This window comes from Ixodes scapularis, unplaced genomic scaffold (genome assembly GCF_016920785.2).
Source record: "Ixodes scapularis isolate PalLabHiFi unplaced genomic scaffold, ASM1692078v2 PGA_scaffold1__304_contigs__length_218370807, whole genome shotgun sequence".
NCBI classification, from domain to species: domain Eukaryota; kingdom Metazoa; phylum Arthropoda; class Arachnida; order Ixodida; family Ixodidae; genus Ixodes; species Ixodes scapularis.
This window is the reverse complement of record NW_024609846.1, coordinates 208408008-208466832: the sequence shown is the minus strand read 5'-3', so window position 1 is coordinate 208466832 and position 58825 is coordinate 208408008. Positions and strand designations below refer to the sequence as shown.

At 46.9% G+C, this 58825-nt stretch overlaps 2 protein-coding genes and 1 pseudogene across 2 annotated transcripts; 2 read left to right on the top strand and 1 right to left on the bottom strand.

Annotated features, from left to right (window-relative positions):
• Positions 1-10299: 10299 nt before the first annotated feature.
• Positions 10300-26945, top strand: LOC120837093 (the record flags this gene model as incomplete). The annotated part of the gene is made up of 2 exons (XM_040206272.1): positions 10300-10530; positions 26268-26945. Coding segments are annotated over exons 1-2 (909 nt in total), but the record flags the coding sequence as incomplete, so codon positions are not given.
• Positions 26946-39296: 12351 nt separating this feature from the next.
• On the top strand, positions 39297-42455 carry LOC120837092 (annotated as a pseudogene).
• Positions 42456-45080: 2625 nt separating this feature from the next.
• LOC115325048 lies at positions 45081-46082 on the bottom strand. Its single transcript, XM_029985752.2, has 2 exons — positions 45555-46082; positions 45081-45401 (listed from the first exon to the last, which is right to left on the bottom strand). Exons 1-2 carry the CDS (start codon positions 46080-46082, stop codon positions 45081-45083), a joined length of 849 nt encoding a protein of 282 aa, XP_029841612.2.
• Between the last annotated feature and the right edge of the window lie 12743 nt (positions 46083-58825).

Below are 58825 nucleotides of genomic sequence, written 5' to 3'. Positions count from 1 at the left end.
TATTAAGAAACATACACAAAACACAGATTACCTCGCTCATTTGCAGAAGCTCACACCATCTTTATACCGAAATCAGATGACATGGTCAGAAGACGCACATGTAACAGGCTACCGGCCTATCTCTCTGTGTAACACAGATTATAATATTTTTACCAAAGTACCCACGCGCCGTCTACAGGTTGTTATCCGCAACCTTGTCGGCGACCACCAAACTTGTGGTATGCAAGGGAGGTCCATACAAACCAACATACACGTCGCAAGGAGCATTCTGGAAACAGTAGGGAGAGGCCGCGTAGCTATGATTCAGTTGGATTTTGAAAAAGCCTTTGATAAAGTGCGCCATGACGTTCTTACGCGGATTTTATCTCACGTAAATGTCGGGGAAATAATTTTTTTTTTTTTTTTTGGGGGGGGGGGGTCGTGACAATGGCTTATAACAACTGTGGGACGAGGCTGATAATAAATAATTGTTTATCAAAACGCATGGGAGTACAAACATCAGTGCGGCAGGGCTGTCCTTTGTCGCCGTTACTGTTTTCGCTCTGCCTAGAACCTTTCTGCTTGAAAGTTGCAGCTTGCAAAAGCACCCGAGGCTTCACCCTAAACGCGGTCGAAGTCAAGGTCTCAGCGTATGCTAATGATGTTGCGATTTTGTGCTCCGACAAAGAAAGCATAACGGAAACCGCGCGGATAACAAGAGAGTTCTGTGATGTCACTGGGGCCACAGTTAATTGGGGAAAGTGTTGCGGGCTCTGGCGCGGGAATTGGGTCTCAGAACCTCAGTCTTTTGCAGGTTGGACGGACACCCCGACCACCTATCTCGGGGTGCCGTTACAACACTACAAAAATAGCATGCAATATTGGGCCAAAGTTCTAGGGGATTTGAAATCAAAGGCAACCTCCTCGGAAAACCGTGATATATTGATATTTACCCGTGCCACAGTGTGCAACATTTTTCTCGTCGCAAAACTTTGGTACGTGTTGCAGATGCTGGCATGCAAGCGTACGAACATACAAAAGTTCACTGACTATTCACCACTTTTGTCTGGAATGCCAGCTGGGAGAGGACGCGGCGGGATAACCTTTTCCGCCGCGTCAAAGTTGGTGGACTGGGACTCACACGCTTGTTTGTGAGACAGTTGGTCTCACGATTCGCTTTTCTTCGAGACCAGACCCATCCTTTCTCGCGAACTGTTATCCAGATAAAACGGGCGAACGCAGTGCCCTCCATGTTAGTAACAAGCGACTTTGGTGAACCTTCGAGGTCTTCTGAAAGAAGTGAAAGATGCTGCCTCGTTTTTATAAACACGATTTTTTATGGAGTACCTAGAAAGCGTACAGAAAAAGAGATTGTCGTGAGATTTGATTGAAATGCTTTTTCCCGCGCCCCTGTATTGCACTGTTTAGAGTCATTGTCCAGGGCAAAACGTATTGTGTCGCGTGAAAAAAAAAAAAAAGTTTGTCCCTCCCGCAGTCCAGTCCTTTTTCTTCAAACTACATAGTGGCACTTCACCTGTCAAGCCGTGGTTGAGGGAAAGAGGGTTTTTTGTTCCCTGGTCGGTTGACTGCCTTTTGTGCAGGGCACCAGAAGCAACTGAACAAATTTTTATTTATTGTTGGGATGCGGTGTTTGTGTGGGACATTCTACAGAAGACGTTGAAAAAGGACCTGACTATAACCTGTGAAACTATTCGTTTTCTGCCAGTCGAAGAAGGCGACGCGGTTCCTTATGATTTATTTATGGTACTTGGTTGTTTTAGTTTGTGGAAAACCCGGATGGAACTGCATCATGCAAACCTGCACATTACACCTGCGCGGCTTCATTTTATTGATTTGGTAACGCAGCTACAGTCTGTGTACTGCAGGTCTCCCGACACTACGCCCGACTGGGCGCACTTGTTTGTGTCGCTGAAAAATATGAGGGAATTTTAGTTAGCCCACGAGTTGTTGGCCGGTTTGTGTGTGTATTGACTTAGCATTCGTATGCTGCATTCTGTGTTCAATAAAGAAAAGAAAAAAACGACAAAGGCTGCACAGCGGTGCTGCTCTATCTTAGGGTATAGAAAGTCATACTGTCACTAGCTTAGTTTTATGTGTTAGTTTGCGGTGCCTCCTTTTTTTTATTGTCTCGTTGAATCCGGTATTTCGGTGCGACGGCGGCAGCTCTCTCCCTCGGCGCAGATGCGAAAGCTCGGCATCGAGAAAGAGACTTGCCTCCCTTTGACCGACCTGCAGGCATACCTCGGCAAACCTCACTCATGAGGGCCCTCACTCACCCTCACTCACCCTCATCTTCACAGGTGAGGTGAGGGTGAGTGAGTTTCTGAGCCAGGAAAATTTCATGAGTGTGAGGGTGAATGAGGGCCGTGAGGGCTGTGAGGGCGGTGAGGGCCGTGAGGGCCGTGAGGGCGGTGAGGGCCGTGAAGGCCGTGAGGGCCATGAGGGCCATGACGGCGGTGAGGGGTATGAGGGCCATGAGTGCGTGAGGGGCGTGAGGGCAGTGAGTGGCGTCATGAGTGCGTGAGTGGTGTGAGGGCGGTGAGTGCGTGAGGGGTGTGAGGGCCATGAGTGCGTGAGGGCATTGAGTGGCATGAGAGGCGTGAGGGCCGTGAGGGCCGTGAGGGCCGTGAGGGCGGTGAGTGCATGAGGTGTGTGAGGGCCATGAGTGCGTGAGGGCGGTGTGTGCGTGAGGCCCCCTTCAGATCGAGCATCTTTCTCAGCAATTTTGGTGTTAATAGCGGGTTGTTCTCTAGCTTTCCCTAGATCGACACGAATTGCAGAGATCGGGTCCGGCTCGAAATAAGCAAGCAACTCGGAGCAATTCGAATACGTTTAAAGCGGCTGCATCCAATCAGGGACGCAAAATTTTCACGTGATACCTCGTGCCGGCGATGATGACACCGAAAGACTTGGTTCTGGTTTGAAATCGATCGTTTTTTGGAAATAAACTGTTTCAGAAAGGTGCATTAGTATTCTTAACGAGATTTAAATGCATAAAAACACGTTTATAACGCGTAATTGTGTCTAAATAGTGCAAGAAAAATAAAATTTTATGATGACGATGGCAAATTGCAGCAATTGGTTGCTGCGTGTGATCGCGGGCGGCCCGTGTTGCTGGTGTTGCGACGTAAAGTTTCTGGGCGAAATTTCCCCATCTGAAGCTGGCCCCGAGTGGCGTGAGGGTCATCAGGGCGTGATGGGTGTGAGGACCGCAAAGGCGGTGAGTAGCGTGAGGGCGATGAGTGGCGTGAGGGCGGTGAGTGGCGTGAGGGTGGTCAGTTGCGTGAGGGCGGTGAGTGGCGTGAGTGGCGTGAGGGCCGTGAGGGCCGTGAGGGCCGTGAGGACGGTGAGGACGGTGAGGGTCGTGAGGGCCGTGAGGGCCGTGAGTGGCGTGAGGGCTATGAGCGCCCGAGGGCCGTGAGGGCGGTGAGGGCCATGAGGGCGGTGAGGGCCGTGAGGGCGGTGAGTGGCGTGAGGGCGGTGAGTGGCGTGAGGGCCATGAGTGAGCGAGGGGCGTGAGGGCCGTGAGGGCGGTGAGGGGCGTGACGGCCGTGAGGGGCGTGAGGGCCGTGAGGCTCAGTGAGGGTGAATGAAGGGCTGAAGGTGAGTGTGACTGTGAGGGTGAGGGTGAGTGAGGGGCCGAAGGTGAGTGTAGCTGTGAGGGTGAAGGTGAGTGAGGGGCTTAGGTGAGTGTGGCTGTGAGGGTGAGAGTGAGTGAGGGCGGCCTAAAATGCCGACCTCTGCCTGCAGGAAAGCAATGAAATCGGAAACGCGTCTAAGCCCTGGAAGGAGGCATTTTCCCTACAAAGCGGTGCAAAGCGGACCAGCGGCCCACTGAGTAACCCGCAAGTGCGCTTTTTCTCAGTATCTTGTGCTTTTCGGAAAAACGGAAAAAAATCTTATGGGCGCTTCATCCTACGTTAGGATACATTGCGCAAAAGCGAGAAACCGCAAGTGCGCTTCTCCCCACGATCGTATGCTTTGCGGAAAAGCGAACAGAAATCTTAAAGGAGCGGTGCAACGATATCAAATTGGAATGTTTTTCACTTAACACGAGCTTACTGGCACTAGTGGGACTCTAGGATACTCGCAGGCGACGCCACTGGCCAAGAAACTCCTTTGTTGCGCTGTAATTTCAAGGACAAAAGCGATCATTTTCATTCAATCTCGCCTGTGCAAAATCTGATGACGCATCGTGGGGATCGCAGTACACCCCAATAACGATATTTGAACGCGGTTCATAGATTGGACCCGAGCATTGCGTGGGCACTCGATTTGGGCTCGTGATAATTACTATAGTCGGATGCAACCTGAGAACAATCTTTTAGCTCCACCCACAAGTGCATTGCGCCCATCTGAAGTGCCTCCGCCGTCGAGAAAGTAGTTCGCTAGCAACGTTGCTTTTTCTTCCTCCAGAAAACGTGTCATAAACTACTACAATATTTATTTAATTCATTCAGGACATTTAAATAAGTTAAAATACATTTTTGTCAACGAAATAGCTGTTTAGTAAAGAAAGAAAGTCATGTCCAATGCACCGTCTTCCCAATTCATTTTCTGTCCAAGATACTGTCTAACATACCGTCTAACATACCTCTCAGCAGTGCTAAGCCTCGCGCCCGCTTCGAAATTTTCGTTGGCGATAGCGTCGCTGGATTCTCACGTTGTCACGCAAAAACTGCTGCAAACGCAAGCCGATAACATTAAGATTTCGTCGCGTAACCTCGGGCACGTAAAACACGGTGCAAAAAAGCTGAATAATTGTCACGAGAAACTAGCGTCGCGTTGCTAAGGCCAACAGCTATGTTGAGCTTTTTTTTTTTTTTCAAAAGGATCGTGATTGGTCCACGGACTCGTGACGTTATGAAAACGATTGGCTGGCATTTCTCGGCGTAGGATTACATTTTCCTCTGAGAGGCATTTCCGGATGCAACCTGAGAACAATCTTTTAGCTCCACCCACAAGTGCATTGCGCCCATCTGAAGTGCCTCCGCCGTCGAGAAAGTAGTTCGCTAGCAACGTTGCTTTTTCTTCCTCCAGGAAACCTGTCTTTAACTACTACAATATTTATTTAATTCATTCAGGACATTTAAATAAGTTAAAATACGTTTTTGTCAACGAAATAGCTGTTTAGTAAAGAAAGAAAGTCATGTCCAATGCACCGTCTTCCCAATTCATTTTCTGTCCACGATACTGTCTAACATACCTCTCAGCAGTGCTAAGCCTCGCGCCCGCTTCGAAATTCTCGTTGGCGATAGCGTCGCTGGATTCTCACGTTGTCGCGCAAAAACTGCTGCAAACGCAAGCCGATACCATTAAGATTTCGTGGCGTAACCTCGGGCACGTAAAACACGGTGCAAAAAAGCAGAATAATTTTCACGAGAAACTAGCGTCGCGTTGCTAAAACCAGCAACCATGTTGAGCTTTTTTTTTTTTTTTTTTTTTCAAAAGGATCGCGATTGGTCCACGGAATCATGACGTCATGAAAACGATTCGCTGGCGTTTCTCGGCGTAGGATTACATTTTCCTCTGAGAGGCATTTCCGGTTTTTTTTTTAGCTTGCAACCGACTATAGCTCGAGAAGCATTCGGGTAGTGGCCCGTGTCCAATTGCTGCAACAACGACAATAGCCGAGCCATAACAATGTCTGGAACTCAGCGGTGTCCTCTGCTTTGCCAACACCAGCGCGTGGCTATGATCAACATTGGCGGCATATAATCGGCTCCAGATCACGTGGCCGCTTGTTGTGGCTGCGAGTTGAAGGGGTGAACGCTGCTCGTTTTTCTTTAATTTTTTTTTCTGGGACTTCTCTTGCGTGGGGTGAAAAACTGACGCGCGTTTCATAGGTCATTAATGGCAGGGATCCGTTCTAAGTGGTATTTGCGCAAAGTACAAAAATTATTGCATCGCCCCTTTAAAGGAGCGATGCAACGATTTTTGTATGCTGCGCAAATACCACTTAGAACGGATCCCTGACGTTAATGACCTGTGAAAGACCCGTTCGTTTTTCACCACACGCAATCGAAGTCGCAGAAAAAAATAACGAAAAACGAGCAGAGTTCACCCCCTCAACTCGCAGCCAGAACAAGCGGCCACGTGATATGGAGCCGATTATATGCCGCCAATATATATCATAGCCATGCGCTGGGGTTAGCAAGGCACAGGACACGCGCTGAGGTCCAGACATTGTTATGGTTCGACTGTTGTCGCCATTGCAGCTATTGGACACAGGACACTACCCGAATGCGTCTCGAGCTATTGATTATCACGAGCCAAAATCGAGTGTCCACGCCATGCTCGGGTCCAATCTATGAGCCGCATTCAAATATCGTCACTGGGCGGTACTGCTACCGCCCAGCTACGTCATCAGGTTTTTCGAAGGAGAGATTGAATGAAAACACTCGGTTTTGTCCTCGAAATTACAGCGCAACAAAAGAGTTTTCTGGTCAATGGCGTTGCGTGCGAGTATCCTTGAGTAGTAGGTGTGCCAGTAAGCTCGTGTAAAATGAAAAACATTCCAATTGAATATCGTTGCACCGCCCCTTTAAGGGCATTTCACCCTACGTCAGGATACATTGCGCAAAAGCGAGAAAACCTCAAGTGCGCTTCCTCTCAGGACAGTCTGGTTTGCGGAAAAGCGAAAACTAATCTTAAAGGGCAACTCCGCTTCACTCTTGGTTTTGAAAAAAAAAAGAAACAATGCAGTCCTCTTCAGTATCGCCTAGGAAGAACACACATCAAATATTACGACGCAGTTGTATGTAAATGTTTCTTAAGCGGTCCGGCAAACTTTGCAACTCTCCAAGTTTCCGAAATCGGCTGACTCGAGCGGGCGAATTCAGGCGCAACCAACAGCGCAGTCAAGGCTACGGCATGGGCGTAGACAACATTGAGCTGAACGTCATCACCATTTCCCTCTTTTGCTTGGTTTTACTTCTCCGGGCAAGCGTAGCGGATGCCGTCAGCAACGTTACCTCTCGGCGCTCAGCGGTGTCCACGCGATCGGCGTCAGGCGCCTGCGCAGCGCGCTTCGTGGGAGCCGTCCGGCCGCCCCGCTGTGGTCCTGCCGTTACCGCCGTTTCCCGCGTCACAACCGCCATCGTCATCTCACGGGTTGTGATTTTTGTCTCTCGCATTTCGTCCATACTACGTACACCACGTGCGAAGACTTATGCCGCAGTTGTGCAGACGTCATCGAATGTCGTAGACACTAAAACGTGGTAAAGAGTGCGGTGCAGACGCCCGCCCCAATCCCGCCCGCGTGTCGTTGCGTTGATGATCACGTGACTTTTCGTACCACGTGATGGCCATGTTCTTAGCGGCCCGAGGGCAATGTTGCCGGACGGAGCCGAAGTTTCGGTTTGGATTTTCGCTCGTGTTTAAAATTATATTTAATAATATATATCCAATTTTTCGAGGAGCAAACGACGTAGTGCCTTTTACTAGGGCTTTTTAATGCGAAATCACTCATTATCCAGAAATCTTCGGAATTGAGAGGAGTAGCCCTTTAAGGGCGCTTCACCCTACGTTAGGATGCATTGCGCATGAGCGAGAAAACCGTAAGTGCGCTTTACCCTACAATATTGTGCCCTGGCCCCTTCGGGAAACCGACTTCTGGGGAATTCGCCTGGTTGATATGCAGCAATTCAAAAGGGGGGGTGTTACGATGGTTATAAGATAAAAGCTAGCGCCATCTGTGACCATGGGGCATGTGGGAATAAAAGACGCGCTGCGTACGGGCGCGGGGCCGCGCCGCAGTGGATCTTGCGCCAGGAACGACATTCGACGTGTTTTTGATCCATTCTTCTTATTACGACATAAGAACTGGCAACGTGGGTAAATCACAAATTTAACCAGCTTACAAGATGTCTGAATGCGAAACCCTGGATGCTTTCGGCCCCGAGAATAAACAATGGCGAAAATACTTGGAACGAATAGGAGAGTTCTTCGCTGCGAATGACGTCCCAGCCGACAAGCAACGCGATGTCTTTCTCAGCGGCTGTGGACTACGGACTTATTTCATCCTGCCAAGTCTGGTTGCATGAAAGAAGCCGACGGAGACGACATTGGCTGCCTGCTTATAAACGCTAACCACCCACTTCTCGCCGAAACTGTCACTCATAGACATATCTTGTCCCCCTTCACTCCAACGGGAGTGAAGGGGGACAAGATAGAAAGAGAAAAGAAGTCCAAGAGTAAATAAAAGAATTTTAATTTTTTTTATATAAGCTATGCATTCTTTTATTAAATAATTAAAATAAAGTTGTCAAATTGGTTTTCGGATTATTATGATTCATAAATAAGATGCCCCGGAAATTCCTCACCAGAAAGGCATTTGCATTTCACTTTTTTTATTTACAAGTCACGTCAACAGAAGGCACCAGAATTAGCAGAAAACAACAATCATAAAAACAAATATTTTATAAAGCGCAACCCCAATTCACGAAGCCTCCAGTCATCGGGGTTGATAAAACAGCGATGTATAAGTAGAAACGCGGAACACCTTGATAGACAGACTATAAACACTGGAAAGCTGCTCCACCATAAATTACTCGCCATCTTAACCTCATCTAACCAATAAAAATATCACGTGATTTGTTCGTTGGTGTAGATTTCTATGGTTTCCGAAGTCCGTTCACAAAAGAAAGTCAAGGCGACGGGTTGAGGACAGTGCGAAACGACGAGTCACCTCATTGACATCAACCGTCACTTCTTGGTGGGAATACAGAAGGGCAAGTCCTACAAGCCTCGCTTGAGATGTTGTGGCGCGCAGGTAGGTCTTCAGGCGTCTCAGGGTGGAGAATAAGCGCTCAGCATTCGCCGTCGTCACGGGGAGCGTGACCAAGATCTGAAGAATCTTTCGAATGTTCGGGTAGAACAGTGGGTCCCACGCGTCCATAGCTTGAAGGGCACTCGCTGGAGCATTTCCGTCCTTTTGCCACTTGTTCCGCCAGAGCCTCAGCTCGCCGATTGCCTGGCTCCTGTCAACGTCTTCCGCGTAGATGTCGAGAAGCGTGTCTTCAGCAACTGGGTTTTGGAGGTTAGAAGCTACTTGCGAAGGAAGAACGCAGCTGAAAGAAGATAGAACGGACTCATGTTTTTCAAATCTTGCTTTCAGTCTGCTGTTCAAGTAGTCCAAGAAGGGTATGCAGACCTGAACCCGATAAAACGGCTCAGGGTCGTTCAATGTGCTCATGTTAACCCGGCGTCTTGGTAGCTCTATCACTGTGTCAAAGAACTCCGCTGCTTTCGTGGCTACGTCAAATATGCTTTTGAACTCATGTTCCGCGTTCTGACGCATTTGTCCTAATTTTGCATTTACTTCCTTTACGCAAGAAAGGGCTGATCGCAAGTCGACTGATACAGCCTGCAGTCTTCGACAGGGGTAGTGCCAACGGAAGAGTCTTAGCCGCTGTGTGCAGGCTGATTAGGAATGCACTGGATGATGCTGAAAGCAAAAGCATATGTGCCCGAGATGCGTTGTCTGAAGCTCCGCTCTCGACCAAATGCTGAAGAGTGGCAGAAATGGGTTCCAGCAGCTCGATGATTGCCAATATGCTACCATGTCTCTCCACCCATCTCGTCTCACAAAGCGACACAAGGCGCCTCTTCCGGGACTCCGGGCAAAGGAGTCCAACCTTGTCTACCAGTACTTTACTTCTGATTGGAGAGCTGCGGAAGAATGAACAAATCTCTCTGACCGTGCTCATGCAGTTCCTTATATCGGGAACTGTGGCTGCATCACATAGCACAAGGTTGAGGCAGTGACTTGCGCAGTGCAGAAACAATGCCGATGGGTGCTCCTCCAGTACCGCAGCTTTGACCCCGTTCAGCCGGCCTGACATCGCTGCGGCCCCATCGTAGCCCTGGCCTCTCAGGTATCGCAGATCAATTCCCACGCAGCTCAGAAACTTTGATTTCTTTTGCCAGTGCCCTGCCGCTGAGATCATGCACTTGAGCGTACCCAAGGAACTCTTCACGAACCTTATCATCTTGCACGTATCGGAAACACACGGACATTTGCTCGAGACCACCGATATCCATCGTTTCGTCAGCCAGTACGCTAAAGGCCTTGGCCTCGTTGACCCTCTTGACGGTGCGGTCTTGTATAATATTTCCGCAAATGTCAATTAGCTCGTTCTGAGTACGAGGACCGATGTACGCTGCGTTCGCTGAGGCCGTGGTTAAGTGGGTTTGAAGGAAGGCATCTTCAGATTTCCCTCTCATCTGTAGCAAAGCTCGGAAGTTTCCATCGTTTTCTTCTGGGTCTTTGTCGAGCATCAAAGGTCCCGAGTCATCATGGCCTCTCAGTGCAATGCCTTGCTATTCGCAGAAGACGATGGTGTCTATCACAGGCACAAGTCTCTTGCGGTTACTCTCAAGCGCTTGTTTTCTTTGGTTGTCGATCTGGCTCAAGATGTTCTGCCTGCTTCCAGATGTAGTTTGAAGAAAGTTGTCTACGGACACCTGATCGTCCAAGCGGTGCTTACTTGTTTGGTGGACACTGAACACTTCGATGGCCTTCTTCCGGTTTGTGAAAGGCTTTTACCCCAGTCTCAGGTTTTCTACATCATGATCAATGTCCACCAGCTCGCCTGCGCACTCACTGTTTTATCACGGCCTTCTTCCAGTTTGTGAAAGGCGCCGTTATAAGTGCGCCAGGCTTGACATGATCTCCTTTGCCTAGGGTCCCCTGACTTAAAAGCACGCAACTTCGACAGAAAACTCCAGAGCGGATATGCGTGTAAGTCAACCAAGGCCATCTTTGCAGCCAGCTCATCTAAAACTTCCTTTTCCAGCCCTTTCCAGATTGGACAGCAGGAAACTTGTAATTGCTGTCTGGGGCCCATAGCTTAGTAAGCAGGTCGCGTTTCACTGAGTCGTCTAGGCCCTTGCATCTGGTCTCGCAGTAACAGCCGATGTCGAGTTTATCTCCTGAAGCGAGGCTGGGAGTGTCCAACGATCCTGCAGAATATTTTTTGTAGGTAAAATAATCCAATATTGCTATTTTAACTTAATGGTAATTTAATCAACGCACATGATCCACCTGCCGCCACCTTAAAGAGAAAATTGACGAATATTAATATGGTCGAAGTACGAACTGCTGTTCATTTCTGGGAGCAGTATTTAACAGAGAGACAAAAATACATTGTTACGGTTGGGTGACAAGGTGGGTCGAAAAAGAAGCAGTAAGTCTTGAAATAAAAGCGTCATTGGCTAGGGCTGGTTGCATACGTCTTTGGAGGTCAACACTAGAGCCACTAAATGAGCTGAGCTTAGAGTATCGGCTCTCCGTTCCCCGACATTGTTGTGGGCGCTGCCATTTTGGCTCGTATGCAGAGGACACGCAACTGCCTATCGTCATGATTCAAAAGTGCGACTTCCTCAGCATTAGATTCGGTGTTAGGAAGGTCATGTTATAATGTTTTGCTTTGTCGCGAACTGTTTAAACATTTGTGGAGGGCGGAAAAGCGTTTGCTGTGATTTCAGATAAAGCTTCAGATAACTGGCAACCATGATTTTAAGACACAAAATGGCCAAGTGTCAATACTCTGAAGCGTACCTTATTTAGTAGCACTAGTCAAAACGTCATAAAGTAATATAAATACGAGGCTACGCTTATAGTCCACTGGGCTTTCATTACGAGACTGACGTTTTCTGGATATATTCACAACCACTGACTTGTTGACCAAAAATAAACGAAGTGATAACGGAGTAGTGGTACCAATGTATATCTTCTCCGTTTGGCAGCGAGCACGGAAGTGTACGGAATACGCTAACGCATTTCTGGCGCTCCGTGCCATACTGGATGCTGGGCTCAGAGTCCAGTAGCCGTCAACACGGATGACAGGCGGCATGCAGTGCATCTGGCGCTCATTGCGTCTCCACCTGGCCAGTCGGGCCGCGCTAGCAGGCGACGCCGGGTTAGCACCGCCTCTGGAGCTGAGTGGGCCTGCGCCGAACACCCTCAGGCCACGTGCGTCCGCGTGTTCCCTCTAAGGGTGGACCTCGCTATATATAAAATGTGTGCGAGTGTGTGTGTGTGTGGGGGGGGGGGGGGGACGGAGACATCGCGCACAGCGGCATGACTGCACCACTGCGACCGCACACCAGAAGAAAGAAACGTGCGCTGTGTGCGCCACAAACGTCCAGCCAACACAGCAGCGGCCAACGTTGCCGGCACCGATCCCAAAACCGAAATTATGTCAGTACCTGGTAATGGCGCTGACGTCTGTGAGAACTATGTATAAGAATTGTGCCTACCGGATTCATCGGGTTTCTCGGTGCTTCTTGGTTTGAGACGGTCCACTGACGCGATCCCGATGTTTTCCAACACTTCCAGTGGCTTTTCCTTCTCAACAGCCGCTTTCTTGGGCTCCCGTAGCCAAACATCCAGCAATGTTCTTTTCGTTGCCATGTGGCCACGGATGTCACCATCTCTCAGTACGCACTCTCCTTGAAGTTTCACCAAGAAACGCAAAAGCTATTCGCCTCGAGATCGAACCGTGTCGCTCACCATCCGAGGAGCCAATCAGATATCGCTCTTTTTAGACCAGTGGGAGGAGCCACGCGGTACAAAACAAGCATATACAATACAAAATCCAATTAAGAAAGGACACGTGCACATACCCCCGAAAACTCCCAAAAACCTTCGGACACCGCTTCCAAGAAAACCTCTCATCGGGGTGCAAGAACAGTACCGACGCTTCTTCTCAAAATAAAAAAAGGCTACAAAACATCGAGGGGCCCCGCTGTGCTCGAGCGTGGCACGGCGCATGGTACGCACCCGGAGCGGGGGTCCTCGAGGAACAATTAAGACGGGGAACACGGGGCCGCTCCGTGGCGACGACATGCCAGCCCTGGCGACTTCACGAGAGGAACTCGCGAAGCTATAAAAGTAGAATTGAAAAGGTTTACTCCGACTTAACATAACAAATTAATAACAAAAGGTACAGACGTTTCGCCACCTATGCAGGTGGCATCTTCAGTATACACTGACACAAATGAGGTGAGGTCGACCAGTCTCATTTTCAAAAGTATACCGCCGAAGGCCCTCCTTCCCGGAGCGTGACGTCACAAAAGGAGCCGTGAGAATTTCCGCTCTCGCGCATCTTGAGCGCCTACCAAAGCTATGCACGCGCACTCTTGCTATTTTCACAAAGGGCAGAAAAAGACGTCACGACTAAAGTCCCTTGATGCTTCTTTTGTCTACACTGGCCGAGGTTGAGCAGTTTCGCGTGGCTCCCAAAGAGCCGCGCTGCGCATGCGCGAGAAGCAGTGACGTATTGTCTTTCCTGAGTAACGCTACGCAGCGCAGCCTACCTCACATTTTATTTAACAAATGGGATATGCGGCCGATTATATATATATATATATATATATATATCTGTGTGTGTGCGTGTGCGTGTGCGTGTGTGTGTGTGTGTGTGTGAATTCCCTCAGTGCCGGCTATTTTGCGACGACCGTTATGTAAAACTGTATTGGAACCGAAGAAAACGCAAAAGCAACAACACACACATACGCTAAAAACAGATTGCGGAGGCCGCAGCTTACACGCCCAATCGCGCAGCCTTGATTAGGTTTACCGCGATCTGTGGGGTCCCCTCGAGCTGGACCCTTTTTATTAAACGTTTTTGTTGTTGTTCCTTCTTACTAAAGGCTGCGTTGTATCGTTTCACACGCGTGGAAATTCAGCAAAGCGTTGAATATTAAGTCAGATGCTTCCATAATCTTAGTGCTGTGGTTTGTAGAACCCTTAGTCCTACATATTTTGGTTATCTCGCACAATCCAGGGCTTTCATAAAGCGTTGAATCTTGATTGGAGATGGGAGGTTCATTAACAAATTAATCCGACTGAGTGCCACCCTTTAATAGACTAATCAATCAATAAATTAGTTAATTGATTATTTTTCAGTCATATTAATGAAAGATATTAAAACTACACATTTTTTATTATTTTTACTATGCCCTACATGCCATAGTGCATTCCCTTCCTTTTTTATTTTATTTTTTTTTTTTACAACTTTTCCACGAAGTTGGCTCCGCTGTTTAGAAAAAAAATATACAGCACCGTTTTGATATTGATGAAACCGAGAGGTCAGTGACCTCACCCACTCCCCCCCCCCTCCCCCCGCGCTCAGAAATTTCGGGGGGAGGGGGGGGGGGGCGCGGCCCCTTCGGCCCCCCCCCCCCCTGTGCACGCCACTGCTTCACAGTACTCCTTTGTAACCTCTATCCAGGGATGGGCAAAATACATGCCAATATGTATCGAAATACAAATACAAAATACTTCGTCAAAAATGTATTTCATTACAAATCTAATTACATTTCCAAAAAAACATTTACATACAAGATACAAATACAACCAAATGTATTTGGTCTCCTCCAAATACTTTTCCAAATACATTCCTCAAAATTTGCGTCAGCGACTCCAGGGCCCCTGCAACGGGTTTCTGGGTATCTCATTTTAATTTTGCATCGCACACTCGGGAGTTAGTGTGCGAGGCTCTAGTAACGCAATAGAAATATAATCACAAAAAAATGTAATCAGCTTGGACGTAATAGGCGAAAGAAGTACAGAGCTTCAAGCAGCAGCTTTTTTTGTCGATTACATTTTGGTATAGACCAACAAAGAACCGAGACGACCAAGGCGCGCAGCACTAGCTAGATATTTTTTTATTGTTGCAACTCGCACCAGTTACAAAAATCTGGACGACCCGCGCATTTAGAATGTTCCAGGCAAAAATATGGATGGAAATCAGGCTGGAAAGCATCACAAGTTGTCACAGGCACTTATTTAGCCAGTCTGCCCGTGAACGTCGATTTCATCACTATTCTTGCCCTGGACTAGCGCCGTAATCAGAAAGTCACTAAACGCTTGTGCTTGATTGAGAGACACTGCATTCGGTGCAGAACGTAGTTTCCTTCCTGCTCTGGACAGTGACAATAAATTTGAGGGATGTATTTTCGCCCACAAAATTGTATTTATTACAATTGTATTTGAAATACCCACGTTTTAGTATTTAAATATACACGTCAAATACAGTACCCAATTTGTAACTAAATACAAATGCAAAATACACAAAGTATTTGAAATAAGTATTTCAAATACTTGTATTTGAAATACTGCCCATCCCTGCCTTTATCATTTCGGTTACACTCTTTTTTTCAGTGCAAAAAACGGCAACATCATCTGCGTACGCCAAAACTTTTATCTCTACCATGTTTACAGTATATCCTCAAATATTTTTACTCACTTCAGTCTTAAACAGAAAGGTTCCAAGTACAAGGAAAACAAAAGGGGCGACAAGGGACAGCCCCGTCTCACTGATGACAATACCGGTATACTTTTTGATAAATTGTTGTTTAGCACAAGCCTGCTAGTGGATCCTCTGTACGCCAGAATTACGCCTTTCGTGATAACATTCCCCACAATGACATGTGTCAGAATCCTTTCTAGCACGTCATGTCGTACACGATCAAATGCTTTTTTCAAGTCGAGTTGAATTATGGCCACTTGGCCGTCCTCCTCTGAAGATTCTAATAGGCTTTTGGCAACGTGCATGTTAGTTTGTATTGATCGTCCTTTTATACCGCAGGTTTGATGGACACCGATAAGACTGCACATAACGCTTTGAAGTCTGCGCGTGAGGACTTTCTTAAATATTTTATAATCTATGTTACACAACGTAATCGGCCTGTAACCCTTAACGCTACGTCTCTTGACTATGTCATCCGACTGTGGAATTAAGACTGTGTGGGCTTTAGCAAATAAGCGCGGCAGTTTCTGTTTATCGTATGCCTCTCTAACGATAAGAAATAATAAAGGGCCAATTTCTGTTTTAAAGGGAGCTCCGCCGTCAATTTGAGCGTTTTTATCGAAACATATTTTTGGAAAGGGTACTAAAAATGTAGGCTATAGCAGCGGTTAAATCATGAAAAAACTGTTTACATAATTTATAATCGTTAAAATACGCTGAAACCGAAACCGAAACTAACTTGCCACTCGACTGGTCCGCCATTTCGATGTGATGTCACATATGGTATAAACACTCGCACGTGTGCAGTTTGAGCCTGGCCAGCCTGGCAGCAGGTCACTGTTTTGTGTTCGTGCCGCGGATGAAAATGCACTCATCAAGCTCGTCTGAATCGAGCAACGATGAGGATATGCGGCTAGATTTTGAGGACGATGTCGATAACCCGTTTTCATACGATCCGTCGGCATCGCCTCCGAGGGAAGCGCCAGCGGCGGCTGCATTCGTGATCCGCCGCCATGTGGACCCAGATGCCGCTTCCGAAGCGGAATGGTAAGGCAGTTTTTGTTGCTAGCACGCCAAGAAAAAACTGATCGACGTTATGCCTTTTAATTGGAGGCATTTTTTGTTATATCTTGGGGTCTGACAATAGACGGTTTTAGTAGACCGTGTTTTCAAGCGACGCTTCCGTAGCGCGAGATCGCGCCGCCACTTCCAAGCATGCTCTAGCGCGCGCCCGGAGGGGGAACGGGCCCCTGATAACTATCTACTAAAACTCCCCATGGAAAGAAGGCACGAGCGCGGGGACGGAAGATCGTTAGGGCCTTGTAACCTCAATTTCCATTCTCGCGCTGTAAAAGCGTCGTTTGAGACATCATTTGCGCATGTATAGCTTCGGCTTCGTGAACGTGCATTTCATCCGCGCGCTCGCGTGTGCTGTATAAAACGATAAAATAAGCAAAAACCAGACAGTCCTAGCACCAACAAGCTCCAAAGCAAGCACCCTGACCAACATGTGACGTCACGGCAACGTCAGTGCCATCATGGCAGCCTCCGTGTGCCGCTCTTCCTCAGTGTTGCCAGTAGGGCGGCAGCAAGTGATTTGGGTGTGGACGTGTAAATTTCAAAATTCATTTTCTTCTAAGAAAATTAATATTTTTCCGAGATATTTCGTACACATGCTCAGGAAGGGCATGCAAATACATGGTGAAAATTTTATAGAAATCGGTGGCTATAAAAATTACGGCGGAGATGCCCTTTAAACAATTGGTAGAACTCCGCGCAAAGACCGTCAGGACCCGGTGTCTTTTGCCGTGCTAACGAGTCGATTGCTTGTTCAGCTTCACCAATGGTTATACCTCCTACCAGCCATGTTTTCATCTCATTAGTTACTTGACGGTGACAGCGCAGTCACCGTCAAGTGTGGTTCACCAACTCTTCCAAGCATCCATCCTATGAAGTCTCATCAGTTAGTTGAGGTATGAGCAAAAGAAATTAGTCTAGTTTTGAAAACTTTTTTGGAGGCGGCTTTTTGCCAAATAGTTGCCCATAATATTCGACAAAGGCGCTCTCAATAACATCCTTATCACCACTGATCTCCCCATTATATTATATTCTGTAAATTTCAGGGCATACCTTTTTTCGTCAGCCAAGGCTCGCTTGGCCGGTTACTCCCCAAGAAGACTTTTCTGACCGTGAACGCACAATTGCCTTTTTTTATATTTCTCTTGGTAATAACTTTCCTAATTCTGACTTCACAAATCGTATATCCTCAATGCCTGCGCCAGGATTTGCACTCTCTGCTTGGTAAAGGGACTGTAAGTTTCTTTGCAGTTGACGCTCGCGAGCTGTAAGCTGATACTTAATATTGCTAGACCTTTCAATTGCGGCCAATTTAACATTTTCTTTAAAAATTTCCCAAGATTCATTTAGTCCGTTGTCTGTTTCCCTCGCCTCTTTTAGGAGCTCGGATACAATAGCCATAAATTGTTCATCTTTTAGAAGTGCGGCGTTGATTTTCTAAAGCCTCCAGTTGAATTTAGAGTTCGCGTTTTGTTTGTTCCCTATATGAACGGTTACAACACAGTGATTGGTAAAAAATATCGGTTTAACGCGATATCCGTGTACTTGCCGTATAATGTCAACGGACACATAAATGCGGTCCAGCTGGGTGCATTAGGAGGCTTGAAAATGAGTGTATCGATATTCATTCCTTGCTCCGTTCAAGGTGCTACGTCATCGAGCCCACGTAAGAAGACCATATCTTTTAGGAGGGCCCCGCTACAATCGCTTCTCGTCGACGGCGAGGCTCTATCGCGTTCATCTCAGACACAGTTAAAGTCGCCCATTAAAACCACAAACTAATCGCATTCCACACAATCGCACAAGAATCTAAAAATCTGTTCTCGTTCCCGGACGTTATTAGGTGCAAAAACACATATTATCCGCCACTGTCGCCTGACACTGTAAAATCACAACAGATAAAACGACCGTACTCGTCTGTAATTACATGAAGGTTTTATAGTTTCACAGACTTTTTTAGGAAAAAAAAGCATCCCCCCGAAAAGCCCACGGCGTGACCCACGCACACTTCGTATCGAAAAAGAAAGGCTTCAGCGCATCAGCAATGTCGTTATCTGCTTCCGTTTTCGTCTCTTGCAATGCAAGGAAATCTGGTTGCTCATCAGATAAAACACGTTGCAACTGGTACTGTTTTCTTCTCGAATTTAACCCCCGAACATTTAAGGTGGCGAAACTGAGAGCCATGCTAATTTTGTTGGAATCGACCCAGTTCCGAAAAGGTAGCAAGTATTAAACAAATTGATTGCACCTGGCACAAACTGAACCGCAATTTCTGTCCGTCTTACTTGCATTGTGAAACAGGTTCCAGGAGCCACGGCTGCCATACAATTCACCGGTGGTCCCTAGATGTTTGACTAACCGATGGAGCTTGAGGTCCGTCGTGGTAACGGACCCTCTTGGCCATCGCCGTCCGCCATCTCTCTTGCACCATCACCTGAAGACTCGTCGGTTATACTTTGTCTCATCCTACGATGTACAAAAGGCCAAAGCCACGGGCCGCCAGGTCCAATCAGGTTCCACGCTAATCTGTAACATGCCTAACATTGATTACGGGGTGGACGAATAATGCTCCCAATCAAAGAGTGCTTGCATCATTTCTATAGCTTCGACACCGTAAGAGCCCGTATATGGTGGCTTTCTTCGCAATGTAAAACTTATGAGTCACTCAGTGCTATTTGATTCAAACCACTGTCCGCCCATATCCATCAGCGACATGAGACGCGGGCACCGATACGTGCATCGAAACGAAATACCGCGCGATTAAGTGACTTATGAGTAGATCTGGCGGTCCGTAGCTTTTGCCTTTAGTCCATCGAAGGGTGAGACGAAGTATAGCCGCCCTTCTGCGTTGCTGGTGGTTCCATAGTTCGCTTTGCAGAGCCGTTTAAAGCTTCCATGCCGTCAGCGATGTCCTCTTCGTTTTCCTTGTCCACGAAGGCCTCCGATACTGCTTGTGAGCCGTCGCCTTTTGGACTAGGTTCAAGGGGCAACAGGCGGCGTGCTGGCTCGCTGCCTGCTGGTTGAGCGACAACCGTGCCGTTGGCGATTCCGCGGCGAGCGATGTTGTCGGAGGATGGACAGAAGTGCCTGCGATTGCGCTGCCCCAGCGGAGAGGCTCCAGGCTTTTAGTTGCTTCACCTGCCGCCTCTTCAGCTTCTGCCGGGTCCATGACGTGCTCTGCCATGTCGTCCTCCATTACGGAGCGCGCCACGTCTGCATACGTCCTCACGCACTCCTCCCTGGTGTGCCCAAAGCGTCGGAAGCTCTCGCAGCGATCGAGGAACACGGCATTCCTTACGGATATGGCCTGTCCTTCGGCGACGAAGGCAGGCCATGCGGTAGGGACGCGCACCAATATCACAGCGCAGAAAAACGGAGTTTAAGGCGTGAACGTCCATTGGCTATGGTGGCAAAATGATCCGATAACCCTCGTTGCTTCGCTCAGCCGAGATACCAAGGCTATCAGTAGCCGTTAGAACCAGAGTAATATACACAAGGTAAAGAGCGGACACTGCAATGGTCCCCAGCGGCCCAGATACACCAGTGACAGCTAGCGCTCCTAGCAGGCGGCATTAAGCATAAGCTGCTTCCGGTTCCGGTAAAGTTAGTTTCGGTTTCGGTTTGGGCATTTCTGCTTCGGTTCTCCGGTACCCTTCTTCTTCTCTTTTCTTTCCCTCTCTTTCCTCCTCGCCTCCCTCCTCGCTAGGCTCTCCGGAGCTACTCGGCTCCCGGAGCCGCTTCTTTTTTTTTATGTTGACGCAGTTTTTACTTCATTTTTACGATAGAATGCGTGCATAATGTGTAAAAACAAAATTTTCCTTAACAAAACAGAGGTGTATATCTTGTTTGTTTGCTTTTTTCTACAGTTAAATATTGAAGTTACACAATCTCCACATTGGGTCCTGACTGGTGGAGCATTTTGGGGTCAACAACAGAAAGTGATTCGAAAACGTTTTATTGGACCACATTCGTATAAACATGATCTACTTCAGACGCTCTGTATGTTTTATACGGAAAAGATATTCACAAAAAAAAATGAATATGAAGGAGTTCGGCATATCGTACACTTCGTAATAGATTTTTGGCTCCACCAACTTAACAACAACTTTCCACTGGGAACATGCTGAGTAATCTCTTCACTTTCACGACGAGTCGGGCACAGGAAGTAAGTGCAGAAATAAATAATACATCCCTATCATCACCAGTTATAAGAGTATAACAAGACCGCAAAACATACAGCGGAGAGTACAAATTCCCAATTCCCGGCTAATATAAAACACACGAATTGACATAGCCTGAAACACACTGTGGGAGAGCCATTACCAAACAATGAGAACTCTATTCAGAATCTGACAAGATTCAATGTCCCTAAACATTCCCAGAAATACATTTGGACAGAAAGGGAGTATGGCGTAAAAAAAAAAAAAAAGAAGCTGCTAAAGAGACTATAGACAGAGGATACAAAAGTGGATGCATTTTTTTCCGAATCTATAGCCTCTATACATTATTCTTTTATAGAAATTCTGTAGAAAGTGGATAAATACTTTTGCAAAGGGCCGTGATACACATTTGTTGGAAATAAGGGAAATAAATGTTTGGAGTACGAGGTGCACCGCTCAGTTAGTAAGCACCTTCTGTTTTTGATTTGACAACAGCCTCCGTTAATACAGTATTAAGACTTAAACTTGTCTAGTTCCTTACCAGCAACTGAGGAGTGCAATCAGTCTTTGTCCCAGTTCCAGTTAAGAAATCGAACATGCCAACACAAGCGTATTCTGCGAAACATGTTTAAAAACTCTGAGCAAAGTTAAACTACCCAGTCCTGAAAATGTGTGATACAAGGCAGACAACACACTACTCGAACATGCGCCACACTCTCTATTACGGCAGGAAAGAGATTTTTTAGTTGCTGAATGAAATTAAGGGCAACCTGTGATAGTAGTACTAGGTTCCCGGAGAGTTTTCCAGGCACATGGTGTGCTTTCAACACAAGAAAGTACTGGTGAGGCCTGGTCAAATTGTCAGACTCTTCCCTCAGCAGCTGAGAACAGCCACAACTGTGAGTTGTCTGTTCAATGAAATGCTTGATCAAATAGACCTCAACGTAATAAGTACACGATTCATCAATTCTGTTAGACTTGATGTCGGATGTCAGCTCAGAAATATCCTCTAGTGGCGGGAAGTTATCAATTGAAAGACATGCCACATTGTCTGCAATTGAACTTTCATGATGCAAAACTATTGGCAACTCCTTCAAGAGGTCAGCCTTGTCAGACTCTACGTTTCCATTGTTGGACAGTTTGAACAGTTTCTTTACCCGTATGTGTTTTAGTCCTGAGGTGAACTGATACACATTTAGGTTTGTATTGCAGCCCAGCATTTTTCATATGGCTCCAAAGACGTTCTTAAGTGGGTCTTGCTGCAGGCATCGTGTAAGTAAGAACTTAAAGTCATGGCTGTCTGAAATCTCCTTCCAGAGCATAAGAACACTCTTTATAGTAACTTACCACCCTATGATGGTTTGTGGTTACCTCCTACTTGAGAACTCCCACGCTGAAATCCATCCGAGTTGCTCGTGAAGGAAATCGAGCACCCCAGATTCTCCTTTCAGAATGGCTTGACGCAACTTCTGCCCTGTCTTCTTCAATTGTGAGCTATTAAGGCAATCAAAAGTCTGTCCACCCTCTCGCAGAAATAAGCTGTAGCCATGGCTGCCTCAGGAAGCTCCTTGGCATAAACATGGTGCCTGGAGAGCGTCTCCGACTGGTGTGTTTACCGCGGCCAAAAAAGTGGTCCCTCGATTTCCGCCTGATGACGTCATAAAAGTGTCATGCTGTCGCCGGTCCCGACCCTGGCGGCGTCCCAACAGTTGTGGTACGTCTGGCAGACGCCTGTTCTGCTGCAGGTCGCTCTCCACCGTGACAGTTCACGTAAGCTGGAGCAGCCGAAAGTTGGGACGCCTGGGACGCCGTGACGACAGCGACACTCGCGTTCGCTCGTGCTTTTCGCCAGCATTTCTACGGCCAACCGCCAGGATCGCGACAGGCAACAGCATGACACTCCGGCTTCTGTGACGTCATTTGTTGCCATATTGGGACCACTTTTGATGTATGGGCGGGATAGGACGCTAAACACACCAGTCGAAGACGCGATCCAGGCACCGTAGCATAAACAAAGGATAGGACTGCGAGACAGACTGAAACACTCAATACCTTTGCGGTACGCTTTACTTTCATGTTACTCAAAGGGTTTTGAGAAATGTGTCTCTCAGTAAGTTTTAGAGCCAATCGCAACCTCATCTCGTATGTAGAACGATGAATTTCAACAATATGAGTCTGCTCAATGACCCCATTTTCAATGCGAAATTTGCGCGCTTGGAGATTGTTCCTGGTTTTTTTATGAGATGCGGAACATCAAAGGTAAAGTAAACATGTTCGTTGTCAACTTCAAAAATGGTTTATGAACAGACAAACGAAGTTGGTTGGCCAAGCTTACGTTTGAAGCCCCCAGATCACAAACCACAGCCTTTACTGTGAAGCCAACAGTATTAAGCTCCCGCAACAAGAGGAATGAAGAGACTGCGGATAACAAAAGACGGTGTTGAAGTGTGTACAACAGTGTATGCAAGGAACTGGACCCACCTCCTGGAAATTCCAGAGAGCACAACAACCAAGGCTCTATCTGCAACACCGTCCGACACCGTTATTTGTAAATTCATAGACAATGTCGTGCGCAGGGTCATAAGTCAAGTTCTTTTACAAAACGATCTCATCGAAAATCGAGGTGTACATACACGATTGCTACCCGACAGCCCGACGGAAACAACAGAGCGACAAGCTTAAGCCGCTCGGCTCCACAAATTCACACCGAGCATGCGAGCAAGCGGGCGGTAATGCGTCACCTTGTTTGATACAAAGCCGACCGAACACGCTGCAGCAGAAAGCACAGACGGACGGCACCCACGGCACGGACGACCGACGCACAGACGAACGACGCGCGGACGAGCAGAGGCCATGCAGAATGATGCTGATGCGACGGCGTGCAGGCAAGCAGACGGGCAGGCCCACGGCACCCCATGGGAAGCGCCATTCATCACGTGTTTTTTTTTTTTTTTGTGACGTATTAGATTAAAACCATTTAGTCGTTTTAAGCACTTTACATAATTCTAAAGCGTAACAATTTAAAAAATAAACACTTCTCACAGAAAGAGTTCTAACTAATTTTAACCAAATAACAGAAAAGCGCCACGTAGCGGAGGGCATTAAACGCACTATCTGGGCCACGAATCGGCTCACGGAACCGTTCCACGGAGCTTATGACGATGCGTCTTTCCACTTCGGAAACCGGAAGACGAATCGTCAGGCCACGAGCGCGATGCCTATTCGGTTACCTGCGCGCGGCAATATTTATCACTTGAACAAAAAGCCAAGGGTAACTTGCGTGTGTCATTATGTCAAAACAACATTAGTTATGACGATTCATTAATTGCATGTGCAAAAACGAAGATCACACAGAGCCTTATGCTGTCAAAGTGAACCTAGGGGTAATGCTAAGCAAAATAGACTATTTATCTTTATATTGATAATATCTGAGTAAATTTTCATTGCCGCTCCACCTTATAGTGTTAATACTTCACAATTATTGGTTTATACCTTTTGCTCAAGTGGATAGATAAGTAACTGCAAAAAAGGGAGGTATGCGGTTTAAATAAGCTCGTTTTAGCGAACGCCGTTTTATCATTCCCAGTTAATCGAATCGCCTAGTAGAAAGGTCAGTCTAGAAAAAATGTCGATGAGCCTCCTTTTTGCGAGTTCGGCCGCGGTTAACATTTTGTAATGACCCGCTGCAGACTGTCGCAGCGAAGCAGCGTAAATGGGGGGAAGGTGGGGGTGGGGGGGGGGGGGGGGGGGGGCCTAGGGGAGTTAACACGATCCCTACTGATACACGCGCGAAGATAGGGGAGCCTTTTAGAGCGCAGCTCTTGGGCGCCACTATCCGGCATGAGCGGCGTCGCCGTCGCCGTCGGCATAACCGCGCGTTGCATTATGGGACGTTTTCCATAATGACGTCACATGTGACGTCAGGTGTGAGTCACGAGGGTTACGAGGAAGGAGGAGGAGGAGGGAATTTCTTCCGCTAAATTTAGCGGAAAAATTCCCCGCTAGATTTAGCGGAAAACGTTCCCCGCTAAATTTAGCGGATAATTTTTCTCGTTATGCTTAGCGGAAAATTTTCAGGCTAAATTTAGCGGAAAAATTTCCCTGTTATATTTAGCAGAATAATTTTCCCGCTAAATTTAGGGGAAACTTTTCTCACTAAATTTTGTGGAAAAATCCCCCGCTAAATTTTGCGGGGAATTTTTTTCCGCTGAATTTAGCAGGAAATGTAGGGAAAATTTCTAGCTAAATAAGAGGAGAGAGGGGGAGGGGAGGGGCATACCCTACCCTCCGTATCCTTCTCTCCTCCTCCTTAAGTGCTGCCCTCTAATTCGGCATTAAGGGGAGTGGTAACTGTCTCATCTTTTTTTATAAGCAGTGACCTCTTCTCGTTCAACGGCATTTCTAAATTGAAGCACCGCTTGCTCTAAACCGGGTTTCGATAAAACGTGCACGTTCTCTAGAACGTGTTTCGATGAAATGGCGTGAATCAATAGTAAACCCTGCAAAAAGTAATTTTACATAACTGCAATTTACTGCAAAACCTTTATAGGTACACATCGCGACACTGTTAGCGCGAACACGACATCGGCGCATTTTCGCATTTTACTTCTACATAGTATTAGCGAGCACGAAATTGTATCGCTTAGATTATAGAACTAAATCAGCTCTTTCCGTAGCAATAATAACTTGGATGACATCTCTTGGTTTCAAAGAGAAAAACTGGAAAAACCAGCGATCGCTTGCTCGCGCTACCAGTGTCGCGCTCTGTACATATATCAAGAAATGCAAGTACGACAAGAGTAACGAGGTTTGTACCTTAGGTACAACAAGAGTACTTAGTTTCCAATTTACATTTACTTCTAATTAAGTACTTTACAACGCTCGTTGGGACAAATGGAGGGTAAGTCCTTACCCACTGGTTAAATGAGAAAGAAAAAAACATGATAGGTTTTGTGGCAAAAGAAATGATTATGCAGCTGCAGATCTTAAGCTGTATTGTAGGAAGCTCACGGACAAGTCAAGACAGCTGAAATAAGACTTCACAATCATCACCTGTAGGGTCATTGTCAGACCTTAATTGCATTTCTCCTCCGTTCTAAAGCTAGACTTCCAGAAGTGTGCCACCAGCCAGGGCTGGAGGGGTTGTTGTGCTTCCCCTAAAAGTAAACAGTACAAGTTTCTTTTCAAACATAACTTGTGGCACATGCCTCAACAAGAAAGCTAACCCCTGGTTAGCTCGATTCCACTTCCGGCTTTCAGCCAGAGCGGACGGCGCTATCACTCCCCGAAAGAGGCGGCGGCCGTTTCTTTTCCGCCAAATGATTACCGTCTACTGTTGCCTGCTCTGCCCGCCGGAGACGCTGCTAAGCTCAGCGTGATTCTTCACGCTGATGTTCAAGGAAGACCCTACCGGATTGAAGACTTCCGTGAACCGTTGGACAAGGTGGGAGCTTTGCCAGGCGTGGCTAGTCTGGGGGCCTTCCACATGAGCCACGTCTGGCTGTTGAAACTTCATTCACTGGAAGCAAAGACCAAGCTTTTGGAAGCAGGCAGCTTACAAGTAAAGGGCCGCTTTTGCCATCTCGTAGACCCGAGTCGGAGGGAGCTGCGCATCAAGCTCCACTGGGTAACGTTCGACGTCCCAGTGAACACGGTGCGTCGTGCCTTCAAGCCCTTCGGCTCGGTCAAGGAAATCATCCGGGAAAAGTGGAAAGTGCCAGGCTTTGTCGACGTCGAGTCCACCACGCTGGTGATGCGGATTACGCTGAAGGACGGCGTTTCCCTGGAGAACCTCCTACACCAGCTGCGGATCCGCGGGGGGAACGTCCTGGTCGTCGTCCCTGGTCGTGCGCCGATCTGCCTCCGGTGCCACCGAGCGGGGCACATACGCCGAGACTGCAGGGTGCCCCGGTGTAACCTGTGCCAGACCTTCGGACACGAGGCCTCGTCGTGCGTGAAGACGTACGCCCGCGTCACTGGCAACAACACCGCCGTGGTGTCGGACGACGCCGAGTGCATGGACGTGTTCGAGGCCCAGAGAGCAGCAACAGCGACGACGCCGACAGACCAGCAAACCCAGGGTGGGCCCGCAGAGAACGATGGAGTCTGTGATGAGGCGAAACCAAGACCCTCGCCCGGGGCATCAAACGAAAAGGCGGCCCCCGAGGTAGTCGAAAAAGTCGCGGCTGAAAAGGTGACGGACACTCCAGACCTCCCAGCGGCAACCGCCGTGCCGGGGGACGATGACGGCAAGGACCATGTCGACGAAGACGTCGGGACTACCGTTCATGACGAAGTCAAGGTCCAGGGTGACGACGACGGCAAGCCCAAGGAGGGCGAAGGTGGCGTCGACGGCAGACTCAAGGACGCGGAGACCGGAGCGGCGAGGCGACGGCACGAAGGCGTAAGCTCCAAGATCGCCGACAGGGAACTGCGACGCCTCGAGCGCGAGTGGGTTGGCAACGGGGGACTTAACCGTGAACGGTCGAGGTCTCGCCAGCGCAGGGAGTAGCAACCGAACTGAGTTGTCACGTCTACTGTTGTAAAAGGCTTCTTCACACAGTTGTTTTTTTCTAAACGCAGCTCTTTCCGGTTGGTCCAACCTAGAATTTAAGCACGCTAGAAAAGTCTTTGCGCGTGGGCACTTTAAACGTACGGGGACTGTGTTCAAGGCTCTGGCAGTGCCAACTAAGCCGCCTGTTTATTGAGCACGACCTCAATATTGTGGCGGTTCAAGAGACAAAGATGGAAGGCGAAAGACAGACGGAGAACATGGTGTGGATGTTTGAGTCGCGGTACGACGTTTGTGTTAGTCACGCTGTCGGAACGTCTGGCGGGTGTCTTGTTTTTGCGCAAGGGTTTGTTTACTGTAGAGCAGGTTATTAGTGATGAGTCAGGGCGTTTTGTCCTCTGTGATTTTTCTTTTTCTAGTAACATTTTCCGTGATTTGTGCATTTACGCACCGGATAGAATCGATGAAAGATTGGTTTTTTTTTAGAGTTTTGAGAAGTATGTTCGGACCGATCGGCGTGTTATTTTGCTAGGGGACTTTAATTGTGTGTGCGTGCCTCGTGATCGGTCTAACAGCAGAAGGTTTCATGATGAAAGTGCTTTACTTTTGGGGGGTATGGTCGAACGCTACGGCCTAGAAGACGTTGCCAACTGCGTGTCTGGTGGAGGGGTTCTGCTCTTTACACACTTTCAAGGAGCAAGTCACGCTCGCCTTGACAGAGTGTATGTTTCTTTTGAATTGCTGAGATTGTGTAAAAAGTATGCTGTTGATCATGTGTCATATAGTGACCACTGCCTCGTTTCTCTTATGCTATGGGCATCTAAGGAGCAGCCGAAAGAGTTTGATTGGAATCTCTGGAAATGTAAGACTAAGCTCCTTGGCGATGAATATTTCGTTAATTCAGTTCGTCAAAGTCTAGACGAGTTGGCAAGGGCCAAGGAGAACGATTTTGGTGTAAAGTGGGATCTTTTTAAACAGAATGTAAAAATGATAGCGCTTGAACGCTCAAGTATTTTGAAACACCAGAAGGAAAAGGTAGGGCAGGAACTAGATGGCCTGCTGTAAGAGTTATTGCACGAAGAATGTTTATCGCCTGGGCTCTTCGCTGATGACATCGTCAGTCTAAAGAAACGTCTAGAAGCGGTGATGGCCTGTAGCTGAGCCGGTTGGTTATCCATGCTTACTGATTACCAGCCAGCAGTGTGTTTCTTTCTCTAATCGTCGGTTTTCCTAACGTTCAGCTGGTAATCAGTAAGTCTAGAAGCGCTAGATACTGATCAGTATCAGGGGGCAGTTGTACGGGCGCGTTTGAAACGCATATCTGATGGGGAGATTCCCACCAAAAGGGCAGTTGGCATTGAAAGAAGATATGCCGCCAAATCCGAGATAAGTGAAATTCTGTATTGGGGTACGTTGTCTAGTGACAAGGAAAGCATCGAAAAAGCGTTTGTTGAGCATTACGAAGGACTTTTTAGTTATTGCGCACCCAAGAGGGACGATTTTCGGAGTTTTTTTTTACCGTTCATGCCGAAGCTGGCAGACGGGCTAGAACAGCCTATCACGTTAGGTGAAGTCGAAAAGGCAATAGACGATTTGAAGGGGGGGAAATCGCTTGGGCCTGATGGTTTCGGAGCGGAGTTTTATAAAGTGTTTAAAGATCGTGTAGGCTCCTTCTTTTGCACTGTGTTTTTTCCGAGGCGTTCCGACTTAATGTTTTACCCCCGTCTTTTTTGTCTACTCATACTGTTTTAATCCCCAAGAGCGAGGATCGAGTTAAGCTACGCTCGGTTGGAGCGTGCGCCCGATTACTCTGTCGAATGTGGACTACAAGATTTTGATGAAGGTGCTGGCGGAACGACTACAAGGCGTGATCAACCTTATAGTCGGTCCTCACCAGAACTGTGGTATTAAGGGGAGGACAATTGTTACAAACGTGCATGTAGCGCGAAGCATTTTGGAGTGTTGCGACGATTTCCAACAAAAGGTTGCGCTGCTACAGATAGACCTCGAGAAAGTCTTTGACCGCGTCGAAATTCTTTTTTCCATCTTAGAATATGTTAATTTAGGTTCGGTGCTGTGCGATGGGGTACGCATGGCTTACCTTAACTGCGCCACCCGTCTGGTTGTGAATAAGAGTGTGAGTGAACGTATCCCAGTTTATTCTTCTGTGCTGCAGGGATGCCCGCTTTCGCCGCTGCTGTTTTGTATTTTTCTAGAACCGTATTGTTTGAGTGTGTTACGTAGTGGGCATATACGCGGCTTTAATTTACAAGCAACCGAGGTTCGTTTTTTGGCATATGCCGATGATGTGGCTATTTTTTGTACTGACCAAGAGAGTGTAAAGAAAGCCGTAGAACTAACAGAGAAGTTCTGCGAGAGCACGTACGGTGCTGTAAATTGGCAAAACTGTGTCAGGGGTTTTGGCATGGAGATTGGCCCGCCAAGCCCACTGTTTTTGAACGTGTCACGTGGTCTGACACGCCAGTGCGGTATCTTGGAGTTCCACTGGAACAATACCGCGCCAGCGAGGAGTATTGGAATGAAGAAGCTCAAGCGCTGGCGCGCAAGGGCAGATAAGGGGGGGGAGAGGCTTTTCAATGTTTGCGCGTGCCTCAGTGTGCAACGCCTTTTTAGCTGCGAAGGTCTGGTACGTGCTGCAGGTACTGCACTGCTCGCGGGTCAACATCCAGCGCATACACCGTGTTTTTGCTGTGTTTATTTGGAGCTCGACTTGGGAGAGAACAAGCCGAACTAATCTCTTTCGGCGTGTCAAGGATGGTGGGCTGGGTCTGTCGCATCTTTTTGTCAGACAACTCGTTAATAAGTTTTGTTTTCTAAGGGACCTGAAGAACCCTCTACTGCGTTCAGTCATTCAGGTGCGGCTATGCAGAGCATTGCCCGAATTTATTGTCTCGACTGATATGGCATTCCAGTTATGGCATACGCGGTTTTCTGAAGGAAGTTGTGTCTGCTTATCGGTTCTTGGCAACGCGGTTTTCGCTCGAGTATTTGTCCAGTGCGTCGCGAAAGCGTTTGACCAAAGACTTGATCGTTTCCCTTTTACCCACTCCACTGTACCGTTCCCTGTACAGTGCAGAAAGCGGTCAAGATGTTTTGAAGCGTGTCAAGCAAATGAGGGTACCCGCCTTCACGAAATCTTTTTTTCTTTATATTACACAGTGAAACCGTGCCGGTCAAAGTTTTCTTAGAGGAAAAAGGTATTCCCGTCGCATGGCCTGTAACCTGTTTACTTTGCAAAATGCCAGAGACAATAGAACATGTTTTTCTTAACTGCTGGGACGCAGTGTTCCTTTGGGACGTCCTTCAAATGACCCTTAAAAAGGACCTACCGTTAACACCTCACGGAATTCGTTATTTGCCTGTTGATGTACGAGGCAACATTGTACCATTTGACATGATCATGCTGGTCGGTCTCAACAGCTTGTGGCGCTGCCGCACGGCTGTAAGACACGCGGACGTCGACGTGCGTCCCGCACACAAGTATTTTGTTGAAATGATGTGTTTTTTGAAAGAAATGTTTAAGGTTCAGCAGCCACCCCCAGATTTTTTGTGACTTCTTGAGGAGCTGGCGACCATCACTGGTCTGTGAAGGTGTTTGATGAGTTTGATATATGTATGTGCACAATAGCCTTTGAGGTTTTTGTTTTAACCTTTTTATTGTATGTGATATGTGTTTGTCACCTAAGCCAAAAAAAGGCAATAAACAAAAAAAAAAAAAAACCTTGGTTAGCTCAGTTCGTAGAGCGCTCCACTTGTAATGGAGAGGTCCCGGGTTCGATACCCGTACAAGGCGGATTTTTTCAGTCGCTCGCCGGTCACCTAGCTGTGTTTGGGGATTTATGTTTGTCTTTGACCCTCTTGTTCCCATTCTCCAGGGATTATTTTCGTCATTCTTGTCCAGCTCTTGCACCTTTGCGTTTAATTGCATTATAATCATTTTTTTTAGTTCGCTATATTTGTTCACATAGTGCTCAACTAAGCAATTTCCTAGAACCTTGCTCTGTCTCTGCCGATTGCCGACGTCACACCGATGACATCGTTCTTTTAAGTCACTTAAAGCCTTCCCATGTTCCCTTATATTTCTGCGGTTGTAAAAAACTTGCATATACTTTTTTAATGCTTCTACTCTACAAAATAACTGCGCCATCTGTAAGCAAATGTTCAGGAATTACTAATTAAAGCCAGAAGTTGCGGATTGCACACTTACCAAGGAAAATTCTTGGTTTACATTAATTTTATTCATTAATGGTTTCATCAGCTTAAGGCATACTATGCACTGCTTGGCAATTAAACAACCGGTTGGCACTGCTTGGCAATGCCAACCAACAATAAATACAGTGACGGTGGAACCACATGTTGGTTTTCCCTCTCTGCTGCTAAGAACGCTGTACGGTGCGAACATCTGTCTTATCTTTTTATGTTAAATAAAAGCTTGCCTAAAGATTGCTAAAAAGATACCCAAGCATAGGCTACAGTGGCGTAGCTAGGATTTTATTTCGTGCGGGGGGGGGGGGGGGGGAGGGGGGGGGGTTCAACGGCACTTCCCTTCCCCAAATGACGCAGGGTGAGCTTGGTAGTACGGACGCTCAGGCAACGATTAGGGAGGCGCTGTTCATATAAGACGGGTACGCCTGCATTGTCATTTTTCAAAACGGAGTAGGCTTCATTTAGAGGAATACGGGCGTGGTAGTGGCTCGCTGTTCTACTGTCATCGTTGTTGTGGCGCAACAAATTTAGAAGCTTCCTCACAGCACACAACTCCCTACGATTTTTGAGGTATAGCGCTGCATTACCAACGCGTAAAGGCCAAACAAAACACAAGAACAGCTATACTATAACAAAAAATATAAAGCAGAAAAAAAAATCTCGACGTTGAAAAATTAGATCAACCGACTGAAAACACTAGGGGCCCATATTTAAGGAAAAAGTAATTCTGAACAAGCATAAAACCAAAATCTATTATCAAATAAGGGTTTAACAAATTCGTGTTACGGAACCAGATGCCGAAGGAAAGCGAGGCTAATATTGCTAGGCCGCTTTATCTTGCAGCGTTGTCCAAAGGCAGCACCAGCATATCCTCGGGGTGATGAGAGTCATCAGTCTGAACTTGTCGTTCCGTCACTCGAAGAAATTACATGACACAATCCGCACAAACACGCAAACCACACGCCGAACGTGCAAAGGAACTTGACTACCCTTGCAACTATGCGTTAGTAACAATATGAAGGCTTGTCTCTTTGGAGTTTCTGATGTTCCGTACAACGATGAGATTAATCTAATAAGTAATTGGATCGGACGCCACCTCGACAGGCAAAGCAGAAAACAAGACTGACTTCATCGCAGCCGTGAGCGACCATCGAGACGGGAGTCTCGATGGAGGGAAATTTTGCGAAGTGAGGGAAACTTCACCCAAAATAGGGATATTTTAGGCGTCCAATGCCAAAGGGGGAAACCTGAAACGCCCGTGACGTCTGCGCTACAGGCGGTCGCCCTGTGTCCGGAGGCCCTGTTTCTCTGCCCTCTCTTCTCTGCCCTCTCTTCAGACCCGAGAGTAATGCCCTAATAAAATAACTATGACCAAGCTGTTATACATATACTGTCGTGTTCCCCGGAACCCCCCCCCCCCTTCCCCCCCGGCCCCATATTATTTTTAATGTGCGCAGTGACTAACTACATTTAACTACTTATCCCCCTGCAGGTACACTGGGTCCATCCTTAGGCATGGCTAGAAATTTTGTGCATTTTTCTGCAGTCGGAAAGGGCCGGTAAATAACTGCTTCCAGGCTGCGCTTTTGAGAAAAGAAGAAATAAATTAATTTATTAGTTTTTAGAGCGCAGCTTTTAGGCGCCCATTTCCGGCTTGAGCGCCGTCGGCGTCGGCGTCGGCGTCGGCGTAACCGTGGGGTCACGTAACCCCCCCCCCCCCCGCGAGGTCACGTGACCCCTCCCCCTGACGTCACATAACCCCCCTGAGGTCACTTGAACCCACCCCCAGGTCACGTGACCTCAGGGGGTGAGGAGGACGGAGGAGGGGTATACCCTCCCCTCAGTACCCTTCCATCCTCCTCCTCAAGAGCTGCGCTCAAATTCGGCATTAGAGGAAGTTCTAAACGGCTTTCACTTTTTTTTAGGCACTCAAAATACAACATAAGCAAGTTTGGTATGTTCTTCACACCTCACACTAGTAAATTAAGTCGCCAACTTAATTGTCTTACGACTTCATTCACGAATGAAATTCATAGAAGCAGTTTCTGCCAACTTCTATGCAAAGGTAAACGTTGCACTGAGCGCATCGGTGGCGTGCCTTCTTGCTGCAGCCAGCGTTTCGGCACCTTCCTCCACTTTGAAGGTCGTTCTTCCCTGGGAAATGAAGTGCGTCTTGATTGCAAAAATGTTTCGATGGTAGAGCATTTCGCCTTTTTCTTGGCGCGTTGTTTATGCCGTCTTCGTCGTCTTGAGTAGACATCTTCCTTGCCCCGGTGTTCGTGTAACTTTCGTCGTCTTGAGAATGAGGGCTCCTCTTCTCCCATAGCAATGCCTCAGCCTCGGAAATCTTAAAATCAAGGTAGTCAAGAATGTTTTTTTTTTTAGGGGCGAAGCTCCTTAAGGGGTATTCACACGAGGGAGAAATCCCGGGGATTTCTCCCCGGCACGCGCATCCCACGACGAAAACGACAGGCTTTGCGATGTGCAAAAGCCTCGCGTTTTCATCTCGTGATGCGCGCGTGCCGGGGAGAAATCCCCGGGATTTCTCCCTCGTGTGAATACCCCTTTAGGGTCTGGCCTTGCCCGTCCGGCGTCCGTGCTCACATCGATCTTGCTGGTGGTCGTGGTCGTGATCGTGCTCGTGAGCTCCCGTGCTCATGTGCTCACGAGCACGTGAGCACGTGATTAAGTGCTCGTGTAAGAAAAAAAAATGATGTAAGAAGAAAAAATGATGCAAAAAAAACTGTTTGCGCAGTCGACAGGGTAAAAAACTGCGGGGAGACTCCAATCGATTTCTAGTCCATCGCCTTAACCACTGGGCCACGACTGCGGGACGAGTAGGGGGCTCTGAGATGTGGTAGTAACTCAAGAGCTGGGGTTTCTGTCATGGATAAAACGTTGCATGTAGCCGCTCAACGTCTATACAGGAGAGGGCGCTGCCGCTCAAATGCGTATATAATCTCGTTAAACTTTGCATGCATTGGCTCAACGTTTATAGACGAGAGGGCGCTGCGGTCAAATGCTCAAATACGTATATAACCACGTTCCATGCCACACATTCTCTTTCTGACATGGATGAAAACGAACGAAAGGCTCGGCAAGCTGCGACTCAGCGCCTACGCAGACAAGCACCACCACAGCTTCGCCCCGATCAACATCATTCACCACGTGGAGATGCGGTCATTTATTCCCTCTGTTTTTTTGTCTACTCTGTACTGAAGCCAGCTGTTGATGCAAGCAAGATAAGACGTGTGAAGCATTGTGCCTGCAGTGTCCACCTGTTTGTACGGCCACGGCCGGACTGGAAGCGCGCGCTCTCTTTCTCTGCTTACGGCCTTTGCAATTGGGGCAATCGCCACCTTCCGCCGCAATCAACTACTTCCATAAATCCCTGCGTGCAACACGGCGCGCGTTGCACACTGGGAACTAGTTGGCCAGGGAGGAGAGTGGCATGGTTTCGGTTTCGATTGACACGTCGACAAGAGATGATACACAGAGCTTGGACTATAAACGGCCGTTATCTCATGTTTTCTGGTCCCGAGAGCGTCATTTGTGGTCTCTAAACTAACCTAAACGGCCAGACCTCGAAGCTTTAGCAAAAGCCCGAGACGTATATAGCTTGTCTTAAAGGGGTACTCCGCCGATTTCTTCATGTCCCCGATTTGCTTGAAATTTCGCTAAACTCGCCAAACAACATCGCCAAAATAGTATCCCAAATATTAGGTCAAAATAATTTTTTTTCACAAAGTTATTGAATTTACAATTTTGGTCCTCACCGTGTTTTTTGAACTGAAAGTCTCTACTGGCAACAATGAAAAAGTGACGTCATTGGAAGTGCAGGGGTTCACTCTTTGGACTGTAGAATTTGTTCTCAACTGATTCGAAGCAGGTTCATTGTGTCAAATGAGTGCTTTGGAAGCTCGCTCCAGTCCCCGCGCTCCAGCACGGAAGAAATGATTGGCATATTCTATTTTTTAGACTGCTCGCCCGACTGGCAAGCTTGCCTTCCACTGACGTCACGGCACTGAAAAGGGTGGGTATATTTGAATGTTGGTTTTTGCATCATTTTCATTTGCCAATTTCGCAATAACTATTATTAATTTCGCGATACTAAATAGTATAAAGGGTAAAGGGTAAAGGCCACGGAGTACAGGGTAAAGGCCACGGAGTCCGAAAATATAGTTAGTTAAGGTAGCTCAAAAAATCGCCGGAGTACCCCTTAACATGCTTGTTGTATTTTTGTACTTGAGCCTTTCTGTTAGCGTTTCGAGGTATGTGGACGAGCCAGTGCTGGGAATCTCGACGCTACGAAGCTCGGGGATCTTGCATGTGTACGAACCGACAAGCTGTAGCAATTGCAATAAGTATGCATGCATCGAGCTCGCGCCTTTACATTACTGTTGTTGATCAGGAAGTATGTTTGTTTCGTGCGTCCATAGACAAAATATAACTTTTTGCAATTGCTGTTTCTTTTTAATACGCCTGAGTACGCGAGGTAAAACTCAAATTCGCCATTGAAAAGCTGCGTTTGAACACACTTCTCATCTCTTATCTGTACTGCCCCGCAGCACTGCACAAAGTCAAGTCACCCACCTGCTTCCATTCCACTAATATTCAAAATCGCTTATGCGCATAAAGTTATCCTGTAATCATGTAGGCACATTCGCACATACACACCGCTTTAAGAAAGGAAAAGTCGAGCCCTTGTGCGAAGAATGTCGCACCGTTCGCCGGAAGTGTGCCGGACGGGCATGAAACCCTATGCGGTGCGCCAAACGAATGAAATTATTCAAAGCGCATTTGACGGTTGCTAATGGCCAAAATATTTGTTATGTGTTCGCTTTCCTCCTGACTGAGTATGCCGAGATAATTTCAGACACACCGTTCAGGCACAGATCTCGGGCGTAATTAAAAGCTCGTCCAAAAAGGCTTAGCGAGGAGTAGGGGATGCTTGTTAGGACCTCCGTCGTAGCTAGACGATATCAGCGTTTGCGAAAACTTAATCTTCTATCAGCATAAAATCTGAGTGTGAGATATGTGATGACACGAGAAAGGCACATCATAGTAACTTTTGTGCAGTAGTGAGGTCGAATTTATTGCGTTTCCTTAAAAGTTCATGCGCCAATGCTGGGCTTAACTTTAAAACTCCTGTGAGGATGCGGCTTGCTTTTCGCCCAGTGAAGTAACAAGAAGCGGATGGTTGGCAAACAAAATACGTGTAGGGCTCAGGGTGACCGAATTTCAGTTCTAGCTCACTGGTACTAGACGGGATTACTGACATTGAGCTCAAAGATGCACTCGTGGGGTGAGGTGACTAAGCCACGTCTTACTACGTTTGCATACACAGGCACAATATCCGGCGTTTCGGGAACCAGGGAAAGTGCCCCGGTCTTCGTTTTATATCGCTCGAGAATGAGTGTATTGTCCATTCGTGAAAAGTGAGATAATCGAAAACGCAAGCAGTGCGTTCGGCCGCGGCGTGATAGCATGAGATGAAGCTGCGCAATCGAAACCGAAACTGAGTGGCCAACTAGTCCCCAGAGTGCACTGAGTCGTATTTCGCCGCTCTGGGGCGCGTCAGTTTTGGAAGAAGTCTATTCGCATGGGGCGCTGTCACCTCACCCCTGGGCAGAGCTGGGCAGTATCGAAGATACATGTATCTTCGATACTATCTTTCGATACAGTTGAGTATCTTGTATCTGGTATCGCTTGCCAGAAAAACATGTATCGAAGTATCGGTATCGAAGATACTTTTTGAAAGTATCGTGTATTGTAAAAATACCCGATACTTGCAAAAGTGCGCTTCTAAATGGAAGCTGCGTTTTCTTTCACTCTTGTTCAGGGGAAGCTAGAGCATAGAAGGCCTCCGAAAAGACAACATCAAGTAAACAAATCTTGTGTCCGCGGCTAAAACAACAAACAAAGAAACACGATCGAAAGAAAGTCGAGCGGTTTCGCAATCTCTGCACGGGCATTGTCCTTTTTTTGTGCGTGTAACACTCCGTGCGACGCGACTGGCGCGCCGCCGCGCGGCCGGTACCGAAGTTATATAGGCAGTGAGAACCCCAGAGAAAACGAAACCGAAACCAAGCCGCGTACGTTGGTACGCATTGAAGTCGGAGTGGTGCGGTTGCGCTGGGTGCAGCAGCATGAAGTGCTTGCTGCCTGTACTGCGTCATTAAGTGCTTCAATAGCTATGCGTCGCATCTCGTGGAGACAAAGTTTCACAGTTTTTCACCTCGCCGATGTTTTGTTGAAAATGGACAACGATGGAGCCGTGCCGTACGACGCTAGAAATTTGGTCTCCCGATCATGTCTGCCACTGTGTCGGCACGGCTGACATATTCTAGCTACACTGCCGCTTTGCGCTCTGCGTTTGTTTTCGTATCAGTAACGCCTACATCTGTTAGCGCCGATGGGACGAACTGAAACGCCATCCCACACTCGCGGGTATGCAGTGCCAATTTCGTTGGAGGAATGCCCTCCAAAGAAGTTTCGTCCCCATCATCCGTGTCGATGATATTTCCGAACAAGCATGGCACGCAATCTGTACTTCATGAAGAAAGATTCGAACGGTAAAAAAAGTGACAAATATAAATCTAAAGAAAACAACAATGAAACTCGGAACCACTGGAGAATCGACGTTAGAGTATGGAAGTTTATGTGGTGTGCTTTCTTTGTTGATCAGCCTCCTTTTGGATGTGGAAACGCTGACGCCCCGAGTTCTGTAGACAACAATTTTTTTTTCTCGGCTTTATAGCCACCTATTGCAAAGTGGTTCGAACTGGAATTATCGTCCACTGGTCCCTTCCTACCTGTAAAGTGTGAGTGGTATTATCTGACAGCCTTTGACGGTCAAAGACAGTTCCCATTTAGTTACGCCGCCCAAACTAAATTTCCACCTGGTTTCGCTATGCCAACTCTTTTTGTTATAATCAGTGTTGTGCCAAGTGACGGTCATGTAAAAGTACCTGTGCGCCGAAAATCAGCACCTCGCGCAACAGGTTATTACATAACAGCAGGCCGCAAAAGCCCTTGGCGGGCGAACCGTGTTTTGGCCGACAACTTTGTTTTCTCGGCTTTGGAACCACCTTTCGTAAAGTTGTTTCAATTGTAAGTACAGTCCACTAGTCCCTTCCTACCTCTAAAGTCTCCACCTCCCCCAACCAGTGATATTCTCTTGACAGCCTTTTTATGGTCAAAACCGGTTCCCATTGAGTTACGCCGCCCAAACCAAATTTTCACCTGGTTTCCCTATGCCACCTTTTTTTTTTTTTTGTATAATAAGTGCTGTGTCATGTTACTTTCAAGACCAAGCACCTGTGTGCCCAAATCTGCGCTTTACACAGCCCGCTATAACACAACATTTTGGGTCGAATATTGGATATCCCGTACAGCTTTATTTCTTTATTCATTAGAAACCTAACTTTCACACCTGTTGTCTTAAAGAAACTTAGCACTTAGCACTCTTCGTGCACAAACTTGGTGAACATCTCACTCGCCTCCAAATATCATCGTTCCAGCAGTCCTAGGTTTACAGCGACGAGCGAAATAAATTTCCCACCCAGAGCAATCAAGGTGAAGGCCGTCTTGTTTTTCGGAAAATTGCTCCAACTCCTTTTTTTGGCCGCAACTAGAGAAATTACCCCTAATAACGACTGAAACTCAATTTATAAGAAGGGGAGAACAGCTAGAAGCCCTTTTTAGGTCTACCCCAGTACTCATGCAACGTCACCCTCAACTTATCGGCTCAAAAAGCAAAAGTTTCGTCCGTGCGCGCTTCCGCCGCCACAGCTTGGCATGCGAAAAGGCGCCGCAGGCTGCTGAACGCGCCTCACAGTCGAACGCCAGCTCCTCCGCTAGCGGCGCTGCGCGCGTTTTTCAAAGCAGAGCCAGACAGGAGGGCGCCGTCTGCAAAACGCTAGGCGGCCAGGCTGAGCTCTGTCCCTGGTTTTCTTTTCCGCGGAACTTCACTTGATATTTCCGACGGTATGGTGCGCACTTCGCAGTCCCAGTCTTGGAGTTGAAAGTTATTTGTTCTGCCGCGTCGACGGGCTAGCAATGGCAGACAACGACAATACTCCTCGCTGTGCCATCTTGGACGGGAAGTATTTTAGCGTGATTTCATCTAGAGACGACAGAGTAAAGGCTGCCTGTTCGTTTTGTAAAGCGACCATCTGTGGCGCCTACTCGTCAACCTCGAATTTCAAGCTTCACTTAAAGGTAGGTGCAGAATCAACATAAATTAGATTTTTTGTTTGCTTGTAACATGCCAAGAAATGCATTGAGTCGAACAGAGTGCATCTATATGTATCTAATTTTTCAGTGCTGTCTTATGTATCAAAACGGTGCATTTGCATAGCTTACGGAAGTACGCTTTGTGTGATATTACTTGTGTGGCGGCTATATAATTAATCGATACTTATTTTGTTTCAGCGCGTGCATCCACAAGAGCTAAGAAGGTTCGATGAGTACAAAGAAGGGTGGAGAAAACAAGCAGTCAAGAGAAAGGCCGACGCCCCTGCTGACAAAATGCGCCAAACGAAACTGTTTTGCTCTCCCGGGAGTCAACTGACTCAGCCTAAAGTAGACAGTCTGATCGTCAAGTTCGTTGTGGATGGGTTGCATTCATTATCGACAGTCGAAGAGCCAGGCTTCATACAGCTTGTAACAGGTGAGCTTTCAATTCTATGCGAAATCAGACTGCATTATAATTGTACATTGTCTCTTTTTCCATTTTAGGCTTGTGCCCAGGGACTAGTGTGATATCGCGACGCTCCCTAGGTCGGCGAATTGATGAGGAATGGGAAAAGTTTCTGGATGACGCGCGAGAGAAGTTGTCTGGTCAAAGCTATGTTGCAACCACAGCTGACATCTGGTCCACTCACCATCGTAGCTTCATGGGTGTCACGGTTCATTGGGTAAGCGCTTTGTGTTTTGAATAAAACAAAATGTGTCCCTTTCCTTCACTACCGTGGCAAAGGCAGTGGTAACACAGAATGTGTACGCATTATTTTGGGGAGCTTCCATCAGCTTGCTGGAAACAGCGTCTCCGGAAGAAAGCCCTGCCAAAAGTAGCGCTCGAGCGGGAGTGGAACGCGTAGGTCACGTAGATTTTATGCTTCGCCCACGTATAAGGTGAATCGAAGCATATGGTTTCCTCATAGAGCGGTAGTACAGTGGTTAAGACATCGGATTCACAGTATGAGGGTCAGAGATTCGTAAAAAAAGTCCCTAGTAGTTCAGTGTTTAAGACATCGGATTCATAATCTGAGGGACGCATGGTTCGTATCGGAGCGCTGCCGGTGTCTTTTATATTTCAATTTTCGTGTTCCACACCTTCGTTACCTAGAAGGCGTCGCCGGAAGTGCCTGAGGCCATTCCTATAACATATTCTGTATTAAAAAGTAGAAGTTGTGGAAAATCATGATTAAGTAACTAATGAATGATAATATTTGTATATTTATTTAGATCGATGCTGACACCCTTTCTCGGAGGTCGCTCGCACTGGCCTGCAGGAGGTTTCCTGGAAGCCACACGTACGACAGGATAGCAGAAATGCTGGAAGACATTAGGCAGTCCTTCGACATCTCGCGGGAGAAGGTCGTAGCCACGGTCACAGACAACGCCAGCAACTTCGCCAAAGCCTTCAGGGAGTTCGGCTTTTGTTCTGAGATTACTGACCAGGGTAAGGGTAATGCTGTACTTATTATCAAACATTTTTTCAGATTTTTTAAAAACTGATTTACGTCTGTCTCAATAACCTAAACCCAAGTGGGTAACGTGCGATTACAAATGCAAGAAGTGTGAAAAATATCCGTCATGTTATGCACCGATTCTAATTTTCCTCTTGTCTGGTGCAGCTGACTTGGTTAATTTTTGTGATACATATAATTGTTCTTTTGATACGCAATACAAATAATTGAAGATGAAGCCACTGGAGCTAATGCAAACGAGAGTGTTTTTGATTATTGCACAACTGTTTTTCTTTTAGTTTCTATGAATATGTGTTATTCACCGTAAAATGTTTCCAAACATGTAATCTTGAGTGCTGTTTTAAGTATTTCGGCTAAATGTGTTCCTTTTTTAACTGGCAGATGATGTCGCCGCCGGCTTGTCCTTTGAAATTATGGTCGAACCCGACAACCTGGACGATGCTGAAATCAACTTGCCTCGTCATCTTCGATGCGCATGTCACAGGCTGAGTCTTGTGGCAACTTCAGATGCGAAGGCAGCCTTGTCGACACCGTCCTTTGAACGTGCTAACACATCGGTCATGTGAAAGTGTTCAGCTCCATGGAACTGCGTTCGAAGACCCAAGTCGCGTGAAGTTATTGTGGACATCCTAGGGCATTCTCTGAAGACGCCATGCGTAACACGCTGGAATTCATTGTATGACAGCATGAAAGACCTCCTTCGCTCGGAGGATAAACTGCGAGATGTCTGCGATGGACTAAATCTGCAAAAATTCCAAGAAAGAGACTTAGCATTTATTGCCGAGTACTGTGAGATCCTGCAGCCCATCGCCTCCGCTCTGACGGGACTCCAAGCGCAGTCCGATTGCTTCTTCGGGGAGCTGCTGCCAACGCTTTTTACCGTTAAATCAAAGCTTCAGGAGAAGGCTGGTATGGACTTCGTCTACTGCAGACCACTTTTGGATGCGGTTACATCTGGGTTCATTCGCAGATTTGACGAGCTTCTGCGAATGAAACCAAGTGCAAATGATGCGACTGTTGCTGCCGTTCTTCACCCTTACTTTAAGTTGCGGTGGTTGTCACGAGAACCTCAAGATGTCCGCGAGCATGGCCAGCAACTCACAGAAAAAGTTGTAATTGACTTTGTAAATGCAACCAAGCATACCACGCGTCCTTTGGCGTGCGCGCCATCAACCTCTGCAGCCTCTGACGTATCGGCTGATGCATAGTTTTCTTTTGAAGCCCACTGCGGCACGAGCCCCAGTTGTCAGGAAGATCAAGTCAAACTTGAGTTCCTGAGAGCTACCTGCAAGAACCTCGAGTTGAATTCGATATGCTCCGCTCATACCCTTCTCTGAGAAGCGCCTTCATTAGATACAACACCCCAACGTGCTCCTCGGCTCCTGTAGAACGGCTGTTCTCCTTCGCGTCGCTAACCTTACGCCCGCATCGCGGCGGACTTTCAGACCGGCGTTTTGAGCAAATGCTTCTGCTTAAGGCTGCGGTCCCACGGGTGCCATTGTGACCGAAGGGTTTTTCAACCGCCAGGGCGGCAAAAACGGCAGCAAGCTCTTGCGCGACAATATTACAATAAAGCGACCAGAACGAAAAGACGCAAAACATGGTGCTAAATTGCTGCCTATACTTGTACATCTATCTAAAAGTGTCTGTCACTTCTTGAGGGTTCAGAACGCAAGTAAACTCAAGGGACTAATATGAAAACGAGACAGACACCGACTGCCATGTCTGTCTCATATTTCTGTGTGTCCCTTCTTCTTACTTGCGTTCTAAATCCTCCTCATGAATGTTTCACCAAGACGCTCTCCTGATTCTTTCAATGCCTGTATTTGTTTTTCGAGCTTCAGCCCCCGACAGCGACAGTAGGGAGTTTCAGTATATCGTTTTCATTGGATCGACACCACTCCATGCGCGCGCTTCAGAGCATGCTTCGATGTGGCAGCGCGAGCTCCCAATACAAATATCTTTCCCTGAAAACACGATCTACTATAACTCGTTAACACCACATAGTCCGTGTTTCTGAAAAAAACTTCCGGAGACTAAAACTCAATTATAGATGGAACGTTTTGGTTTGGTAGATTCTGTGGATTTGAAATAGCGTGTATTTTTATACCTCGCTGCTCTCTTGGCTGCAATATTTTTACGGAGGTTTGTACGTTTGTGTAAACGTTCGAAAAAAAGACGCAATATAACAAACACATGAATTCAACTAATACCTTTGTTAATTAATCTAAAGCAATAAGATACACCCATTTTAAAGTACTTCGGATGAGGTTTTAGCGATATATCGAGGTATCTAAAATACAGTATTCAGTATCTGTATCGGAGATTAGTTTTGCATCTGTATCTTGTATCGGTATCTCAAATACAATTTTCGAGGGTATCGAGTATCGGTATCGAAGATACAATTTCGAAGTATCTTGGCCACCCCTGCCCCTGGGCTAGGGAGGCTGTAGTGAGGGTGGGCGCAACTCAAAACCTGGAGAGCGTTCGCAATTTAATGGCGGCGCCTGAGGGAGAGGATTCGAGAAAGGATATGCGCCAGTGTTGCCTGCACGAGAGCAGGCGCCCGCTCTGTTGCAACTCTGTTGCTCCATGCGCCTTTCCTCCTCTCGCCTCCCATTTCAAGCAACGAGCGCCTTGGCGCGGCCTCTCTCGCTTCCTTCTCGCTCCGAGAATTGCAAACGTCGAGCGGAGAAAGCAAAGTTGCCAGACAAGCAGCAACGTCCAAAATGGCGGAATTTACCATTTTTCGCGTCAAAAAAATACTTAAGCTATCGCAACAAAACTGGTGGCTATGGAAAAGTAATCATTTATACCTTGTGTAAATTATTCAAGCACCTTAATGGTCTTTTATGACCCGAGTTAGGAAAGAAAACGACCCTTTGCCCCATAGACTCCCAGCAAAATTTAGCAATTAAATGGCGTCCATGTCCCGTGATCGCCGATCTAGCGGTTGCACCCACCCTCACTTGAGCCTCCCTACCCTGGGCTACCCTTCGCCATTTACACAGAGCGCGCCTGACAGTGTATCTCAGCGCTGTCGCAACTTGCGGCCGAGATTTTTAAAACCTTTGACACCTGATCCTTACGTTTAGACCCTCAGCCACCATCTAATACGCTTTTGATGAACCCAAAATTGTGAATATTTGGCGCACATCTCCGAGAGATTCGGGAGTAAAAAGTAGTAAGTAGAGACAGCGAATGCAATTGCGGAAAAACTATACTCGCCTTTACCTCCAGGACTTCTGTTGCAACTCAGGAACAGGAGGAGACGAACCCCTTCTACGTGGAGGAACTTTAAATGATAAATAATTCGTACACTCTCGTGAAATGTAAGCAGGCCCAATTTATCTATTGCCGTGGTCTGAATCATCATTTCATAGGCCGCACATGAAGTCGGTCAGCTGCTCTAGACGAGGGTGTAGTAGTCTGTACAATTTTCGCACAGTGCATATAACAGCCTAAAGTGCTTCCTCGAGGGCTTGTGCACATATCCAGCTGATTTTTGTTTCTGTCCGTGATAGTCTTTGCATGGTTAATCAGACGCATTCTGAGGAACTTGTTGCAAATTAAACCAGCCAAGCGCTTTGAGTGCCTCTTGTCAATGCCCTCTAAGCCACTTTGGATTGGCGCATCTTCAAGATAGGGTGCAATGAGAAGTTGCAGAACTTCGTGCATATTTGTACGCTGTAAAGTGACTTAAATCGGAGCGAAGTTCAATAAACCGTTGCCAAAACAACAACCTACGAAGCTCGAACACCAGCGTGAAGCAGCTCGAAGGGACTCTCCGGGTGGAGTGAAGTGGGGTAAGGTGGTTGCGCCTCTGGCGGCAAGCAAGTGAACTACATGCGGAGAAAAAATGCCATTGAATCCCCGGCAATTGCAAAGGCCTTAAGAAGCAAAAGAGAGCGCGCGCTTCCAGCCCGGCCATGGTACGGCTTCTTTGAGCATACAGGGCAAGCATTCGGTCAGTTTAGTGCACATCATCCCTATTTTCATTGTACTTCTTCCTGACGGATGGGTGCGGGACATCCAGAAACGTTTTCTCTTTTTTGCACCACCTTTTTCACTCATCTTCAGACTCCACTTCAAAGGCAGGCGACAGCATCATAATTGTCTTTTTGTCAACTCATTTCGTGCATGCCGGCGTGCTGTCTTGTCGCAGCAGCTCCTGCGAAGTGCCCCGTGATTTCTTCAACAGATCCCTGTCATTTGTGAAATGGGCCTCTTTTGGCATTCTGTTCTTTATCAGAGTGCTGGTGCCGAAAATGTCCTTCTTCGTGAGCTCGTCCAACAAACGGACCGAAGAAAACCAACGGTAAATGTAAAGCGTGGAAGACGCAGGCACTCTCTTAAACAGCTTCTCGACCGAGTAGCCTGATACGCCAAGGTCAACGTTTGAAAACGTATCTTTGCCTTTGTAAATTACAAAGTCATAAATCAGCCCGTCCTTTCCTGCGAGAACAAAGTTTTTTTCAGGCCCACGGGGTTCGGTTTGTTAGGAATGTATTGCTTCATACGGCAGCGCCGTGAAAATGAGATCATTTGCTCATCCACACAAAAGCAGTTGGGCCCTTTTTAAGCCCAAGCAGCTCTTTCGCACCATCTCGACGAAAGTCACTATCCTCCAAAGTCTCTCTCTTTTCTTATCGTCATCACTTACGTCATCGTCAAGTTGGCAGCACAGGTGAAATTTCAGTAAGAAAAACCGATCTCGTGACATAATGTCAGCAACTGAACTAACAGTCAAGCTCTTCCAAGAAAATCGTATTCTTGGATAGTCAATCACCCGACTTAACATTGAACAACCCAATAACTGCTTAACTTCATGGTCAGTGACTTTAGCTATGGTTCCACGCTCCCTCAGAATTCTCTTGTTTGTTTTCTCAGCTTTTTCGAGCATATTGTCATCTGCATATACGCTGCTTGTAGTAGTCAACATGCGAGAACTCCGATCTATTTTCCGAAAATACACACCTAGTTTCGAAAGCAGGCACGTCGTTTGCTGGTGCAGAATCTGCTGCCTTCCACGAAACGCGCCTTTGCCAAATGACTGTGCCGCTGGGATCGTTGTCGTCCCTGTCACTACATGAACCAGCATACTGCTCATTGTCGGTTTCGTACGCATCATTCACGTTGTTCACATCGTCTTCATTCTCCGAGTCCGAAATATCGGAGGTTTCCCGTTCCCAAATTGATTGTAGAACGTTGTCGACCTGCTTGGTGGATAACCTGAAGTTACAAGGCAAAGTTTATTTTAGACTTCGGTCCGCACCCGTTTGATTTCGAGAAAAACTTTACTCAAGTAAGGACACCGACTTCAAAATATTCAAACACATGGACCCAATTTTCCTGTGCAAGGACACTACAGGTTCTTATATCGCAAAAATAATTTGGCTGAATATTATGTTGTAGTGCATATGCTATCGGATAAAATGATGGATTGCAACAGCTGCAGCTGAAATTAACTTTGTTGCAGAAAACAATTTAATTGAGTTAGATTCATCTTGGGCTCACATCTTCGGTTGAGAAATCTGAAGTAGTACCAATATGCAGGTTTCTTCAGTTACATGATGGTTCTGCCAAAACCGGCCTGTCGTACATGCAGCATTAAAAGCTGACGTTGCCTATAAATGTTTCGAATGCGGTGTTTGCTGCCTTGTAGCGCTTCGCTTTAACTCCATGTCGAACGGATATGTTAGCTCGACAAGGGCAAATGTATTTTGCATCACGAGGATGGAATGTCATTTCATCCTCGTGCCTTGGTTTTCATCTTGGTTTTCATCCGAGATTGATGGAAATAAAGATGTTAATATTATTATTATTATTATTATTATTTAATATAACTTTATAGCACCCGGTAGGGGCTTTGCGTAAGGGGGCAAAAACAACCATACAGATACAAGTCAACAAGAGTTAGGAATCTTTTCCTCCTTCCGCTCTCTTTTACATATTGTAAAGAGTGGCAACTGCGGAACGGAAATCCAATGGACTCTTTTACTGTTACGATGTCGTCAGGGAGGGAAGTCCAGTCTGATATAGATAACTGTAAAGGAAAATATTTGAAAATGTTAGTTCTAAGAGTGGCGAGCTCAAGTTTCTGTGAGTCGTCTGTGCATGCCGAGACGTGGTTGGCAGCTGGGCAATATTTTTCTTTCTTTGAGGGTGAATGATAGTACAGGGTGATGAAGGGCGGTTAGTTGTGTTATTTTACGTCGGTCTGCAAGAAGGGGTATATTAGGTTGTTTTAGTGTTGTTATATTGCACGGGTATGATTGAGGAGAACGAAGCGGGTGGCTCAGTTTTGAATGGCTTCTAACTTGTCAGTAAGATATGACTGATGTGGGGATGCGTATTCCAACTTGGGACGAAGAAGAGATGTGTATGCAATCAGTTTTGTTTCCCGTGCTGTCAAGTGTAAGTGACGTCTTAGAAAGCCTAAAGTTTGATTAGCCTTTGCCATGACGTGGTTAATATGTGGTTCCAACGAAAGGCTGGGCGTGAAATGAAGTCCGAGATATTTATATGTGTGAAGATTTTCAATGGGGACACTTAAAGGGGTGCAGTGAAATTGTGTTGAGGTGCGTTTAATATTGAAGTTAAGATATTTTGTTTTGGAAACGTTAATTTGCAACTGCCACTCTTCACACCACGTCTCAAGACACACCAGATCACTCTGCAAAAGCGTACAGTCATCCAGGCCCTCTATTTTCCGGTATAAAACACAGTCGTCGGCGTATAATGGTATCGTGGACTGAATACGAGTAGGCAGGTCGTTAACATATATCAGAAAAAGTCGTGGACCAAGCACGGTTCCCTGAGGCACGCCCGAATTTTACGCGTTGGGGTGACGAACCTTAACTTTCATAATGAAGACATTATAAAAGTAATGTATTCATTACTTCGGCTAGAAAGAAAGGCTGCAATCCATTTCGTTGCAAACGGGTCTATTCTTAACGAGCGAAGTTTTAACATAAGACGGTGATGAGTACTTTGTCAAAAGCTTTTTATAAATCAATAAAAATGGCGTGCGTTTCTAAGCGGGAATGCCGATTTTCATGAATATCAATGCTGAATTCGAAAAGTTGCGTTTCGCTGGAGTGGAATCGCCGGAAACCGTGCTGGTTTACAAAAATAAAGTTGATGCATAAATTCTCCATAACGTTTAAAAATACTATATGCTCCATGAGCTTACTAGGGACACCTGTTAACGATATTGGCTTGTAGTTACCAAATTCATTCTTTGAACCTATTTTGTGTATTGGAATTACCTGCGCGCGCATCCAATCATTGGGAATTTCGCCCGTGTCTAAGGATTGTTGAAAGATCAGAGAAAGGAGGGTTGGGCACTCATGCTTGCATAGTTTGAGAAGTTTCATTGCAATTTTATCTGGGCCGGGAGCGGAGTTTGAGTGCTGTTCGTCAATAAGTATCAAAACACCAGTTGCAGAAATGGTTAGTTGAGGCATTTCCTGACACATACTATAATCAGGGTAGTAATCCGGAAGGGGAAACATGTTTCCCCTTCCGAGAAGACTTCACTAAAATATCGACTGAACCGCTCACACGCCTCGAGAGGACTCAACTTGTTTCCAACGTCATCGGAAAATGAAAAATACTCCCTTCCTTGTTTCGGATTAACCACAGTCCAAAACTTTTTGGGATTGGTTCTCATAATGTTACCAAGGTCTTCATTAAATACTTCCTTTTTGCGTTTTTTTTTTATTTCGAGCTTGGTTATTAGATTACATTGATCGTATTTCTCCCATGTTTCTTGGGATCTAGATAGCTTGGCAGGTCTATATAGAGACGATGTTTTTTTATTGAGGAGTTTTTTCAGTCGTGCCGAAAACCACGGGTTTTCAACGTTTCAATGTTTACTTTATGAATAAAAAGATCTGCCATTTGAAGTAACTGGAATTTAAGTAGATTCCAATTTTCATTAGTAGACCTATAGAAGCAAAGTCATCTAAATATGAAGTAGAAAATGTGACTAAATTTGCGCAAATCGCATCAACATTTGCTTTGGAATAATTTAAAATTGTTTTAGTCAACGGTTTATATTTGTATGTTGAAATGGTCATTTCAACATGTACAGACGCATGATCACTCAACCACCATTACACATTCGGGTTTAGAAGTGAAAAAAAAAATAAAAGCCGTTAACCCTTTGCTACCTGAGCCTACTTAACACCTGCCCAGAGTAGTAAAACTTTCAATAAATGATTGGAATGGCTCTATTTGAAAAAGTCAAGAAGCAAAAAAAAATATATATATATATATTCATTTAACAGAACAGTTTTTATGAGTTGGGACATGTGTGTCCCGTCAGTACTTCTGGCCTATAAGAAACACGAGGTTGTTGAGAAATCTCGTGAAAAGCTCCAAAGCAATTCCTTTCTTTAGATATGCAGACAAACACTCCGCAACTGGTGCATTTGCTGAACGGCCGTGATTCTTGCTTGCGCTGCGCGCAGACTTCGCACCTTCCACGTGTTTCGCAAAAAACAGACCAATGTGAGCCGAGACTACTCCTTCGCACATCTGCACACACTGAGTAGGAGGATTCGCGCCGCTTGAGACACTGTCCACCGTCTTTGCTACCTGAATCGCTTTTTTGACTAGACGACTGTCCCATGGTGAGGAGTCTCATCACAACGGAGCGCTTGTAGTCCTGGTAGGGGATCTTTTCGTTCAACTCACAGTAGGTGACATAGCTGTTTACAAGACATAAGTCCAGGAAAACAGAAACCAAACGGTGCCACCATTTCTTCGATTTGATGTCGGTTCCATATATACTCCGTAGCATGTCCGCCTTGTCAATACCTCCCATGAACATGTTGTAGTCCGAGAGCGCAGTCGGGCACGAGACCGCTATTTTTGTGCCGTCTCGCTCCGTTCCTTCCACAGTTCCCACTTCAGGGCCATGGTATTTGAAATAATGTAGACTACCTTGTCGTCTTTCCATTTGAAGAGAGTTATTTCTTCCTCTGTAGTTCTGAAGTCGTGCTCTCCCCGTGTCAAGCTTTTGTCAGGGTGAAGCTCTGGAAGGTGCCTTCGGTTGCTCCGTATTGTGGCACAGGCACATGTTTTTTTGTTTTTTTTTCATTTATAACTTCGCCATTAGTGGCACGGAGGAGAAGTAGTTGTCGAAGAAAAACGTGTAGCTCTTTCCTAGGATCAATAAGAAAGGTGAAGAACCACACGTCCCCCCAACACAAATTCAGACTGAAGGTTATATGTTTCTGGTTGCTTTCCTTGATACACCTGGAAGGTCTGGATGAAGCCCGACATGTCTCCCAAGCACCAAATCTTGTAGCCGCGTTTGATTGGTTTTATCTGGTTATACTGCTTCATTGGTGATCTTCCTTTGAAGAGTATGATGGATTCGTCGACGCAGGCCTCTCGTCTCAGACCATAGGCTAGTTGAAACTGCCTATTCATCCCATCTATCAGTGGCCTCAACTTGTAGAGCTTATCGTTGCACTGACTGGATAACAATGAATTATCGTTTAGGTGTAAGTTCGAAAGTATCCTGGAGTACCTGTCCCTCGACATAGTTCTTAAAACCAACGGCACCCCAAGGTCTGGGGAACCTGACCAGTAGTCCCTCCGAGAGGGAAGTTTATGATATCCCATCAAAAATTGATGCCCAGGAAGCCAAGCAGCTCTGTGGTTGACAGCTGGAGGTCAATGTCCTTTCGCGTGGCATAGAGGTTGCTCTGAAAAGATATTTCCTCTTGAAGTGGCACGTGAAGTAGAGCTAGAAAAATTCCACTGGTGTTGAGCAACCACAGAACACGTCTTCAGAAGCCCCTTCCTGTTCCTTGAACTCCGGTCTCTCAGTCACGTGATGCCTTCGACGCCACTCGTAGCGTTTCTGACGAAAGGAAAACGCAGAGACTGCGGCTACTTCTTCTGGACTTACACACGAGTATCCAGAGGCTGGGTTGTTATTGACTCCGCCTGTGCTGTGCGATTCTGCTTGGTTCTAGTCCGCCCCTGGCTCTGAGGCATCGACCAGACCTACTTGGTCAAGCAACTCTTGGAGATCACGTGGGCAGTTAGTCCTTCCTGGTTCCCTGTCCGGGTCATCAAAATCAGACTCGACATTCGCATCAGCTGAATAATCGCAAGGTAGGTCTTCAAAGAGGAGCTTGTCGATTTCATCACGGCTAAGTGAACTTCCACCTGCTGCCATGCTGAAAAACTAAACAGTGGTAGTATTTAGTAATAACAATATTTATTAAAATCTCCGTCAAACGCCGAACAAAATAACATTATCCTAATTTGAAGCCTAAACTAGGCAAACAAAACAAGCTTTTTCAGGGTGCGAAAAACGCTGCAGCGCGTTCCATTTTTGTCTTGTGGTTCTGACGGGACATGAATGTCCCAGAGAACAAACATTCGTCTATAATTGAAAAAAATTTAGCAGGGCGGCGCTCTATATTTATACGTGTTGCCTCAGAAGCTATTAGTGAATGCACATATGGTCGCGCAATAATGTAGAATAAAAATTACTTGCGTTTTCGGTGACTTTTGTTTCAAAAATCAAAGAGCCCGCGCATACACGCCTTCAGCCATCTTGACAATTGTGTTCGCGCGATCACAGCGCCAAAACGGTGCGATTTGGAAAAGCAGCCAATGCACCAGTGTCCCGACAGGTTTTCGCCGGGATAGGGAGCATGCAGGAGATAATAAGAAATCTCAAACTTTTGGTACACATCTGTCCCGTCAGGCGGGAAAAGGTCACAACTCCCTGTAACGCCGAATTAGAGCGCAGCTCTTAAAGAGGAGGAAGGTATTCGGCAGGAGATCGAACTATCGGGGGCGCTCTGACCCGTTTGTTTTCCCCACGCTCGGTGTTTACTCAACACAAGGCCTGTGCACATGCGGACAGGCCTTATGGGCATGTCCATGTCATCTTCTACAGTAGAGCGCGGGGCACAGTTTAATGTAAAAAATACTAACAATTGACGAAGTGGCGTTAAGTGCCGGATCTATCCTCAGAGAATTCGAGCTTGACCCACTTCGGCTTTTGTGCTGAGCTGGGACCATGCATGCTGCATTCTTCATCCAGGCCATAGTGGAAACAAAAGAGTTCCTCCTCCCTCTCACCGGAGAACACGAACTCCAGCCGAACGCTGACGCCGCGTTCGGTTATGCCGGCCGAGCGCTGAGTCATTGTATTTGTTGTCCCCATCCGTGTAGTTCTAAAGTTAAAGGGCTGTTTATACTCCAACGTCGACGAACGCTACTCGCGCCGGCGCAGACCGACGTTCATCGGCCACTACGTTGCGCCGAGAAGCGCCCGAACGATGGTGTTTACAGTCCAGCGTAGACCAACGCTGGTCCAGCGCGCCCCGACGAACTGCCCCACTTTACGCATGCGCGTCTCCGTGGCAACCGCATCGTCTCTACGGGTTATCTATGGGCGGTAGTTTGCGCCATCTAGCCTAGAGGCAATCGGTCAATGTGCTTCGTCTTCATGTTGTCATGTCACGCTTCGAAACAACCACTCGGGGTAGCGGTTAGCAGTTAAAAAACAAGCAAATAATGGTGATAACGAGTGCAAACCAGCATTTATTTTCTCCTATAAGCCACACAAATGTCAACAAAATAAACAAAAAGAAAAAAAAAAACGATAACCGTCGAATTTTGCTGCTTGCAGGTTCGCCGGAATCGTGCCAAGCGACTCCGGCGATTTCGGCAGAATGCTTCAATGAAATCTATGCACTCGACATTCCACAGAAACCTCTTTCTGACAGGTAGCCGGTATGTTATCATCGTAGTAGAGTTTCACGTTGACTTATGAAACGGACACCAAAGAGAGCGGACGATGCCTAAATTACGCAATGTACGCGTTCGAAATTGTAACGCACTTTACAAAGTCTATACAAACAATACAGGATTCAATCGGATTGTCATCGCGTATCGCTACTATCGTTTACAAGCTGAGACAGCCCAATTGAAAATTTCTGGCCGGCTAAATAGTTCAGAGGTTTCCGTGACCGCCGTTCCCGTACATCCGACGACGCTTTTTCGATCGGGAACGACTGCCGGTGAGTGCGACTAGCACATAATTATAAATAGCACACACATTAGGTCATCATTAATTCTAATCAACCCTACCTCTGGCGCGTCATCGAGCTTCCAGCTTTTGCCGGCACCCCAACGTGCACGGCCCACCACCACCGGCTCGTTAGGTCGATAGGCCTACCGAGAATCGAGGGTAGCGCATCCTCGGAGCGCTCCACGTCCACGTTCACAATCGCCCGGTCAAGCGCGCGAACGTTAAATACGCACACCAACACGGGAACACGACAACATCACACGACACACGGCAAGAACGGCAGGTTCAGATCCCAGAAATGAGCATCTCGCACCACACTCCGACTGGCCCCGACGACCCCGCCAACCGGATTCCCGAAGGAGGCATTCGCGCGAGGGCTTCTGGGATAGCCTGCGTCGGCGGCGCCGACGTCGAACGTCGAACGTAGAACATGTCCAAGTCCGTCGCAAGCTACGACGTCGCGCGTCGAGCTGCTCAGCGCGGCGCCACCGCGTTCGCAGACAGCGCCAACGAGCGCGAACGAGCGCGCGCGCTCGTTGGCGTTACGACGGAGTATAAAACGCCCTTAACCACTTGGGGCGTCACAGTCGCCCCTCCTCCCTCCCCCTCACCTTCTCATCATGCTGCTCCCCCCTCCGCGTGGCGTCGGCGTAACCGTGAGGTCACGTGACCCTCGTGACCTCACGGAAGTCACGTGACGTCACGGAGGTTGCGTGACCTCAGGGAGGTCAGGGGACCACGTGACCCCCCTCAGGGGTCAGGAGGAATCACGTGACCCCCTCGTGGGGTCACGTGACCCCCTCTGGGAGGTCAGGGCCCCCCCTCAGGGGCCACGTTATCCCCTTAACCCCTCCCGAGGGGCATCACGAGGCCCTCCTGACCCCACCCCCCCCCAAGGGGTGTCACGACTCACGAGGCCTCCGGACCCCCCCCGGGGGGTCACATGACCCCGCGCGGACGTGCCGAAACGTCACCACCGAAACGTCGCCGCGGTTACGCCGACGCCGACGGCGACGGTGACGGCGACGGCGACGTCGCTCAAGCCGGAAACGGGCGCCTAAGAGCTGCGCTCTAAAAGAGGTCTAAAACAGCAGAACCACGAGTTGGTTGATTATTCATTTGACACAGGGAGAAAGCACCTGTTACATCTACAAAGTCCCGACATTGTTTTGGAAGAGTGCGCAAAGTTTCAAAGGGCATGGATCCAGGAAAGACCGGCCAGACAATATCAGGGAAATTAAAGTCTCCAGCGAGCACGTACATATCATTAGCGTAAGTTCTAAAAAGCTGTTCAACGCATTCTTGAAGTAAACTAGAAAACTCCAAAATCCCGGGAGGTTTATAGCAAGCAATATCCAGAAGGCAAACAGTCTGTGTTTTTATCCGGGCCAGACTTCCTCGAAACTTGAAATTATATCGCATTTTTCAAGATACAATCTCTTTTTGATAGCCACCAGAAACCCTCCCCCTCTACCTCCGGCTCGATCTTTCCGAACAATAAAATAATCAATTCACAGCTAGAAATTTCCTCGGCTAACCACGTTTCACTAATAATGACACGCAACCAGGATTTTGTTTCGGGGGGGGGGGGGGGGGGGGGGTGGCACCCATTACAAAAGGCTGTACGAGGGGGAGGGGGGAGTGGAAGTCCCAGCAAAATAGGAGATTTGGGGGGGGGGGGGGGGCAGCTGTACTCGATTGCACAGTAGAAAATAACTCCTCTTGTTTTGCATACACACTTCTCGCGTTCGCAACAGAAAAATGCAAAGTTCTAAAACAAGGGTTACGTATCGCTTGAGGAGAGGGGGATGACTGCCGTTTTTCCGCTAGCTATGATAAAAAAAAGGTTTGACGCAGTTGGCTTGCTGATGAAAAAAATAACGCGAACTTCCTTTGATAAGTTTATCATGGCGTAGTTTGAAGGGCTGTCCTTGGTTTTTAGCGAACCTAACCAACTCTCTACTTGCTTCGCGAATTTCTTCGGGGAAGTCTTCACTCAAGCGAAAGTTTGTGCCCTTCAATTTAGGTGCCTTCGAAAGCACAAGTTCCCTATCCTTATAAGAGTTAAATTTTACAATAATCGGCCTACACGAAGCGATGTCATTTCTGTAGTAGGGTGATTTTCAGATAAGATCGACCAAAGGGTGGCTGGTCGACATTTTTAAATCAACTGATGTTTTTATATGACATTGTCTAGTGTCTGGTATAAACGAATCCACACTTAGTTTTGACCAGAAAAAAAATTTGGAGACAAGAAAAATCGTAAGGCAGGGAGAGGTGGACAGTTGCAATAACGCGCACTGATGGAGAGGGCAAGTTTGAAAGTGAATAATTAAAACAATAAAATTAGGAGAATTTTAAAACTTTTTACAAACAAACTATGGGTACAACTTGCTTGTAATATAAAGTAATAATATTTATTAAAAATTTATTTAGTTTTCTAAAAATTGCCAGACATGCCTGCTCGAACGACAAATGGCAAACTTTGGAAGTCTGTATCTCATGAAATAATTTAATCATTATTACATAACTTGCAGACATTATTTTACTAATATATGGCTATTATTGAAAAAATAAATAAGGTATCTGAGTGACACAATAGTTACAATATATTTAGGCAAACATGGGAAAAAAATCAAACAAAGAAAAATTCCCATGCGAATAAAAAAAAAACACCACCTTCGATTTTTTTTAAATTTGGGTACCCTGTTATACTCTATTTCGGCATTCATTTCTATTAAAAACATGTTGCATCATTGCACTGTGAAAGAAGAAACAACTCCCCAAAGTAGGGTCCTTTTTCAAAGCCTACACTTAGCAGTGTCCTATACAAGAAGTGACTCTGAGTTCCAGTTTCATGAAACTTGCACAAATCTTTTATATACATTTATTTAGATGAGGTCATTGATAAAAAGAGCGATCGGTCACACAGTAAAAGGGAGGATAAACTATATACAGCATTTTACATAAGCGTACAAAGTGGTATCATATTAGAGACTAATGATTTGAGAAAAGATGATGCAGTGTGAAGTTGTACATTCCGGTATATTTTACATCTAGAGTAAAATAAATAACTTTACTTCCACACACAAAAACAAAGATATAATAGTAAGATATTTAGGTTGGCTGTGTATTTACGATTACAAACAATTTCAGGTGACGGATGCCATAGTGCCTAACTGGAGCAGCTTCGATGCTCTCGGTGTATGAATGAATCGTGGCAAGCCGATATATTTTATCCTGCTCGAGGATAACATTTTGGGATTTTTTTTTTATAGTGATCAGATAAAAATTATTAGTAACCACCAACAAAAACAGTAGGTTAAATACCCCGTGAAGAAAAATGTGATAAATAAGCTGCCCCTGCATTCAAAATGAGCAGTCCTTGGGAAATCAAATTCGGCACTTTACGCTAAGGTTTTCCTCGCTGTACCCATATAATAAAGTTGCTTCCAAGCAGATCCGACTGTCCGTGCTACATATACGTCACAGGTCCCTTCTGTTGACGACTTGCTGAGCCGCCACGCGTGCCAAGACTGAATGCCAGGGAAGGCGCGCACCGTCAGCCACTCTTCTTTTTTTTGTTCACGATACCGAACAACCTCATTTTCGTCCAGATATACAAGATGCACGCCTTTCAGTTTCTTTGATAGAACGCTCACCATTGTCCTGGCCGTCTGAATTGCGCTTACTGAACGTTCTCTCAGGTTGTTCAGCGTGGCCTGGTGCTTCACGAGTCCGCCAACTCCGTCACATGCATTTTTCCCATGTCCAGATGAAGAAAATAACCACTGGGCTTGTGGGCAATCGTCCTTTGCAAATTGGTGAAGCTGGTAGCGATTCTTGAAATGACTGGCGGCGCCGTCACTTACATACGTCACGTACGAGTATACCGCAACGTTGTCTTCAACCCACTCCTTCACTTTTTCTAGAGCCAAGCAAGCGCGAGCGGCGTCGTGACACAGGTCCTCACTGATGATGGCAAAGCTGTTTGTAGATTTTCTTGTCGTCACTACACATGTAAATATCGAAACTTGTTTTTTTTTTCCAGTGATATGCTTGTACTTCGTCAGGAAGCACGATGGTCCAGTTTTCAGCAAAGTCAAAATGGAAGACAATGCTCCCGCGTTGCATGCACTGTTTTTCATCGTAGATCGCTTTACCTTGCGTTTGCCGGATATGGTTGTGAAGTACCCAACTTCCAATTGTCACTTGGATGACTTTTAGGAAAGTCTCAGGTTCCAAAGTTTTTTTCACAAGGTCGCCGGACTCCCATGTTGCAAGCACAATCTCTTCATCCTCCGGGATATCAAGTTCCTGGAGTGTAAGAAACTGGCCTTTTGGGCAGTGATTACAGTCTCCTTGAAGGCACAGTTCTGTTGCTGGGTCGCACAGAAATGCCGAGTTCATTTCACCAGTGTTGAATGTTGAGCCTGTAACGTTCTCTACAGCGGCAATACAAAGATAATAATTGGCGCAGCGCACACAAACGCACACTTCCTGGTGTGGAATACATTGGACCCATCTAGGGCGCAACGAATAAAATTTCGTTAGACCAACGCCGAAATCGGGATGCTTGTCTTTGTATATACGGAAGGCCTCTCGTATTGAGCGTGTCATGAAGCGCTTTGTCACGAACGTTTTCTCTCCGTTGAGCATGACAGAGATGACGTCCTTCTGGTTGGGACTTTGGCGCGAACATTGTAGCTCGTCTTTCGTGAAGTACTCTAGGGCAGCAGACAGGTTCTCAGGGCTCACCTTGCACCTCGTGTAAGGATCCGGCTCATACCACACGCCATGCTTTTCCTTGAGTTTTCGGGATTTACTGATGAGGTACATTGAGGCCTGTGGAATCATCTTTTGAACCTCATTCTTCGTCAGTGTTGACGGCAGGAGTGTAAGCAGTTGACAACGTTCCCGGAGAGAGGTGGCGGTTTCAAAGGCCTGCCGAAAGTTGTCCACCCACTCAGTGCATGTGGAGCATGTTGGTTCGGACGACCCCGATGGTGCGTCCCTGTCGTACGCAATACGTAGCCTTGAGTGTATATTCTTGACAGCAACCTGCTCCAGTTCTGTCTGCTTTCTCTTGACATAGGCAGGCCTGTCCCGACTTCTTACGACGCTTGGTTGTCTCAGCGGCGACACATCTGTAGGTAGTATGCTGCGATTTAGATCTTCAATTGCTTCTTCAGCTGGCACAAATATGTCAGGGCACTGCTCTGAGCTTCGCATCGAGATCTCCTTAGTGATGTGCATGAAGCAATGGTAGCGCAGGTAGTCCGTCGCACTCACTTTGGTGGAACAGTCAGGCGGAAGAATTTGCTTCAACGAGTTTAGGTCCAACTCGCCAACACTTCGAAAATTCCGCTGCTTTGGTATAGTCTTTTTGTGTTTGGAAAAGTAATCTGCACAAAACACTCGTTCGGAGCTCCTGGACGTCTTCATAATGTATACATAAATAATAGAAATTAAACCCCAACTGATGGCATATAATTGCCAAGTGAAAGAGCTACTGGGTGCACAAGTGACAAGTCCGAGGCTGAGGAGCTCACTCACTGCAAACGTACATTTGAAAAGAGAGAGAGGTCACAACTGAGGCTGTCGGCAAAGCTTGATCCACGTCAAAGGAAGAAAGAGGGAAAGTCTCCAGACAAAAAATTGTGGTCAGCGGCCTTCGAAAAAGACTTTCCGGAATCGCACTGTCGTCCCTCCACGCGCTGATATGAAAGCACCCGAGCTTCTACCACGTGGTTCATGACACAGCCTGAGCCATGTCGGCGACCGGTTCGCGAGGGGTTGGC

Coding starts and splice junctions, on each gene's coding strand:
- LOC115325048 (XM_029985752.2), bottom strand. CDS start 46,082: ATGATGCGTACGAAACCGACAATGAGCAGTATGCTGGTTCATGTAGTG. Junction 45,402..45,554: donor TAGTGACTTTCGTCGAGATG/GTGCGAAAGAGC, acceptor CTCGCAGGAAAG/GACGGGCTGATTTATGACTT.